The sequence below is a fragment of the Nicotiana sylvestris genome, chromosome 2 (assembly GCF_000393655.2).
Source record: "Nicotiana sylvestris chromosome 2, ASM39365v2, whole genome shotgun sequence".
Taxonomy (NCBI): domain Eukaryota; kingdom Viridiplantae; phylum Streptophyta; class Magnoliopsida; order Solanales; family Solanaceae; genus Nicotiana; species Nicotiana sylvestris.
The window spans coordinates 1,819,276-1,883,544 of NC_091058.1; the positions used below are offsets into that span (position 1 = coordinate 1,819,276).

At 39.8% G+C, this 64,269-nt stretch overlaps 3 protein-coding genes across 3 annotated transcripts; all 3 read right to left on the reverse strand.

Moving 5' to 3' along the window:
- Positions 1-19,820: 19,820 nt before the first annotated feature.
- On the reverse strand, positions 19,821-21,196 carry LOC104237583 (ribonucleoside-diphosphate reductase small chain). The gene has a single exon (XM_009791758.2). It carries the CDS (start codon positions 21,018-21,020, stop codon positions 20,031-20,033), a length of 990 nt encoding a protein of 329 aa, XP_009790060.1. The 5' UTR covers positions 21,021-21,196; the 3' UTR covers positions 19,821-20,030.
- Positions 21,197-22,199: 1,003 nt separating this feature from the next.
- On the reverse strand, positions 22,200-32,412 carry LOC104237582 (uncharacterized). Its single transcript, XM_009791757.2, has 9 exons — positions 32,149-32,412; positions 31,646-31,761; positions 30,618-30,671; positions 30,485-30,509; positions 30,188-30,310; positions 29,665-29,831; positions 29,480-29,549; positions 28,429-28,527; positions 22,200-22,556 (listed from the first exon to the last, which is right to left on the reverse strand). The coding sequence occupies exons 1-9, from the start codon at positions 32,347-32,349 to the stop codon at positions 22,497-22,499; spliced, it is 915 nt and encodes a 304-aa protein (XP_009790059.1). The 5' UTR covers positions 32,350-32,412; the 3' UTR covers positions 22,200-22,496.
- Positions 32,413-33,949: 1,537 nt separating this feature from the next.
- Positions 33,950-37,086, reverse strand: LOC104237581 (mitochondrial import receptor subunit TOM20-like). Its single transcript, XM_009791756.2, has 6 exons — positions 36,848-37,086; positions 36,603-36,681; positions 35,620-35,789; positions 35,484-35,531; positions 34,759-34,845; positions 33,950-34,286 (listed from the first exon to the last, which is right to left on the reverse strand). The coding sequence occupies exons 1-6, from the start codon at positions 36,938-36,940 to the stop codon at positions 34,152-34,154; spliced, it is 612 nt and encodes a 203-aa protein (XP_009790058.1). The 5' UTR covers positions 36,941-37,086; the 3' UTR covers positions 33,950-34,151.
- Positions 37,087-64,269: the final 27,183 nt, after the last annotated feature.

Genomic DNA, 64,269 nt, shown 5'->3' on the forward strand with positions numbered 1-64,269 from the left:
CCTTGAAAACTTTATTTAAAGTCACCTCAATTTGTGTGCGTAGTTCGGGCGCGTAGACGGAAAGCTTAAATATGATAATCTATGAAAATATGAGAAATAGAAATTTTAGAGTTAAAATTTTGATTATGGTTGACTTTGGTCAACATTCTTAGCAAACGGATCCGGAACCGTGTTCCGACAATCCCGGGATGTCCGCAGTAACATACGGGACTTGGGCGTATGCCCGAAAATGAATTCCGAGGTCCCAAGCCTTAGAAATCAATTTTTGAAAGAAATTGTTTTACTGAATTATCTAAGGAATAAAGAAAAGAATTAATGTTTGAAACCATTGTTATCGGGCCCGTATTTTGGTTCTAGAGCCCGGTACAAACTTGTTATAGTATTTGAAAGATAACTGTGAAATTTGGCGAAAAAAAGGAGTTTATTTGACGTGAGTTTGACTTCCGGTTGAAGAGTTATGAACTTTGAGAGTTATTGATGAAAATGTTGAGTTTTGAGGTTTAATTCATGATTTTACATGTTATTTTGATGATGTGATCGCACGAGTAGGTCCATATGATGTTTTTGAGTTAGTATGATATTTGGTTTGGAGCCCTGAGGGCTCGGATGAGTTTCGGGATATTTTTACACTTAGGGAAAAGTTACAAATTCAGAGAAGTTGCAGGTCACTGAAGCCAGGTCTCGCGGTCCGCGGTGGAAGCTTCGTGGCCAGAGTGGGGACTTCGCGACCGCGGTGGTATTTGTGCGGTCCGCGGTGAGCAAGGCCAAGCCTTCGCGGCCGCACTCGATTTCTTGCGGTCCGCGGTGGAGCTCCGCGGTCGCAGTCATTTTTATGCGGTCCGCGGAGAGGGTCTGAGAGGAGTATATTTAGACGGACTTTTCAGTTATTTTTCACTTTTCAAAACTCTAACACATAAGAGGCGATTATCCAAACGCTCCTTCTTCTCCCAAAACACTAGTAAGTGATTTTTAACTTATTTATTTCACTCTTTAACTACTTTTAACAAGATTTCATCCTAGAATCTAGGGTTTTCATGCTGGAATTGAGAATTTTGGGTAAAACCTAAGAATATTGAAATTTGGGGATTGAGACCTCAAATTGAGGTCGGATTCCAAAACCAATTATATATCCGGGCTTGGGGGTAAACGGGTAATCAGATTTTGGTCCGAATTTCGGGTTTGGACCAAACGGATCCGGGGTCGATTTTTGACTTTTTGGAAAAATCTTTATAAAACCTATTTTCATGCATTAGAATTGATTCATTTAGCATTTATTGATATCGTTAAGTAAATTGTGGCCAGATACAAGCAAGTTGGTGGTGGAAACAAGAGGTAAAGCGGTAGTTGAGGCTTGAATTGTGTTCGTTACATCGAGGTAAGTATTTGGTCTAACCTTAGCTTGAGGGATTAGGAGTTGTGCCCTATTTGCTATTTGTTTCTTATTGAGTATGACGTATAGGCATGGTGACGAGTATCTATCCGTTGGTGTCCAGAATAACCGTGAGTCTTATATTGTGATTTTCATGATCTCGTTGTATTATTCATGCATTGGTGAAGATTTCTAATTGTTGTGTAAAGTTGTGGAAAGAATTATGACCTATGAACATTGAGGAGCGTTGGCTCCAGTTGTATAAAGAATTGTGAAAGTATAAGTGATAATCGAAACTCTAGAGCATTGGTTCGAGTTGCGAAGTGAATTGTGAAGTAAAAGTGAGAAAGAAAAGAGATCATTATGTTGCCCCATTGCCGGGCTATTGTTGAGTTGCGGTTCCCTTGCATTGTGTTCTTAAATTATATTACCGATGCTTAGGTTGATGATTCTTTGTGCTAGGTGTTGAAACCAGTTGGGTTATAGTTGAGATAGTAGATGTTGGAACAAGTTTGGTTAAAGTTGTTTCTCCATTGCCGGGACGTATATACATGTACTGTTAAGTTCCCTTGCCGGGATGATATGGTCTATTGTTGATCCCTTGCCGGGACAGTTACGTATTATTAATGTTGACTGTATGTATTTGGAATGGGTTGCGCACTGCGACAGATATTATATTGGATTGGGTTGCACGTCGCAACAGATATTATATTGGATCGGGTTGCATGCCGCAACAGATAGTATATTGGATCGGGTTGCACGCTGCAACAGATATTATATTGGATCAGGTTGCACGCCGCAACAAATAGTATATTGGATCGGGTTGCACGCCGCAACAAATAGTATATTGGATCGGGTTACACAACGCAACAGATATTATTTTGGATCGGGTTGCACGCCGTAACAGTATGGTTCTTGTATTGTTGTAGATATTGAGTTGTCCTTTCATATTTCATTAAGTTTCTGTTGGTCCTGATATGTTTCCCCGAAGCATGTACCCTCTCTTAATGTAAACTGCTTATTCCTGTTTATTTTTCGCCATATATTATATAACTGCACAGGTTTATCTAGAGTCTGGTCCTAGCCTCGTCACTACATCGTCGGGGTTAGGCCAGGCACTTACCTGCACATGGGGTCGATTGTGATGATACTACACTCTACACTCTGTGCAGATACCGGAGCGACACTTGATCAACAGCGGTAGGGGAGCCAGCCTTCAGTCCACCGAAACACCGAGGTAGCCTTGCATTCGTCCGTAGGCCCGACATCTCCTCTATCCTTTATTATGTTCTGTTATCTCATGTATCCGAGACAAACAGTGTTATTTTCCTTCAAACTGTTGTATGTAGTACTCTTAGTAGTCCGTGGATATGGTGACACCAGTTTATGGGTAGAGGCATGTGTTGACTTTCAAAATATTTTGGTATTATATTTATTTAAGACATCCGCTTAAATCTCATGTTCCGATGTCATTTAGATGTTTATCACTTGTTAATATAAGTCGTAAAAGGATTAACACAGAAGAGTTAAAGATTTCTAAGTTCATGACTTGCCTAGATTCTACGAGTAGGCGCCATCATGACTCCCGATGTTGGAAATTTCGGGTCGTGACAAGTTGGTATCAGAGCTCTAGGTTACATAGGTCTCACAATTCACGGATAAGCTCAGTAAAGTCTGAGGGATCGGTACAGAGACGTCTGTGTTTATCCCCTAGAGGCTACAAAGTTAGGAAAAACTTCACATTTATTCTTTCATGTCGTGCGGTTCTGTTTCTCAATGCTAATTGAATTTCTACTTTGTTCTTTCACAGATGGCGAGAACACGCGCTTCCTCATCTACCACTTAGCAGCTCGAGCCCCCAGCAGTAGCTCCCACGAGGGGTAGAGGGCGAGGCTGAGGCCGTGCCAGAGGCCGAAGTAGGGGTAGAGCTCAGCCCCGAGCAGCAGCCCCAGTAGCGGAGCGTCAGGTTGACTTTGATGATGAGGTTCCAGCTCCAGCAGCTCCGGTGGGCCTAGCTCAGGTCCCAGAGGGGTTTATTGCTACCCCAATCCTTCAGGATGCTCTTGTCCTATTAATGGGCCTCATGGAGAGTGTCACCCGAGCGAGCTTGCTTCCTATAGCACCAGCCGCCTCTCAGGCTGGAAGAGGGGCGCATTACGGAGCAGGTAGCTCCTCAGATCCAGAATCCAGTGGTTCAGCCAGTTGGAGCAGTTCAGCTGGGTGTGGTAGCTCATACCGGTGATAGAGCGGCTATGTTTGCCGATGCTTTGTGGAGGCTGGATAGGTTCACCAAGATCTTCACTTCCACTTTCAACAGTGCATCTACTGAGGATTCCCAAGATTATCTAGACAGTTGCTACGAGGTTCTCAGGAACATGGGTATTGTTGAGACTAATGGGGTCGATTTTGCTACATTTCACTTGTCTGAATTTGTCAAGACTTGGTGGAGGGATTATTGCTTAGCTAGACCAGCCGGATTGTCAGCCTTGACTTGGGAATAGTTCACACAGCTATTTCTGGAGAAGTTTCTCCCCATTACTCAGTGAGAGGCTTATCGGAGATAGTTTGAGCGCCTTCAACAGGGTTCCATGATGGTTACCCAGTATGAGACCAAGTTCATTGACTTAGCTCGCCATGCTCTTGTCATACTTCCTACCGAGAGAGATAGAGGGTAAGGAGGTTTATTGAGGGTCTTATTCAGCCGATTCGCCTTCAGATGGCTAGGGAGGCTGGGAGTGAGATCACTTTTCAGGAGGTGGTCATGGGTCGGATAACAGGCCCTGTCATTCAGGTAGATACAATATTCCAATCAGCAGTCCTACAGTGTACCACCAGCTCCTATTAGTGCACCGCCGCTCCAGAGTTTTCGGGGTGATCATTCGGGTCGCCAGGGTCAGTCTCAATTTCCTCAGCCACAGCACTCAAGTGGATGTTTTAAGTGTGGTGAGTATGGTCATATCAGGAGGACTTGTCCGAGGTTGGTGGGTACTCAGTCGCAGTAGCAGGGTTCCCATGCTATGGTCCAGGCACCAGGTGTTCCACAGCCTGCCCAGCCAGCTAGAGGTGGGGGTAGATGTGCTAGAGGTGGAGGTAGAGGATTTAGAGGTGGAGCTCAGACCGCTAGAGGTGGAGGTCAGCCAGCTGCAGGACATCCCAGAGATATAGTCCAGGGTGGTGGGGCCCAGCCCCGATGTTATGCTCTTCCAGCCAGGCCCGAGGCTGAGGCTTCAGATGCGGTTATCACAGGTACTATTCTGGTTTATGATAGAGATGCTTCAGTGTTATTTGATCCAAGGTCCACCTACTCGTATGTGTCATCCTATTTTGCACCGTATTTGGTTATGCCTAGTGATTCATTGAGTGTTCCCGTTTATGTGTCTACACCGGTAGGTGATTCTATTGTAGTTGATCGAGTCCATTTTTCTTGTATTGTGGGGATTGGGGGTCTTGAGACTCGTGTAGATTTGATACTTCTGTATATGGTAGATTTCGATGTTATATTGGGAATGGACTGGCTATCCCCTTACCACGCTATCTTGGACTGTCATGCCAAGACTGTGACCTTAGCTTTACCAGGTTTGCCTCATTTAGAGTGGAGAGGGACTCTTGGTCATTCTACCCGTAGTGTTATCTCTTATGTGAAGGCTCGGCGCATGGTCGAGAAGAGGTGTTTGGCCTATTTGGCATATGTTTGTGATTCTAGTGCTGAGGTTCCCTCTATTGATTCTGTGCCCGTTGTTCGTGAGTTTCCTGAGGTATTCCCTTCAGACTTGCCGGGTATGCCACCCGACAAGGATATTGATTTTTACATTGATTTGGCTCCGGGCACTCAGCCTATTTCTATCCTGCTGTATCGTATGGCCTCGCCTGAGTTGAAAGAGTTGAAGGAACAGTTTCAAGACTTGCTTGAGAAGGGTTTCATTAGGCCCAATGTTTCGCCTTGGGGTGCGCCGGTGTTGTTTGTTAAGAAGAAGGATGGGTCGATGAGAATGTGTATTGATTACCGGCAGTTGAACAAGGTTACAATCAAGATTAAGTATCCATTGCCGAGGATTGATGATTTGTTTGATCAGCTTCAGGGTGCCAAGGTATTTTCAAAGATTGATTTGAGATCTAGCTACCATCAGTTGAGGATTAGGGCATCTGATGTCCCTAAAACAGCATTCCGCACTCGGTACGGGCATTATGAGTTCTTGATTATGTCGTTCGGGTTGACAAATGCCCCAACAACTTTTATGGAATTGATGAATCGGGTGTTCAGACCTTATTTGGATTCGTTCGTGATAGTCTTCATTGATGATATTTTGATATATTCCCGCAGTCGGGAGGAGCACGTACAACATCTCAGAGTGGATCTTCAGATTTTGAGGGATAGTCAGTTGTATGCTAAATTTTTGAAGTGTGAGTTCTGGTTGAGTTCAGTTGCATTCCTGGGTCATGTTGTGTCAGCAGAGGGTATTCAGGTTGATCCGAAGAAGATTGAGGCAGTCAAGAACTGGCTTAGACCAGCATCAGCCACAGAGATTCGGAGTTTCTTGGGATTGGCAGGCTACTATCGTCGGTTCGTGGAGGAGTTTTCATCTATCGCAACCCCGATGACCAGGTTGACCCAGAAAGGTGCCCAGTTCAGATGGTCGGACGAGTATGAGGCGAGCTTTCAGAAGCTCAAGACAGCTCTGACTACGGCACCGGTGTTGGTTTTGCCCACAGGTTCAGGGCCTTATACAGTTTATTGTGATTCTTCTCGTATTGGGCTTGGTGCAGTGTTGATGCAGGATGGCAAGGTCATTGCCTATGTTTCACGCCAGTTGAAGATTCATGAGAAGAACTATCCAGCTAATGATTTGGAGTTGCCAGCCATTGTTCACGCATTGAAGATTTGGAGACATTATCTGTATGGCGTGGCATGTGAGGTGTTCACGGATCATAAGAGTCTTCAGTATTTGTTCAAGCAAAAGGAGTCGAATTTGAGGCAGAGGAAGTGGTTGGAGTTGTTAAAGGATTATGATATCACTATCTTATATCACCCGGGAAAGGCCAATATGGTGGCCGATGCGTTGAGTAGGAAGTCAGCCAGTATGGGCAGTCTTGCTTATATTCCGGTCGGTGAGAGACCGCTTGCTTTGGACGTTCAGGCTTTGGCCAATCGGTTCGTAAGGTTGGATATTCTGAGCCTAGTCGGGTATTAGCTTGCACGGTTGCTCGTTCTTCTTTATTGGAGCGTATTCGTGATCGGCAGTATGATGATTCCCATTTGTGTGTCCTTAGAGACACGGTGCAATACAGAGGTGCCAAGCAGGTTACCTTAGATGATGATGGAGTTTTGAGATTGCAGGGTCGAGTTTGTATGCCTAATGTGGATGGACTCTGAGAGTTGATCTTAAAGGAGGCCCATAGTTCCCGGTACTCTATTCATCCGGGTGCCGCGAAGATGTATCAGGAATTGCGACAACATTATTGGTGGGGCAGATTGAAGAAGGATATTGTTGCATATGTGGCTCGGTGTTTAAATTATCAGCAGGTTAAGTATGAGCATAAGAGGCCTGGTGGTTTATTTAAGAGGATTGACCTTCCCGAGTGGAAGTGGGAGCGGATCACTATAGACTTTGTTGTTGGACTCCCCAGACTTGGAGGAAGTTCGATGCAGTATGGGTCATTGTTGATAGGTTGACCAAGTCAGCGCATTTCATTCCTGTGGCAGTCTCTTATTCATCCAAGAGGTTATGTGAGATCTATATCTGGGAGATTGTTTGTCTTCATAGTGTGCCTGTGTCTATCATTTCGGACTGAGGTACGCAGTTTACCTCGCGTTTCTGGAGAGAAGTTCAGCGAGGGTTGGGTACGCAGGTTGAGTTGAGCACAACATTTCATCCTCAGACGGACGGGCAGTCCGAGCGGACTATTCAGATTTTGGAGGATATGCTTCGAGCTTATGTCATTGACTTTGGAGGTTCGTGGGATCAGTTTTTCCCTTTAGTAGAGTTTGCCTACAACAACAGCTACCAATCGAGTATCCAGATGGCTCCTTATGAGGCTTTATATGGTAGGCGGTGTCGATCTCCGGTTGGATGGTTTGAGCCGGGAGAGGCTTGATTGTTGGGTACGGATCTGGTTCAGGAGGCTTTGGACAAGGTCAAGATTATTTAGGATAGGCTTCGTACAGCTCAGTCCAAGCAAAAGAGTTATGCAGACCGCAAGGTTTGAGATGTGGCTTTTATGGATGGAGAGCGGGTATTGCTTCGAGTGTCGCCCGTGAAGGGCGTGATGAGATTTGGGAAGAAGTGCAAGCTTAGCCCTAGATTCATTGGCCCGTTTGAGATTCTAGATCGAGTGGGAGAGGTGGCTTATAGACTTGCATTGCCGCCAAGCTTATTAGTCGTGCATCCAGTATTTTATGTGTCTATGCTCCGAAAATATCACGGCGATCCATCCCACGTGTTAGATTTCATCACTGTCCAGTTGGACAAGGACTTGTCTTATGAGGAGGAGCCGGTAGCTATTCTAGACCGGCAGGTTCATCAGTTGAGGTCAAATAGTTTTCCTTCTATTCTTGATCAATGGAGAGGTCATCCTCCTGAAGCATCGACCTGGGAGTTCGAGTCCAATATGCGGAGACGTTATCCCCATTTTCTCCCCGACTCAGGTACTTCCTTCTTCTGTCCGTTCGAGGATGAACAGTTGTTTTAGAGGTGGAGAATGTGATGACCCAAAGGTCATCATTTGTTTTAAAACGAAATTTTCGTGTTCTGAGGCCTTGAAAACCTCATTTAGAGTTACCTCGATTTGCATGCGCATTTCGGGCACGTAGCTGGAAAGCTTAAATATGATAATCTGTGAAAATATGAGAAATATAAATTTTAGATTTAAATCTTTGATTGTGGTTGACTTTTGTCAACATTCTTAGCAAACAGACCCGGAACCGTATTCCGACGATCCCGGGAGGTCCGCAGTAAAATATGGGACTTGGGAGTATGCCCGAAAATGAATTCCGAGGTCCCAAGCCTTAGAAATCAATTTTTGAAAGAAATTATTTTACTGAATTATTTAAGGAATAAATAAAAGAATTAATGTTTGAAACCATTGTTATCGGGCTCGTATTTTGGTTCCAGAGCCCGGTACAAACTTGTTATAGTATTTGAAAGATAACTGTGAAATTTGGCGAAAAAACGGAGTTTATTGACGTGAGTTGGACTTCCGATTGAAGAGTTATGAACTTTGAGAGTTCTTGATGAAAATGTTGAGTTTTGAGGTTTAATTCATGATTTTACCTATTATTTTGATGATGTGATCGCACGAGTAGGTCCATATGATGTTTTTGAGTTAGTATGACATTTGGTTTTGAGACCCGAGGGTTCGGGTGAGTTTCGGGATGTTTTGACACTTAGGGAAAAGTTGCAAATTCAGAGAAGTTGCAGGTCTCTGAAGCCAGGTCTCGCGGTCCGCGGTGGAAACTTCGCGGCCGCAGTGGGGACTTCGCGACCGCGGTGGGATTTGTGCGGTCCGCGGTGAGCAAGGCCAAGCCTTCGCGGCTGCGCTCGATTTCTTGCGGTCCGCGGTAGAGCTCCGCGGTCGCAGTCATTTTTATGCGGTCCGCGGAGAGGGTCTGAGATGAGTATATTTAGACGGACTTTTCAGTTATTTTTTACTTTTCAAAACTCTAAAACATAAGAGGCGATTTTTCAAACGCTTCTTCTTCTCCCAAAATACTAGTAAGTGATTTTTAACTTATATCTTTCACTCCTTAACTACTTTTAACAAGATTTCATCCTAGAATCTAGGGTTTTCATGGTGGTATTGGAAATTTTGGGTAAAACCTGAGAATATTGAAATTGGGGGATTGAGACCTCAAATTGAGGTCGGATTCCAAAATAAATTATATATCCGGGCTCAGGGTAAACGGGTAATCAGGTTTTGGTCCGAATTTCGGGTTTGGACTAAGCAGGCCCGGGGTCGATTTTTGAATTTTTGGGGAAATCTTTATAAAACCTATTTTTCATGCATTAGAATTGATTCATTTAGCATTTATTGATATCGTTAAGTAAATTATGGCTAGATACAAGCAAGTTGGTGGTGGAAACAAGAGGTAAAGCGGTAGTTGAGACTTGAATTGTGTTCGTTGCATTTCTAACCTTAGATTTCTAAGATTTCTAACCTTAGCTTGAGGGATTAGGAGTTGTGTCCTATTCGCTATTTGTTTCTTGTTGAGCACGACGTATAGGCATGGTGACGAGTATCTATGTGTTGGTGTCAAGCATGACCGTGAGTCTTATATTGTGACTTTCATGATCTATTTGTATTATTCATGCCTTGGTGAATATTTCTAATTGTTGTGTAAAGTTGTGGAAAGAATTGTGACCTATGAACATTGAGGAGTGTTGGCTCCAGTTGTATAATAAAGTGTGAAAGTATAAGTGATAATCAAAACTCTAGAGCATTGATTCGAGTTGCGAAGTGAATTGTGAAGTAAAAGTGAGAAAGAAAAGAGATCATTATGTTTTCCCATTGCCGGGCTATTGTTGAGTTGCGGTTCCCTTGCATTGTGTTCTTAAATTATATTACGACGCTTACGTTGATGATTCTTTGTGCTAGGTGTTGAAACCAGTTGGGTTATAGTTGAGATAGTAGATGTTGGAACAAGTTTGGTTAAAGTTGTTTCTCCCTTGCCGGGACGTATATACATGCACTGTTAAGTTCCTTTGCCGGGATGGTGTAGTCTATTGTTGATCCCTTGTCGGGACAGTTAAGTATGGTTATTGTTGACTGTATGTATTTGGAACGGGTTGCGCGCCGCGACAGATAGTATATTGGATGGGGTTGCATGCCGCAACAGATATTATATTGCATCGGGTTGCACGCCGCAACAGATAGTATATTGGATCGGGTTGTACGCCCCAACAGATAGTATATTGGATCGGGTTGCACGCCGTAACAGATATTATATTGGATCGGGTTGCACGCTGCAATAGTATGGTTCTTGTATTGTTTTAGATATTGAGTTGTCCTTTCATATTTCATTAAATTTCTGTTGGTCCTGATATGTTTCCCCGAAGCATGTACCCTCTCTTAATGTAAACTGCTTATTCCTGTTTATTTTCCGCCATATATTATATAATTGCACAGGTTTATCTGGAGTCTGGTCCTAGCCTCGTCACTACCTCGCCGGGGTTAAGCCAGGCACTTACCAGCACATGGGGTCGGTTGTGCTGATACTATACTATGCACTCTGTGCAGATACCGGAGCGGCACTTGATCAGCAGCGGTAGGGGAACCAGCCTTCAGTCCACCGAGACACCGAGGTAGCCTTGCAGGCGTCCGCAGGCCCGACGTCTCCTCTATCCTTTATTATGTTCTGTTATCTCATGTATCCGAGACAAACAGTGTTATTTTCCTTCAAATTGTTGTATGTAGTACTCTTAGTAGTCTGTGGATATGTTGACACCAGTTTTTGGGTAGAGGCATCTGTTGACTTTCGAAACATTTTAGTTTTATATTTATTTAAGACTTCCGCTTAAATCTCATATTCCGCTGTCATTTAGATGTTTATCATTTGTTAATATAAGTCGTAAAAGGATTAACACAGAAGAGTTAAAAATTTCTAAGTTTGTGGCTTGCCTAGCTTCTACGAGTAGGCGCCATCACGACTCCCGATGATAAGAAATTCCGGATCGTGACAAATAAGTTTTATAGTTCCTCATATACCCTTTTTTTTAAAACAAAAATTGTCTCTTATTTCGCAGACTATTGCATTATTTTATGCACTTTGTTATAATGACTTAGTGCATATTTTTTTTAAATCTTTGTTTATCCTTTTTTTTCTTTAGTATTTAAGTTTTTTTAGGGGTCGTTTGGTAGGATGTATTAGAAAAAATAATGCAAGCATTAGCTTTGTGCATTATTAATATCTTGTTTGGCATATTTTTTCAACTTGTGTATAATTAATACTTGTATTAGTTATACATCATACTTTGTATTATCCTATGTATAAGTAATTATTAAAGACAAAATTGTCCTTAAAATCCCTTAAAGCTAGAGAATATGGAGGACATTTTTGTAAACAACTATTTTTTTTAAAATTACGCATGGCATTATAATTTTTAAAACATCACACCAAACAGTAGATAAGAAATAATATCTGCATAACTAATGTTTGCATTACTAACACATGCAATACTAATTCATGCATTACTAACACATGCAATACTAATCCCTACATTACTAACACATGCAATACTAATCCCTGTATTACTAACACATGCAAGACTAATCCCTACATTACTAACACATACAATACTAATCCCTGCATATCTATGTTGCGTGGACTCTCCAAATAATGTGGTCCTACCATATGGGGTTGTCTTAAAACATTCTTGGATCATATCGTACCCACTCAAACCATTTTTTACCTTGTAATATGCAAGATGCTTATATAAACGATGGCATAGTCATGTGCCCTATGTGGAGGAAAAATGTGTGTTAACCTGCAGCCTTGACAGGTTAGATTTCCTTCGTGTAAACAAGCCCCGCACACTATAACATTTTGTTGACTAGCAATATTGATAGACTCATTTGATTTTGAGAATCTTGAAGAAAGAGTTGCTAATAATCTTGACTTCAAATGATTAACCCGCCTGAAGCAAAGAAAAGAGAAAAAAAGATGACTTATAGTTGCATCCCATTGGGGATGTGCCTGGAGGCTTCATTTAAGAAATCAAATAATCCAAGAGCGAGAATAAGAGACAACTTAATTACAGCAAGAAATTCAACAATTACAGCAATTGTACAGCAACAACAACAGACCTTACCCCTACCCTGGGGTAGAGAGGCTGTTTCCAAAATAGACCCCCGGCATCCTTCCCTCCAAGAACTTCCAACCTTGCTCTTGGGAAGACTCGAACTCACAACCTCTTGGTTGGAAGTGGGGGTTGCTTACCATCAGAGCAACCTCTCTTGTCTGCGTGATAGGAATTGTAATAATTACAATCAAGTGTTTCTCTATTTTATTCTACTTTCAAAACATAATAGGGTTGGCTCCATAAAATTAATTGCCTAAAGCCAAATTTTAATAAGAAGCCTTATACTTTTTTTATTAGTATGTATACGCATATATGCAAAAAAATTAATCTTGCCAAGTTTATCTTACTTATTGTTTATAGTATATATTCTTAAATGACGTAAAGTCTTCAACTTCGTATAGTAATATTATTATTTATATTAGAAAAGCATAATTTAAATAAATGAGATGTTAGAATTTGTATGGACGGATGTAGTCTATTTGGGCTTTGCCGCTTCTCTAGTTAAAGAAAAAAGAAGGTTTACCTCTAGCACAAGAAAAAGATGAAGAGGAGGAGAGGAGATCAAATGATAAAGTAGAGTAATATTGTAGTTGAACGCCTGGTATAATCAGAGGCGGATGTAGTGTATTACTTAGAGTTCAACTGAACCTATAATTTTCAACGCGAGGTAAAAATTCATTAAAATTACAAAATAGTAGATTTGAACCCATAATTTTAAAAATATAACGGGTTCAATACTAAAAATTTTAAAATTGAACTCATAAAATTTACAAGATGTCTGATGTTCTTATATTTGTTTACAAGACACAAACAGAGGATTTTTCCTTTTAATCGGATGTCTTCCGAAGGGATATGAGGCTTTTGAATTTCTTAATAAATGCATGGAAACGGTTCACATTGTAACTTTTGAACTTTTACGTATAAGTTGAATCGTACATTGCATGAAATAAATAACAAACATAAAATTGCTGATTACTAGAAGGAACTCTTAAATGCCCAATAAGTATTTTTTAAATATATTTATTAGAATATGTATTTACATTTTGTACAATTTTTTTTTGAAGTAATGTTTAGCTGAAGGGTAGAGTGGTCACCCAGTATTTGATGGTTATATTTGTAAATTAACTTTTAACTTTGGTGCTTCCCACTTTTAGTATAACTAGTTATTGGATACGTGTGATGCACGTGTATCCCATGCTTATTAGCATAAATGTTTCAATAATGATACAACCAAATTGTATGATGTTTATTGTCATAGTAAAACATATATGAAAGAATAACTTCATATTCAATTCATGAAAGTGATTGGATTTTAGGTAAAATATCTTTGTTGTAGTAATTTTTTGTACTTCAATCACATTATAGTTTGCAATTGTACACAATCAACTTTTTATTTAAACCTTTTTTCCAAGGATTAAAATTGGTGTAACCTTTTCTCATTAGGTTAAAATTAACTTTTTGGTTTACCATTATGTATTTTTTATTTAAATTGTTAATATTGTCATAAAATTTAAAGCGACAAGGTAATGTTTTCCGAACAATTTTAATTTTGCAGTTCTTCTAACATATCAATTATTTAGCTTGACGAATTCCTCATTTTTATATTGAAACAACACATAATTTACATTCGAATATGAGCAACGTTGGTTATAGTTGCAAACACTCATGTTTCTGCCTTCTCTTTAAGATACTGTAACCTCCTTTTTAAAACATCATACATATCAATAAGGAAAATGACAGTATATAGTTACTCTCAAAATAATAGCCGAAAAATATATATTTTTTGGTATATTTTTTGTATATAATATACATACAAAAATTTTACAAATTTTATATACTTTTAGGCTACCAAATATAAATAATTTCTGGCGCGGGCTAAAGATTATATGTATCTTTTATAATAGAAATTTTATTCCTCATTTCTATATTGCAGCAACACATAATTTACATTCGAATATGAGTAAAAGTAGAATTTTATAGTTACTGTGCATATGTCATAAGGTCTAAATGATAGACCATATAGTTTCTGACGCGACTTAAAGGTATGTGTATCTTTTATGTGTATTGTAATAGAAAAATCTAAAGATCTAAAAGATAGACCAAATTTCTTGAAGTCCAACATAATAATAATAATAATAATAATAATAATAATAATAATAATAATAATAATAATAATAATAAAGGGAAAGAAAAGCCTTTGTACATCTTTGTGCATATGAGAAAAGAGATTCATTTTACCAATAATAGGTACCTTAACGGCACTACAACATTTTATATCTATAGCTACAAAATTTTAGCTACGAATTTAAAAATTGTAGCCAGTACTTAACAATAGCCACAAAATTTAGAATTCTATGGCTATTTACAAAATAATAAAATTTCTTAGCTACGAAAATTTTGTTGATAAACCTAATTCCTCATATTAGCTATCTAAATAGTTACAACTTTATTGCTGCAAATAAAATTTTGTAGCTAATCATAAGTTTTTGCCACGCATCAATAGTTACCGTAACAATAGTACTATTTTAGCGACAATAAATTATTTGAAATAAAATATTGTAGCTAAATGAATAATTTTGCTTCAAGTTCTAAAAAGTTGTGGCAATAGTTAAATGATATAGCTACGGATTTATTGCTATAATTGAATTCGTAGCTAATCATTAATTTTTTTTTGCCATGAGTTAGAAATTTACTATACCTGTAATATTCTTTTAGCCACAATAAAATATTTGAAACAAAATAGTGTAGCTAAATTAAATATTTTGCTTTTAAGTTATAAAAATTTGTGGCAAGATAGGTTAAATTAGTCATGAATTTCCTGCTATAATAGAATTTCGCAGCTAATTATTAATTTTTGTCATGATTGAAACTTAATATAGCAATACTAACCTTTTAGTCACAATAATTTATTTAAATCAAAATATTACTAAATAAATATTTTGCTTCAAGTTCTGACAATCATGGTAATAGTTGGCTTAATAACTATAATTATTTTTCACGATAAACGATATAACCACAGATTTATTGCTATGATAGAATTTTATAACTAAGCATGATTTTTTGCCACAATGTACATTTGGCGTAACTATAGCAATCTTCTAGCCACCTTATATATATATTTGAAACAAACATAAGAGTTGGTCAAACGATAATAAGTTGTGAAAAATCAATTTTAACTGCAAAAGTTAGATTTTTTCAAAATAATAGAAAATATAGTAAATGTATATATTAATTAATTAAATTTCAAATAACAAAAACTAAAATGCAAAAGTTAATCTTCAATAATATATCATTTGTATGCCTACTTGTAGCCTCAAAACTTATCAATTTACTTTTTAGATTTATCAAACTCCTATTTATTTTATTGCAATTTCTTATTTTTGGACGTTAATTATATACATTTGATGTAAAATTCAAAATATATTGATATTTATAGAGAATTATATATGTCGAGTACTTTAGTATTTTTTAAATAAGTAATTAGAGTAATTTCTTATATTAAGTATTTATTTTTAAATAAGTCTTCATATATCGAAGATTTGTTTGATATATGTATATGTATATATTAAGTACTAAAGTAATTTCATGTATCTAATTGATTTATTTTTAAATCAGTGCTCATATATTGAAGAACTTTGTGATGGTTTTGGTGTATTTAGCTTGATGAATGACAAAAGGCTCCAAATAAATATAATGAACATATTTAACACCCAAAAAAAAAATTACAACATTATAATTCATATTAGTTTTGATATAATTCTACTATAGCTATTTACACGAAGAATTAAGAAATTAATTGATACTCAAGTCCATAGGAAAACTAATTATATTATAATTCTTATTAAATATAATGGAATTAATGCGTGAATGACTAATTATATAGAATTTAAACATTATAATCCTGTACCAATATGTTAAAAATATGTTATAATAATTTACTATCTTAATAAGTTTCTAATTGTCATAAATTAAATTATACAATGATCTAAGAACTGAGAATTAAATATGATAATGATACATGAAGAGGATCATGTTTCTCTTATGTCTATTATTTGATATTTTATAATATTTACATAATTTGATATTATTAAGGTTGATATAGGAGTGTATAATAAAGTTGATAAGGTTGACAAAATAAGTTATCCCAGTGTTAAAATTAACATCAAGATAACTTATACCTGGTTTGCTAACCAAACAGAGTATTAAGGTGATATTAAATTTTTATACCATCCTTATACGTTCTTATACCTCATACCAAACTACCCCTACTAGTGATAACTATGACGAGAAAACTATTTACGGATTATAACGAGATAACTTTTAATTTATGGGTAATAAAAGACTATAGTGTCAAAGAATTTTGGACAAAAGTATTCGCTATACCGATTTATTGTATCATGCCGATATATATGTTTTCAGATGATGAAGTGTTACTCAACTGTTGAGATTGGAGAACACTAACAAGAACTGAATATGGGATAATATCAGATGGATCACTTGGATTAAGCAATCGAATTTGGCCTCTACATTGTAATGATATTGATGCTCGCAAAAGTACTTTTCAATCTGTTTATACGGAAAGTTTGATCTCTCCGAAATTGGGTCATTAAATTATATCTGAAAATAATTATGGCTCTCATGTAAGATCGAGGCACCTTTTTCATGTTACAATATGTTATTCTTATATTTTTATCTACTGCTTTGAAACGCAGTGACTTTTGAAATTGCGTAATTGAGATACTTTCATTTTATAAAGTGTTGTTTGGTCATTCATGTATTAATTATGTTAGTAAATCAAGTTATCTTCTGGATGCACATCTATTCATTTTGTTAGTAACTCAAGCTTTCTACCTCGCGAGTAGGGCAGTGACAGATCCAAAATTTAAATTCTATGGGTTCATCTTTTAACGTTTTTAGTATTGAACCAATTATATTTTTAAAGTTATGGATTATATCTACTATCTTTGGAATTTTAGTGAATTTTAGCATACCACGTCAAAAACTATAGGTTCAATTGAATACCCGCCCCTGCTCCGGGGGCGGTCCCACCTTATAAGAAGAGAGTTTGCTTGAATCCGCTTCATGACTTCACACAACAAAATTAATTATTTTTATATGTGAATTTCATATGAAAAGCATAAAGCCTTTATACAGTATCTACTTTGTTGCTTTTGAATATAGTTACTCCATATAAGATGAATATTGTTGCTCTCAAACGCACACGCAAATATACGTGGTCAACAAGTAATATAGGATTGTAAGTCCAGATATCGTATCCATAGGGACTTGTGATTAACTATCAACTAAATTAAACCAAAGAATTATTCTATTCGAGCGAATCCTAACATATGAATATTTAACTAAAGATAATCTAGAGTAGTAAACTAAGAAACAAAGGAAACAAATTGGCGAATTATAGAGACGAACTCAATGTGACTGAATATTCTAGAGCTATGGGTTAGCTAAACAATCCCGTTGAGTTTTCCACTTAAATCATCTAATTAGTTTATCTGGTTTATTTGTTGACAGGGTTAATATTGCTCGTAGTCTTCTCCCGAAGTACAACTCGCTTATTCAAGCTAATCTAATGCCTATATTCCTATGGAATTAGGATTAACAAGAACGCATTAATAATTCCCGTATAGTAACCAAGCAAGGCGATTAGGTATATTCCTATCCTAACCGCAAATTCCCCCCCCCAGAGTTAAGATCTTACTCTACTCAATCTTATATGCAATCTAGAATTACCTCTCCCGAGTTCAATCCTAGATTCGTAGATAGTATTCAATTGGTGATCAAGCAATCAAATAATTAAGCGCAAGACTGAATAAATAAATCAATATGATAAAATAATAAGAACAATCCGAGTTTCAAACTACAACGTTCATGTAGCACCCAAAACTCTAGAACTAATGGACTATGAAACAAAAAGAAGAAAAGATAAGAAAAACTAGTTTGAACCCTCCTCCAAAGCGTGGTGTGTGTTCCTCCACGTCTAAAGTGTGTCCCTAGGTCTCAAATCTGTCAAAAGTCCTCAAAATAACATTTTTATATGTATTTATACCAAGTAGGGTTGGGCCCAAAGAAAACACCTTCTCCCGCGCAAAATAGGACACTGGCTCTATAAATTTTGTATAGCCGCGTCGCACCCTGCGCCGCGCTAATGGAGTTTATCAGCAGCCTCAACTTTTCGCATCAGGCAGCAGACAGTGTAATTTTCTCAAAGTGAACTTATTTCGTCCTCTTTTAACATCCGGACTTGGTACACAACCTCCGAACACGATCTAGGCTTAATGTCTTGGACTTTTACTCAGACTTCAAAGTTCCAAATCACTTGAATTCATTCCATAACGCCTACATAGATCGGAATCACTCCTACAAGGCATAAAACACATATTTAGTGCAAAACACTAGCGATTAAAGCTCAAACTCAATTAAAGTGCAGTAACTTAGAGTGTAATAAGCGACTAAAATACACAATTATAGCCTATCATCAAATATATTGGGAAAAATATTTAATTTGATGTTGTTATTAAGATGGTGAACATATGAAAGAGCTATGGAAGACTACTAAAACATTCTGAGACAATAACATTTTAATTAGATACTTGTCAAAAATGACTAATAAGAGTGGCATCTTGTTCAAAAGTGACCAAAAAGAGTAGTATTTCTTTGGCTGGTTAATTGCTATCTGGAGTTCATAGGTACTTTGTTAATGGAAACAAAGAATCTGAACCAGCTTACTCATTATGTATTCGTGTCTTTGACCACTTTGTTGGAGTTTTCAGACTGCAACAACTGAGGAAAAACACTCACCTGCTTTTATTCAAACTCATCATCAGTGGGCTGCAACCACCTGCAGTAAGCAAGAGAACTCTTTAACTTTTTTCTGTCATGCCCAACAACAACAAACCCAATAGTTTCCCACAAGTGGGATCTGGGGAAGGTAAGATGTACGCAATTTTTCCCCTACCCCTAAAAAGGCACAGAGGTTGTTTCCAATAGACCTCAACTAGAAAACGATTGAAAAAGAAAAGGTAATTCTAACAAATAGGAAATAAGATCAAACCCAAGAATGCAGTCAAACTCTAAGTAATAATAATCATTTATGAATAAAAGATATTATACTAACACTAATGTTAGCGAACTAAGTAAACAAAGAAACGATCGACTACCTACAAACCTTCTACCCTACACTTTGACCTCCACCCCCTCTTGTCTACGGTCATATCCTCAGACTTTTTAAAATTCACTGATCTACCAACCAAAGAAAAGATTGCACTTTCCGCTCTAAGACAATTAACAAACAACAAAAATCCAATTGTTTAATTAAAACATCTCATTCAAGTGAAAAGATTTTTTCCCTACCTATGAAATGAACTCAATGTAATCCAGGTACCACATTATAAGTAGTTGGTGAGTAAAACTATAACGAATCAAAGAAATGAAGAATGCAAACAAGTCAATAGTGGCCAGGTCCAATTTCAAGGAAAATCACTATATGAATTGAAGTCCATTTTTCACTATATGAATTGAAGTCCATTTTTGTTCAGATAACTATTTGATTGTTTCTCAAAAATATCTAGAAAATGCTGCAACAATAAGTTCTGTCTATTACTATATCTCAAGCTCAAACGAGGACTGCTACAAAAGAAAACTGCAGTAAATGGAAAGCCATTTCATATACCCTAAAGGGGCTTTTTTCATACGAGGACAAAGAACAAACAACATTAATTCAAATTAATACACAACACTTGTGCTGATATTAAGCTTAACACACAAACTATATATGTGGATTCTTAAAAGAACAGCACAAACCTAACTCTACCATTGCAAAAAAAAAAACGAACCAATAATAATTCTAAGGTTTAGAAGTCTTCATCCAGCTTGAACTCATGAGTATCACCATTTCCATTCAAACTGGACATAACAGAAGCCTTCTGATACTCCCCAACTCTCTTCTCAAAGAAATTAGTCTTCCCTTGTAAACTAATCAGCTCCATCCAATCAAACGGATTCTGAGCATTGTACAGCTTATCATAACCCAAAGCATCCAACAATCTATCAGCCACGAATTCAATGTATTTGCTCATCAAATCTCCATTCATTCCCACCAGCGCACAAGGCAGCGCATCACACACAAACTCCCTTTCTATCTCCACAGCATCTGCAACAATTCCCTTAACTCGTTCCTCAGTAAGCTTCGTCCTTAACAAACTATAAAGCAAACAAGCGAAATCACAGTGCAAACCTTCGTCCCTTGAAATTAACTCGTTCGAGAAAGTTAATCCAGGCATTAACCCCCGCTTTTTTAACCAGAATATAGCACAGAAGCTTCCAGAGAAAAAAATACCTTCCACACAAGCAAAGGCAACCAAACGCTCCGCAAATGTTTCGGAACCATCGATCCAACGTAGGGCCCACTTCGCCTTCTTCTCAACACAGGGGATAGTCTCAACTGCGCGGAATAATCTGCTTTTTTCGTCAGAGTCCTTGATGTACGACTCTAGAAGCAGACTGTACATCTCGGAGTGGATGTTTTCAATCGCGATTTGGAAGCCGTAGAAAGCACGCGCCTCGGCAACTTGGACTTCTTTCATGAACCTTCCGGCTAGGTTTTCTAAAACGATGCCGTCTGAGGCGGCGAAAAAGGCAAGGACGTGAGTGATGAAATGCCTTTCACCGGGGGTTAGGGTTTCCCAGTGACGGGTATCGGAAGATAAATCGACTTCTTCAGCAGTCCAGAAAGAGGCTAAGGCTTTTTTGTACATTTCCCAAATTTGTGGGTATTGAATTGGGAACATACAGAACCGATCTGGGCTTGAGGCCAGCAAAGGCTCTTCTGGAATTAGAGGCATTTTTGTTTTTTTCTTTCTGAAAATTGGATATATGGAAGATATTTTCTAGGGTTTTTGTAGAGATGAGTGGCTTGAGAAAGAATGGTGGGAATGATAAGATATATAAAGGCGGCAGCCAAAGAGGGATTAGGTTTGAATGAGAGGGTGAGAGCGCGATTTTTGAATTTTTTGAGGAGAAGCTTGCGGGAGAATTTTGATTTTTGTTAAAACTGTAAAAACAGCTTGCGGGAGAATGAATATAATCCAACTGGCTGAAGACTAATGGACCACAAATTTTTGAGTTTCAAATTTTGCCGCCACTATTTAGATATTTCAATATTCACTTTTCCTTTCTACGCAAATTATTACATGCGGGAAAAAGAAATTATTACTACAATTTACAACCGAATAAATTCTACGTTATTCCTGACGTGCTTGAATACGGGCCGTTGGTTTGTTTCTGTCATTGCTAACAGTTTGCATCTAGATTTCCAAGTACATTTTAAGATTTCACTGATAACCATTTGTGTCTGTGTGTATATCAGTAGCAGTATGCATCAGATCTTCCCATTACCATATTATGTTTGCCTGATAAAAATTAATTTTGTACTTTTAATTGTCACTTGTCAAGCATATTATTTAGCTAGTGGTTTACATATTGCCAACACTTCTCATTGGGACTTGGGAGCAGAACCTCCACAACAACCAAAAACTTCTCGTTCAAGCTTCATCAATTTGATTTACTTTATTCGTGGTCCCGAAACAATTTTGCTCATTTCTAGGCATGTACTCCCTCCGGTTCACAATAAATGTCCAATTTACTTTTTTATTTTGGTTCAAAATAAGTGTTTAGCAATCAAGAAAGAATTCAATTTGTTTTTACAAAATAACCCTTATGTACATATCTCTAAAAAGTTTTCTTACTCCTCACATTAAATGTTTAATTAGGGGTAATTTAGTCATAGTAGGTATTTTTGTATAGAATTTAATATTTTCTTAATAGGCGTGCTAAAAGCAAATTTGACACTTATTGTGAACCGGAGGGAGTAATTGATTGTAGTAACAGTAAAAATTAAATCGTAGAGCCAATAACCAAATATTACTTTGAATAAAGATGGTTACCTTAATAATTTGTCTAATAACTAGAAAATACCAAATGATTAGGAACAGTTATCATCGAAGCCAAACAGACCGAGGACGTATAAACAGCAGTTTCCTCTTCACTAGATAACAACGAGAAATAATGTAGAGGCAGAGTGTTCTGGCACGACGAGGCGAAAACACAATAGAAAATAGAAATGACCGGGGAATGAATGAGTCGTGATCTACCACATTGAGTATTTACAACCAATGTACACTAATGAAAGACTGATGGACGATGATCCAGATTGAAAGGGATTCACTATCTTTATCTGTGTGCTGTACAAGAGCTCTGGCTTTAGGTAGTGGGATTTTAAGCAGCAGTCTTACTTAAACTGCGTCAATAATGGGATCTATTCAATTTCCATCCCGAGCAGAATCGTCGTCTTCTGCTATCATCCAAGGCAGCTTAGGACCCTGAGGGGACGTAAACAAGAAAAACAAAAAAAGGACCATAAAATGAATGCAAACATCACAGTTCAGAGAATTGACAGGAGAGGAGAGAAAAACATATTGATCCATAGTTAATCGCCTTACCAGATAATAGAACAACCATGCGTTCCATTATGAATACAACAATGAATGAGAAAACAAGAAGGCAGTCAGTAATTAACTACTTGCTGATCATTATTTTGAAGCAAAATCACTTTTTAAAGGGCACTATGTTATAAAATTTCATTAATTTTACTTCTCCAACAATGCATAAACTGCTATCTGACATCTCCCTTAAGCTTGTTGCAATGATGTTTGACATGATATGTGCCCTTGCTACTTCTCAATAGTTTCATGAACCTTGCACCTTCAGAATCGAACTCTACTATCCTGGCCAGTACTTAATTAAGCAGCTTTCTCATTTACAACATGATGAATCTCTACAATTGAGGCTCGTGACGCTCTTCTACCATCTCTCTTTGTAGCCAATCCAAGATTAGTTTTTTCTTGACAGTTGGTACCAGTTTAGTGTTTAAATTACCTAATAAATTTTGCTGTAGGTTGTCACCGCCTCTACGAAACAAATTATGTACAGCACAAGGCCGGAAACATTCAACAGTTGAACATTAAAAAATTATGATGCTAGTGTGCATTTAAGGAATGTATTCCATATTTTAGAAAAAATAAATTACTTTCTTTGCCAAAACTAGCAAACCCCAACCACATATGGTGTCGACTATTTTCCAATTTTGTCGGATGATCATCCTCTTCGCTAAGAGTGGGAAGGGAATGTCATCTCTTTGGGAGCTTTGGAGTGTTTGGCTAAGCTTAAAAGCTGGTCAAACATAAGCATTTTTCGGCTTATCTACGTGTTAGTAAAATTAAAAGTGCTTATAAACAAAAAATAAGCCAAAAGCGATAAGTTGGTCTCCCTAACTTATTAAATTTCAGCTTATATGCATTTTAGATTTGACCAAAATATTTATTATTCTATCCCTAAAATACTTCTTTTAAAAAAAACTCCTCGCATAATTTCACTTTCTCCCAATTCTTCAAAACCTAAACATTCCGTACCTCTGCAATTCTCCAGACCAGATTTCCGTCAGCAATTTGAGGTAACAAAATTCACTTGTCTTCTGCATATTGTTGTACCTATGTCACGTGTATTAACTGTTAGCCTCAAGTAAGAGTTTCCTACTCTTAGTTGTATATTTTTATTGTAGGATTTTGGTTTTGTTTTCATATGTTCTCTTGTTTTTAATTGTTAATAATGGGGTCGTCCAAGATTGTTTGGTTGAAGTGAGCGCACAAAAACTTGCTACAGACTTATACAAGTTAAATCCAAATCACTATTATATACAAGAACCTTTGAAAATGCAAAACTGCTTCATCTGCGAAGCAGATGCTATTCAATAGTGCGCATAGCAAAGATTAGATGTTTATAGACACTAAGAAGATACATACTAGTCAAATAACCAGTGTAAGAGACGAACCAGAGGAGTTTATCAAACACTCTTTGAGATTAAATTTGTGCATTTTAAATCTATGTTAGTAACTCCGTACCTAATACATGCATAACATACGCATTTGTAGACCCAAAAAAGGATAAAGAAAGTACTACTAATTGTATAAGAGAATACATTCACAGTTTAAGGCAGTTAGTCTCATATATAATTTGATTGCTATATTTCCTTCCATTAATTATTGGTTAGCTGCTAGAAGTTTAAGGCAGTTGGTCTCGTCACAATATTGAATATAATTTCTACTTCAAAATTATGTGACATACAAAAATAAGAAGACGTTCTTTTGAACTTTGATTATTTTGATTTGTGCTACGTTTATAGCTAAATCTTGTAATCTCTTCATATTGTTAACATTCAATTATGGCAGAAAATATTTTTCGAAAACATAATGCTAAGTGGGACGAATATGCACACATTAAATTCATTGAATTATGTGAGCAAGAAGTTAGAATTGGAAATAGGCACACTTACTTGTCTAAAGATGGAGAGAAGAATATGGTAATTGAGTTCAATAAGAAGACGGGATTACAATATAATAAAAAACAAATGATAAATCATTGGGATCACATGAAAGCCGAGTGGACTCTATTTAAGAAGCTCATGAGAGGTGTAAGACAGGTTTGGGATGGAGGATCCCACAAGAAAAATAATTATTGCAGATGATGATTGGTGGGAGCAAAAAATTAAGGTACATTGCTTGCCCTTTTCTATAATTATTTCACAACTCTTTCAACTGTTAGTTTCATTTGTTTACTTAGAGTAATTTTATATTCTTTTTTACAGGAGAATTCTAAATACAAAAAAATTTAGGAACAAAGACCTTTTGTTGATATGGTTTCGTTACGATGCTATATTTACCGATATCATTCCCACCGGAGAGAGAGCACGTGCAGCAAATCAAGAACAAGACTCTGAAGTTGGGTTAGAATAACATGATGATGGAACAAATGATGTTTATGATAGTGACATAGAACAATGGAATGATGAAAGAAGCGAGGAAAGTCACGACTTGCAGAATATGGATTCAATTACGTTTCATGAGCCATCACTTTGAAAGCGAAAGTCAATAGAACAATGGAATGATGAAAGAACCGAGGAAAGTCACGACTTGCAGAATAGCAGAATATGGATTCAATTACGTTTCATGAGCCATCACTTTAAAAGCGAAAGTCAATAGATGGCAGTGGCAGTAACAGTCAAGTGAAAAAGCGCAAGACAAAAAATAATTCATTATCGCTTAAAGAGGAGATACACTCCCTAATTCAGTTCATGTCTAACAAAAGCACATCTAAATCTTCAGAGCACACCATTGAGAAGTGCATGGACATTTTAGAAAATATATTCTTGGAGGCAGTGATATTTTTAATTGTGATGTGAACTTGTTGACACAGAAAGAGAGGTGACATGCATTTTTCAGGTTGTCTACGGACGAAGTTAGGAAATCTTGGTTTAAGTATAACCATCGACGATCCTTCGTGCTGAACAATCCATCTAATCTAATCTGAGAAGTTGTTGATGATGTCTTACCCATATTACATTAGCATTAGACATTATTTAACTTGCTCTTTAAACTATGTGTGGAAGGTTATATTATCTTTATGTTTCGTTTCCTGTTTAGACATATTGTTGGTATAATCATTTCTTGTTTAGACATTATGTATTTTATCTTAATAGTCACTATACTATTTACTTTGAAGTTAGCATTTGTCATTTTTAATTCATAACAGTTTGTGTGTCTGTTTCATTTCAGTTTAATGGAATGCTGGAATGTTAGCAATTTGATATCTGGTCATCCAAATGACTTGTTAAATGACGAATATGAAGAAGAGGAAAGTCAAGAAAATAAGGAATGGATGGCACTACGCCAAATAGCATGTAAGAGTATATTGATATATTATGAGAAATACATTGGCAAGGAACCATGTCGTACATCTAGACGCATTGGGAATATATTTACCCAAGAGATATTACATGGAAATGAGACTCAGTGTTATGAAAATTTTCGATTGAGGAAGTCAGTATTTCTTGATTTAAGCAAAGATCTAACTGATAAATATGGTCTTAAACCCACGCGTGGGATTTCTGTATATGAGGAGTTAGGGATGTTCTTGATGATTTGTGCACATGGTGCCGGGAATCGATTGGTACAAGAGATTTTTCAACATTAAGGAAAAATAATTCATTGGCATTTTCATAGTGTTCTAAAGGCCATTGGTAAGCTCTCAAGAGACATAATTCAACCACATCCAAGTTATAATGATGGTGCGGGATATCACGAGCCATGTAACTAACGGTATCTCCCTTTCTTTAAAGTAAGTGCATTTCTTAACCAATTACATTATTGTATTTTTACATTATAACTCAAAAACTTATCCGGTGTAAACTTACATTTAGTTTATGCATGTATAAATTTTTAGGATTATATTGGAGCACTTGATGGCATACATGTGAAAGCAAGATTGCCTCAAGGTCAAGAGATACCATACATTTGGCGTAAAGGTTACCCTACTCAAAATATTCTTGATGTTGTCGACTTTAATATGTGTTTTACATTTGCCTGGACTCGGTGGGAAGGAGCAGCTCATGATAATCGTATATTTGGCGAGGCACTTCGTAGACTCGAACTAAACATTCCACATCCATCTAGGGACAAATATTATCTTGTTGATACAAGATATTAACACATTAAGGGATATATGGCTCCATACAAAGGGGATAATGTGAGATACCACCTTGCAGAATTTCGTAGAGGTGCGACCATTGGCGGATGCAGTATAGAACCATCGGGTTCAACTGAACCCAATACTTTTAACGGGGAGCATAAATTTATGTATAAAAAATCAGTAAAATTGCAATAAATAGTACATATGAACCCATAACTTTAAATGCTGAACTCATACATCTAAAATCCTAGATCCGCCTTTGGGTGCGACACGACAATTGCGAGCACCAAATGGACATAAAGAAATGTTCAATTATTTGTTCTTCTTGCAGAAACATTGTAGAGTGAAAATTTGGGGTATGGAAAGCAAGGTGGTCTACTTTGCTTGATATGTCTTTCTATTATATTGACACTCAAAGAGACATAGTATTGGCTACAATAGTAATTCACAATTACATTAGAAAGAAATGTAAGATGGACAATGCATTACAAGAAGCTGAGAATGAGAGATATGTGCCACTTGTTGATCCTGATGTTGGAAGAAGAGTCAACATTGCAAATGTAGAAAATGTAGAAAATCAAGGAGATAATAATATTTGGAGGGCAATTCGTGAACTGATTGCTCAAGATATTTATGATAGTTGAATGTTTTAATTTAATTTACCACAAACAATACACATTAAGTGCTTGTTTCTTCTCTACAAATGCTTTGTGCATTATTTAAGTTTTTTTTCTGAACTTCTGTTAATTTATACTCCCACCATTCTAATTTATATGAGACTCTTTAACTGGGCACGAAGTTTAATAAAGAAAATAAAAACATTTAATAAAAACTTCTCATCGAGGGTAGAAAGAAGTTTAAGTTAAATTGTTTCTATATTTAGAAAATGATCATTCTTATTGGATGGACAAAATAGGAATTAGTTGAACATAAATTGGAACAGAGAGAGTAATAATTATCATTTTGTAGCTTATGACTTATACTAATCATATCATAAATTATATTTATAAAAAAAATATCTAATCATTTTTGTATTTAAAATAACATGATAAATAGATTATTTTGTACTTGAATCTATCTAGAATCTAAAATTTTGAAGAAAATGACAGTCTTTAGTAGCGTAAATAGTTATAAGGTCATTTAAGTCATTTTAACCAAAAAAAGAGCTTATCAGCACTTTTTAACCAAACACTTCGGTTGCTTATTATTAATTTCAGCACTTTTATCCAAACACGGAATTGCTTATTTATTGAATCAACTTCAACACTTAAAAGTGTTTTTCAGCACCTGATATTTATCAGCTATTTTAAATCAGCTAAATCAAACGGGCTCTTTGTCTAATTCAAACATTCTTGATGTGTTACCAAACTCTCATACAACATAGAAAACCAACCGAGTGCAGTTGTCATTGATGAAGGTGCTTATGCAGCTATAGGGCAGTAAGGTTTTCTCATTATAAAGGACTACCAGGCTATCCGTTATACGACTCCAATTTGACACATTGTTCATGCATATGCACTCAGAATCAGCCACAAGTTCCGCCACTCTACTTTCCTAATATGAATAGGTGGCAAACTGCTAGCTAGGTTTCAATATTCTAAAATTTAAGAAACATATGAGATCATGTAGTACACAGGGCTAAGGCATCAGGTCCAGGAACCACTAGTTTACCTTTCCCTGCCGTATAAGACGAGGAGAACTTGCAGTCATATCTACTACAGTAGATGGATCAGCCACTCGAAGACCAGCATCAACAACAAAATCAAGTCCCTAATATCATCAAAGAAGAAAGAACGAGAAATTCAATCCATTTAAAAGATTACAACCAAAAGAGATCACAAGAGGACAGGGTACTGACCAACCAAAACCTTTTCTAATGAGCCAGAAAATGTAAGAAACCAAAATATAGACATAGAGCTCCATGCAAAGGAAAAAACATAAGCAAGAAATGGAGCAGAATTTTACGAAGTAAACATATCCAACTCGCAAGCTGCAGCAATCATAGATTCATAAAGGGGCGGCTCGAACACATGTGTGGCCTAAAGCCAAAGTTTAATGTGATGCCTAAATTTTTAAAATAAAGTTATGATATATATTTTTTCATTTGACGTCTATTTTTCTATCTTTTCGTGATGCAAAGTTGTTAATAATTTTTTTATAATCGATTTCCTCTAAAATTCCTTTTCAATTGATAATATAGCCAACCCCTTTAATCTATCTTGAGATATTGTTAATCCCGGGTAAGATTTTATCACTTATAATCTTGAAAACTTCTTTTCTTTGAGGCAACTGTTCTAGAAAAACTCTACTTTTGTATGAAAAGTACTAAATATTATTTTTTTTAAATACTTTAAACCTATTATTTCTAAATTGGGGCCCCCAAAATTTGGGGGCCTAAGGCAAACGCATTACTTGAAACAACGTTAGAGCCGGCCCTGGATGCATATAACACACAAGGGAAATATAAAATCCGTAGCTCAGAGCAGAATGGAATGAACGAGACCCTGCTTAGCATTCACAGTCAAGGGTGAGGAGTTTGTCAAAGTAAGCTGATAGATGAACAGTCGCACACAACCGTCACCATTATGATGGAGCATACACCTCTGATAGTATTGCTCCAGAAACAATACTTAGTCTGTTCCTCTCTATTTCTAAATTTAAAGAAAGAGGGCAAGTAAAGAGAAACAGCCTAAACCAGCTGAATTCATTGGCGGAATAGTACCTCTGGACCATATACATCAGCTATAATGACAGGATCCAGTATCCACTCGTTTTCCTCTGGTGACTTGACACTGAACCATTACGTGATAAATAAATCAGGATTACTATCAGTAGGTATGTCAGTCAAAAATAAAGCAGCAGCTACTGTGCAAAAATCAGTCCACGTGTTTACCTATGCTAGCATACCTTGTGGAAATAAGAGGTCCATCCATCTTTTCTAAGATTGCTTGACAGACAGGATCATCAGGTATACGAACACCAACATTTTTCCTTGAAATGTATCTGGATGCAGCAGTCCCATACCTCGTGCATTGTTTTGGTAGTTGTTTGCTAGCAGTTAAGATGAAAGTGTACTGCCACATAGGCAATTAACAGTGCACTATCAGTTTCAAGAAGTTTACAGGTCTAGCCAGACTTGGGTACCCAAAATGTCAAATGCTGATGACTCAAAACCGCCAACCCCAACGGTAAGGATTAAAAGGAAAAAGATCTTTATATGAAGATTTTAAAATCTGCATGAAGTAAGGTGACGACCGACAAGCAGTTGAACTAATAAAAGTAATACTCAGACTCACATAGTAAAACCTGATGATAATATAATCTCTAGGAAGAGAATGTAGACTTCCTACATTCTCAAATGCACATGCCGGAAAATTTATTAACAATTTACACTGCATGTCTCTACCAAAAACATGTTATGCATACTTACAGGACCGGGCAGGCAATGCTTGACTGCTCGAAAAATGTCTGTAAGACCTTGGCCATTACCACTAGGAAATCCTGTTGTATATGTATCTATGTCCCGGAAGGATCGACATATGATACTAAGGGGCTGCAAAAACCACAGAAGAACGTAAAGAAGACAACATAAATTTACAGTGCAAGTGACAAATATGGAGAAAACACAGGCAGGGCAGGAAACGATAAAATCAATTTTATCAGCTCCAGCATCCACTAGGTTGCTTTATCGTTTTGACAATAAGTTCAGCAACATCAATGCACTTGCCTTTGAAGGTTCTATCTCTTTTATTCTGGCCAAAATTAACAAAAGAAGAATTAATGGAAACTGACATCAAGGGACTCAAGAAAGACATGTAAAGCATGACTTTATAGTAACAGAGAGGTATAAGATATTTTACCTGCGAAGACGTTCAATGGCTGAATGACTGCTCAGGTCACAAACCATTGCGTACCTAGATGAAAAGACATCAAATTTTAGAATATAAGAAGACTGTGATCGAGGATTAAAGCACACTTGTTAACCAAATTTATACTAAGAGTCATGTTTAACTTGGAATCCATTAAGCCATAGGTGCGCGCACCTTTTCTTATTTTCGGAGATGATTGATCCTAAGTGATAATGGAGATACTACAACTAATTGAGCATGTAAAGTGCCCATATCGTCTAGAGGATGGTGCTTGATACAGTAATGGAATCACAAAAGTTTAGTAAAGCATGATTTACAGCCTAAATTTTGAGTGCTCGGATATCCTTGGAATAGCTTTGTGCAGTGCATCTATTTTATTCTCCATGTTATAGAGAAAAAAAGATGATTGCATTTTTTTCCCCTAGCAAACTGAAATCAACCTCCCTCTATTTAATCTCACAACAACATTGCACTATTGGATATAGATGTTCCAAAACTATCAATAAAGCCTCAATCCATTTGAGTGGCGTAGGCTTGATGCCAAGCAAGTCTATGATCTTCTAAACCCTAAAAGTCAGGCTTCAATTGTTGAGGGAAAGAATAAAAAGGTTTTTATGACTTAGTTTCCTATGAAAGTAGAACCCAAAAAAAAAAAGAGGGACAGTGTTATGCATGTCAACAGTTGTATTAGCATTTTCATTATACATAACCCAACCAGAAGTTGAACCAATTATGACATGCACAGTACAACAACAACAACAAACAAACTCAGGGCAATCCCACATGTGGGGTATGGGGAGTGTGTACACAAATCTTACCCCTACCTTATAGAGGAAGAGAGTTTGTTTCCAATAGACACTCAGCTCAAGAACAGTGACAAGGACACAATAAACCAAGATTAACAATGGCAAGGAAATAAGATAAAAGAAACAAATAGTGAGAAAAATAAGAATGAGTGTAGCCGCATGTCCGTCTGTTCAGGTTTAAACACAAACTAAAGAGTGAGAAATAGAACGTACAAAGTGTCAGTGGGAATCACTCCAACAGCTCCTCCTTTAAGAAGTTCAACAACTGGATCCAACTTCCACGAGTCTGATCCTATTGGATCAACTTGAACATACAGCAATCCATCTTCCTACCACGTTCCAAAGTATTAATACAAAATAAATAAGAGCAGTAATTCATTTATCAAACATCTCATTAAAATTTTGAGCTTCGGCTGCAAACAAAATAGGAAGCACCAAAAATGCAGCTCGAAACTGAAACCATCTTCTTACCACCGCGTTCCAAAGTATTAATAAAAATAAATAAAGCAGTAATTCATTTATCGAACGGCTCATCAAAATTCTGAAATTCTGCTTCAAAACAAAATAGGAAGCACCATAACTGCAGCTCGAAACTGAATGATTATACAGAGTTCCAGTTTGCAATTAAAAATTTTCATGCGCTTGGCCAAATTTCCGGGAAACATACTATGAACAAATACATAAAATAAAATTGATTTAGGATGAGAGATACAAACCTTAGTAAAGCGAGGAGCCGAGTATTTGAGACGTTTAGGACTTCGCTTAACAACAGCCAACGGTTGGAATCGCCGGGTTTGCGGAGGAGCAGCACCGTGGAACGACACGCGAGTGGGGATTGAACACAGAGAGCGGCGGAAAGTGAGAGGAACTGTTCCGGCAACTCCCCAGTGTCCTTGTGCTCTAGCTTCCAACAACATCTCTTCCACTCCCAAAATGATCCTTTCCAGAATGAGACAGAAAACTGAAGAAAGTGGGCTTTTATCTCGTTAGTTACTGGGAAGCAATATAACGACGTCGCTGTGAATAAATGGATAAATCATGTACTATCGACCAGGGGTTTCAATGCATATTCGAAAACCGACTAAACGGACCGAACCGTACCGCACCGAACTGATTTTTAAGTTTCCTTTTAAGAAACTGTAGGTTTTTATATAAATCTATAACCGCACCGATAATTAGGATAGGTTTTTATTTTATAAAAATAAACCGAAAAAATACCAAATCGTACCGAATAAATTTTACACGTGAAAAATATATTTATTTGGTAAGTTTAAAAATAATAATGCACTAAATTTTCTTTCGGCCTTGGAATTATGAAAACTATTACGAGCCACAAAGTAATAGTTCCTAAACTCAAAATACTAATTCTTAAAACCTATTATGTTACTTCTACTTAAACTAAGTTATTTCAAGTATCTTTATTAGCAAGGCACAAAGTATTTTATTGATTATAGGTAGCGAACTACAATGTATTGAATATGTTTCCTTTCATATAATTTAGATTTATCTTTTTGAATATTTTATCTTCTATAGACTTTATTCTTGAGTCTCATCTTGGTATATCTTTCAACTCGTGTGATTTATATTTTCTTTGTCTTTGTTTGATTTCTTTTACGTTGTTGTAGAATAGTTGATGGATCTATATTCTAACCATCTCTTTTTTAATTCATCACCCTTTAAACAGTAAAAATGTCTAGAAAGTTTTGCTAAATCCTATAAAAACGTATGTTATTGCATTCTATTTCTACTAGTAAATTTTATATGATATTTAAAAAAATATCGAAAATTAACCGAACCGTACCGATACCGAAGAGAAACCGATATGATTGAGACGGTTTCGAAAAGTTTAATTTTGGTTATAAATAATAGAATAACAGAAAAAATGATATGGTACAAATTTTATGAAATAACCGTCCGAACCGAACCATTAACACCCCTACTGTCGACTACAGGCAATTTTCTCTAATTTCCTGATGAGTTTTGACATATTATTTTGAGAAAACTTTCGAAAATTCTTTATTCATTTAGGAATAAACTATTTAGCCTACGCCCGAAACTATTTACATTTAGTAGTCAAAAAAATTATAAAATTTATATAATTTCTATATATAACATACAAAATGTACATATATATAAAAGAAAATTCAAAATATATATATATATATATATATATATATATATATATATATATAGCTTTTCGACTATTATTTTGAAAGTGGCTATACAGTATAATTTTCCCAAACAAAATCTGTTGAAGAACTAGTAACGGGCCGATATCAAGTTTTCTTAGAAGAGAATTTTTTGGATGATACATGAAGGTAATTAAATCCCTGCTGGATCTACTGAATGAAAGATAACACAGTTAATCATATCCTACCAAACCTTGTAAAGCAAACACCTTCAATTTAACACTAAAATTTGCTAAGCTAAACAGAAAATCAGTGTCAAACAACAATTAACGACCTATAATTCAGAATGGCAAATGGTAAAAGTAAACCAGCGAACCACAGAGCACAATTTTCTGAAAATCGTACTAAATAATATGAAGACAATGGAGAACCTCATTAGAATTATGAAATGAATCGAGAATAAAAAAGACACTCTTATTCAAAATCTATTACATGTAAATCCTAGCTACATGGCAAGCATGAATTGCCAAAAGCCCTGCTTGTGCAAGAAAATACTCCATGTATTTGGCCTGTAAGACTGTATCGCGGCCTTATCTTGGAGGAGGAGGAGGAGGAGGAGGCACATTAGATTTTGCAAAACCAACCCACGCAACAATTCCAACAGCAAGTATTACCCATCCAAAAATGTCATACTTCAGATCACTGCTCTTTTTCTTCTTTGAACCCTGGAATGCAAGAGCAGACAGATATTGAAAGGTTAAGCAAAATCCTGTCGACACTGAAACTAAGTTCGATGAAACGAGCCGACTTTTTTGGAATTTCAATAATTCAAACAAACATAACCATAACCACAGAAAAAGTTAACAAAGTCTATAAAGGACAAAAAGATAAACAAAACCACCAAAATTCCATGAAGAGAAATTTCCACATAAAGTTTCTAATTTTTTTAAATAAGGATAAAGTTTCTAATTTTGTAGCCATAGAAGGGACTGCCACTGAGTCTGCACTTCGAAAAACATCATGCTCCACATTACAAAATGAAAGAGAGGAGATAGACTCAAAGAAAGAGATCATGATCTATAAACGCAATTAAAAATAAATAAAAGTGAAGTAGCTTTAAGCATTAGAAATATACTTAGTATCTTAAGGGGTAAGAATTTCTTGCACCGGAGTGGAGGGCAAAACTGACAATAATACCTTTGTACTTGTTGATGCCGAAGGTCCTGGTCCCATAGCTTGTTGCATGGCACCTTGTTTGTGAATCTCCGCGTGCAACTCTGGAGCCTAAATATAATGTACAAGAACATAAATAAATAACAAAAAAGATCATTCATGCATGATAAAGTGAGTTAAAAGAGACAACTGGTTCCCGTCAAAGAATAAGCAAAAGTAATACCACAAGCGCTATAAATCACCTAGAAGGGCATCTAGAAACATATTAGCTTTATATCAATAAACAGAATCCAGCACAACTATTCATTCCACAAATAAGATGCAATGCAATCCAAGATCAATTTTTTTTTCAATTCCTTTGCCGCCTTAGAAATATGAGCCTATGAGCTATCTGAAGAATCTAGTAGTGCGTTTATGTAACAGAAAGGATCAGGTAAAACATTCTGACACCTGAACTTATTGTTTAAAAAGTATACAGATCATAATTCTCAAATGAATATATTTGTAGAACTAAACATGCACAAGGAATGGGCAAATATATAAAAATATGTACTTCGGGGAGCTTTCTACTTGTTGATTGATCGCCGCAGCGTGGTGTCAAATATTTTATTCTTTTTTCCTTGACAACGAATAATTTCACCTATGCACGTCAAACTACTTGCTCAGACACTCATGGGAATTCTTAAACGCGACACAAAAATTCAGCACACTCAACATATCAAAGCCAAGCTAAAAAACAGCAGCTTTACCTTAGAAGCAACTTCTAAAGATTTCCGATAAAGTTCATTGGTTGGATCCTACAGTTCACAGGAACAAAAGTTATGACAATAAGCCTCCCACAATAAGCACTAAAATTATCAGAATCTATATTGAAGAAATATATACCACATCAACAGCCTGCTGGAAGCACTGAGCTGATTTGTCAAAGTAAACCTTAGCTTCATCTTCATCAGGAGTTAGAAATGCCTGGGATGTATGTGCATTCCCCAAACACCAAATGGCGTCATGCTTCTGTGGATTAACCTCCAAAGCCTCCTCCAACTTTGAGATGGCATCTAGATAAGATATTGCCAATTAGAAGACAAGAACAGATAATACTATCTTCATTTCCATCGACTCGTTTAAAAAGAGGTCCCAATATTTCAATCACCCTCCAACCATTTCCTTCCATAGAGTAAGTACGCCATAATAGTTTTGTCTTTGAGCAACATAACAAAATTGTTTGATTACTCACCCATGAAAGGCCCTAATATGATATGGAAATGTCTTTTGTGAGATCCATAAATGTCCCAGTGGTATATCAGGGCATCCAAGGTGTTAAGAATGTCTTAGCCACTCTACTTGTTCTCTTAGGTTTTGTGTTGAATGTTTTAAGTTCTTTCACGTGGACTTAGTCTTAGAGCCAACCCAAGTCAAGTCTCACACTCGCAAAGTCCACACGAGAACCCCAATTTGGTTATATGTGGGGAAGTGTTGAAATATATAGTCTCACATACGGTTTAAAAGGGTTCAAGGTGCTTAAAATAGTTAAGAGATTTCTTCTCATCTACCTAAATCTTAGAGGGTAGAGTTACCGTACACCTATAGAGCTGTAAATAGGTACGTGATGGAATATTAGAGGTGTGCACAAGCTGGCCCAGAAACCATCAATAAAAGAAAAGGCAGTGTCTAAAAGGTCTTAGTCCACTTCACACTCATTGCCTTAATACTTTAGACTGATTCTTTAACAAGAATTAATTAAATAAACATCCCAATAACTTCGAGAGCATTCTAACAAACGGCAGAGACTGTCCAATGAACCAATTCCAGGAAAACTTTTTAGCAGGGATTACAATACTAGTACTAAACTCAATACCAGAAAGCAATACCAGAAATCATCTTCTTTGATTCCGCGACAGGCTGGAACTGTGACAATTCCAACAATGCACCTCCCCATCTCGTCAAGTTCTGCAAACGTAATTGGAAACAATAGAAACCAATCCTTAGGCATTAGGGATCTAACCTCAATTTAATATAAGCTGGAGCTATATGAAACTAATACGATAAGCATAAGAACGTACATATTGCCCGAAAGTAATAAATAATACATAAAGAGAGAAGAAAGTGAACATACATCAGCATCGAGAGGATCTTTAGCATAGGTAGCTTCGGCAGTCTTGCGAGCGTGCTCGAAGAAGAGGAGGCGATCGAAATCGTTTTGCTCCATTATCGAATTTGTCAATTTGTCTTCGTGCGATAACTTTACCAGTTAGGGTTCTAAGCTTCAACCTGAAACCTCGTCCACTTAGCTTGTGTTTTCCTTTTGTACACCCAGCGGACTTGCCGGTGAAGTTAGCGAATGCTATCCGAACTGGACTTTGCAAATGGTCTGTGGGCCTATTCCACACTGTATGAATGTGGGCCTGCTCCAGATTAGATAGGCTGGTTGCTGAGCTTTGGGATCTTTACACAAATAGCTGGGTAGAAATGATATCAGGTAGCCACTCTAAAGAGCTGCTTGCTATTTAGGAATTAGCCAGTACGTCTTGAATTTCAGTTTTTCAGTCTAATTTTTTTGGACAAAATGTCCTGAATTGTCCTGAAGTTGAAATTTTTAATTTAAAATTTCAGGACAAAAATAAGTACTGGCTAATCTCTAAGTAGCATCCCTGAGAATGGCTATTTGTGCACTTGCCCAATAGCTAGTCGGATGCATTGTTAATTTTTTATAGCCAATATACATAGATTATTCACTAATTACATATACATATCATATATATTATACATCCTTCTGCCCCTTTTAGTTTAAGCGATTGAGTGGCCAGCTATTGATGTTAATTCTTCTTCAAAATATTTATGTTGTTGGATAAATTGCAAACAATGACCTAGTTATTTAATTAATTTACTGATAAAGTCCTTTATGTCATCGCGTATTATATTTTATCTTCGTCTTTGTAAGAGAAAAAATTTGTCTAATAGAAAAAAGTTAACTGTGAAAACCAACTACATGTAACTCTTAATAATAATTGAGGATTATTAACCTGAAAAAACACATGTAAATAAAATAGATTGTGTAAATGCTTTGCATTGTTATGATTGACGTGAGGACATTTGAGGGATGTGATAACATGAAAATACGGGGTTGTGGAAAGAGAATGAAGGTCTAGAGAGGTAACATTGCTTGTGGATGCCTTTTCGAAGGAATATCATGAACGGTTGGGAATAGTTTATCAGCTTAATCAATACATACTACGACAATGGATCAATGGAACCAGAGTCATCTGTTGGAATCAATTGCGCAAGAGTGTGTCAATGATAATAGAGGCGGACTCAAGATTCGACGATCATGGGACATTATTATTATCGTTCTACTACGGAAGTTATCCACCTTATCAGGAGGTTGGTGTTTGTGCAACAATAGAGGGATAGGAAGAGGAATTTGCATATGGTGTTTATTGACCTAGAGAAGGCGTATGACAAGGTCCCTAGGGACGTCCTTTTGGAGGTATCTGGAGGTGAAAGGTGTGTCGATGGCTTACATTAGGACGATAAAGGATATGTATGATGGAGCTATGACTCGGGTTAGAACTGCGGGAGGTGACTCGGAACCTTTCCCAGTGGTTATGGGGTTACACCAAGGATCTGCGCTCAGCCGGTTCTTATTTGCCCTGGCGATGGACGCACTAACATACCATATCCAAGAAAAGGTATCATGGTGTATGTTGTTCGCTGATGATATAGTATTGATTGATGAGTCGCGAGGCGACGCTAATGGGAGACTGGAGGCAGGCCCTGGAGTCTAAAGATTTTAAGTTGAGTAAGACTAAGACGGAATATGTGGAATGTAAGTTCAGGGACGTGACGGGGGAGGAGAATGTGGACGTTAGGCTTGACTCACAGGTCATCATCAAGAGAGAAAGTTTTAAGTACTTAGAGTCAATTATCCAGGGAGATCGACGGAGATGTTACGCACCATATTGGGGTGGGTAGATGAAATGGAGGTTAGTGTCTGGAGTTTTGTATGACAAGAATGTGCCACCGAAACTCAAAGGTAAGTTCTATAGAGCGGTAGTCAGACCGGCCATGTTGTTTGGGGCTGAGTGTTGGCCAGTCAAGAATTCACATGTCCAGAAGTATTGGCTCTCCAAAAACTGGGACTGACGACGGGTTACTATTTCGATAAGTTAGAAATAACACCCTTTAAGGCCAAGGGCCTTCGCCAAAAATAGAAGAGTTTGACTTCGATCGAACGACGACGGGTTGCTATTTTGATAAGTTCGAAATAACACCTTAAGGCCAAGGGCCTTTTCCAACAAGAAAAGTTCGACCTCGATCGAACGACGATGGGTTACTATTTCGATAAGTTCGAAATAACACCCTTTAAGGCCAAGGGCATTCGCCAAAAAGAGAAGAGTTCGACCTCGATCGAACGACGACGGGTTGTTATTTTGATAAGTTTGAAATAACATCGTAAGGCCAAGGGCCTTCGCCAACAATAAGAGTTCGACCTCGATCGAACGACAACGGGTTACTATTTCAATAAGTTCAAAATAACACCTTTTAAGGTCAAGGGCCTTCGCCAAAAAGAGAAGAGTTCGACCTCAATCGAACGACGATGGGTTGTTGTTTATCGACCTCAATCGAACGACGATGGGTTGCTATTTCAATAAGTCCGAAATAACACCCTAAGACTGAGGGCCTTCGCCAATAAGAAGAGTTCAACCTCGATCGAACGACAATGGGTTGCTATTTCGATAAGTTCGAAATAACACCCTAAGGACAAGGGCCTTCACTAATAAAAAGAGTTCAACCTCGATCGAATGACGATGAGTTGCTATTTCAATAAGTTCGAAATAACACCCTAAGTCCAAGGTACTTTGCCAACAAGAAAAATTTGACCTATATCAAACGACGATGGGTTGCTATTTCGATAAGTTCGAAATAACACCCTAAGGACGAGAGCCTTCGCCAACAAGAAGAGTTCGACCTCCATCGAATGACGATGGGTTGTTATTTCGATAAGTTCAAAATAACACCCGAAAGCCAAGGGCCTTCGCCAAAAAGAGAAGAGTTCAACCTTGATCGAATGACGACGGGTTGTTATTTCGATAAGTTCAAAATAACACCCTAAGGGCAAGGGCCTTCACCAACAAGAAGAGTTCAACCTCGATCGAACGACGACAAGTTGTTATTTCGATAAGTTCGAAATAACACCCTAAGGCCAAGGGCCTGCGCCAACAAGAAGAGTTCAATTTCGATCGAACGACGATGGGGTGCTATTTCGATAAGTTCAAAATAACACCCTAAGGCCGAGGGCCTTCGCCAACAAGAAGAGTTTGACCTCGATCGAACGACGATAGGTTGTTATTTCGATAAGATCGAAATAACACCCTAAGGCCAAGGGCATTCGCCAACAAGAAGAGTTCGACCTCGATCGAACGACGACGGGTTGTTATTTCGATAAGTTCGAAATAACACCCTAAGGCCAAGGGCCTTTGCCAACAATAAGAGTTCGACCTCGATCGAATGACGACGGGTTATTGTTTCGACGTCGAAACAACACCCTAAGGCCAAAGGCCTACGCTAGAAAGAAGAGTTCGACCTCGATCGAAGACAAGGGGTTATTGTTTCGACGTCGAAATAACACCCTAAGGCCGAGGGCCTTCGCCAACAAGAAGAGTCCGACCTCGATCGAACGACGACGGGTTGTTATTTCGATAAGTTCGAAATAACACCCTAAGGCCAAGGGACTTCGCCAAAAGAGAAGAGTTCGACCTCGATTGAATGACGACGTGTTTCTATTTTGATAGGTTCGAAACAACACCCTAAGGCCGAGGGCCTTCGCCAACAAGAAGAGTTCGACCTCGATCGAACAACGACGGGTTGTTATTTCGATAAGTTCGAAATAACACCCTAAGGCCAAGAGCCTTCACCAAAAAGAGAAGTGTTCGACCTCGATCGAACGACGATGGGTTGTTATTTCAATAAGTTCGAAATAACACCCTAAGACCAAGGGCCTTCGCCAAAAAGAGAAGAGTTTCGACCTTGATCGAATGACGACGGGTTGTTATTTTGATAAGTTCGAAATAACACCCTAAGTCCAAGAGACTTGCCAACAAGAAGAGTACAACCTCGATAGAACGATGACGAGTTGTTATTTTGATAAGTTCGAAATAACACCCTAAGGCCAAGGGCTTTCGCCAACAAGAAGAGTTCGACCTCGATCAAACGACGAGGTTACTATTTGGACGTCGAAACAACACCCTAAGGCCAAGGGCCTTCGCTAGAAAGAAGAGTTCGACCTCGATCGAACGACGACGGGTTATTGTTTTGACATCGAAATAACACCCTTTAAGGCCAAGGGCATTCGCCAATAAAAAAAGTTCAACCTCGATCGAATGATTACGGGTCACTATTTCGATTAGTTTAAAATAACACCTTTTGAGGCCAGGGGCCATCGCCAAAGAGGAAATCCAAAATATTTCTAAGGTCAAAAGTCGTCAGGAGGTATAAAGGGAAAGAAAAATCGGAACTCGCTATACATGCATCTATCTCGCACCAAAGCCATAAATAGTGAAAATAAAGGTGAAGTACAAGGCAAATAACGAAGAAAAACTCTTCTTTATACAAAGTCATTGCGTGGACAATCACCGCTTACATACAGCCCAAGCCAGCAATAAAAGAAAAAATAATGAAAAGGAAAGGGGAAAGAAACAACGACAACAGAGGACGAACAACTATAAAAACCAACAACTGAAAGTAAGAACAAGCAAAGACAACATTCTTCATTTGGCGTCATCACCGCCATCACCATCACTATCTCCAAAAATTCCTCCTTTATCATCATCTGCACCCCCATTAGCTTCAGGCGTTGTCGCATCATACCCGCAATTGACGCGAGCCTCCCGTGCTTTCACTCACACTTCTTCATATGTAGCCTCAGTCACAGTACCCGCCTCCCACAAACTCTTATATATATCCCGCTGGGCTTCGGCGTAAACCCAAAGCTTGTGCATATGGCAGGGAATGGCAGTAGAGGAAGATTTAATCTGAGCCAACAGTCGCCCATTTTCTGCCTCCATTACTGCGACCCGATCTCCCAAAATCGATGCCTCTTGATCAATCTCGTTGATGCGCTCATCGAGCCTTGCCTCTATGAGGGTAGTCGTCGCTCTTTCCGACTCCTGTTTGAATTGGAGGACACGGATGGTGTTCTCCAGGGCCGCCGCCCTTGCCGAAGCCGCGGACCAAGCATTCTCGATGCTCTCCAACCCAACGACATTGTTCTCTAGCACAGTCAATTTCCCCATCCATTCCACGCTTAGCGCCTCGACCTTGATCAAGTTCTGATCCATATCCGACTGCATTGACCTCAATTTCTCCTGCAGATGCTCGCATTCTGCGACGACTCCCTTGCCTAACTCAAGCTCCTCGTCCTTCATTCGAAGTTGCTCCTTAAGCACACTCCTACTGCGGATAACTTGCATCAACTCCTGGTCCCTTTTCTTCAACTCCTCACCAAGAGCCTGAATACCGGGGTTTGCCTTCAGCTGCTCATACATCTCGCGGCACTTGTTGCGGTAGCGACGATATTTCTCCAACATCTTCAAGAAAATCTTGGCCCTGCGAATGCTTTCCAATTCCACCATATACGTTTGAAAATGTAAAGACGGGTTAGAATTTTATCATCAAGAAAGACGAGGGAAAAGAAAAAGTAAGCATAACATACCCTTAAGACCATAGCGGCCACCTCATCCATCAAATCAACATCAAGAACGGACCGAAGGACCACATTCTCGGTTGCGGAGCATAATATGTTGAACTATGGCACCAGATCCTCCGTGTCCCCCAAAATATTGGTATCCGAAGGGATCTCAAGAATACGAGCCGAGCCTCTCGCACGAACCACCGAGTGAGTAAGGCCCTCCTCAAATATCCTGACATCATTAGGGTCGAGGTCCAATTTGGATTCGTAATCGTCGACCACCACGCCTTTCCCTTTTTCGGCAGCCGAAGAGGAAGCACGACCAACTGCAGAGGATAAAGGTACATCCGAAACTATAGCGGCGACCCCAGAAGTCTGATCTTCTACCACGACAGATTGCTGACCACCGAAAATGGTGGGAATCTCTGATTGAGCCGAGGCAACGACTGGTTCCGTCCCTACGGGGGGAGCCACGACAACCCCCTCTCCAGATCCTATCGTATGAGAGTCGTCTAAATAAATCATTATTGGGGACGCAGTCTCAAACTCCACTCGCCGTCTCTTCGACGGTCCCCTTCTCTTCCTCAGTAGACAAAGATTCACCCATCGGGCGAGCAATGCGGGTCGGGACTTTGGCCTGAGAAGTGGCCCTCGCAAGAGTAACCAAGGCCGCAGACTCAACTGAAGTAGCCCTCGACGAAGTTCAAATAATGGGTACCGTGACAGGGTGAATAGATGAGGCCGGCTGATGAAAAACTACTGGAGGAGCCCTTGCTCTCCGCACTCTTCCTGACATTGACAAACAACACATAAGAGCTAAGTAAAAAGAGAGGAAGAATAGCAGACATAAACGTCATCTCACCTGTAATAGGCCTGCGTCCGAACCTTTCATAAAAGGTCGACCATGTGTGAACCCCCACTGTATGGGAAAGGATGACATCACTCATTCGCGAATACCTTCGACAGGCGGAGGGGGCAATTTCTCAGCTGCAAAGACATGATAAAGTTTTGTACCATAACAAAAAACGGTCGGGCATTTCCCCGACTAAAAATACAAAAACTTATGCGCAAAGTTCCACATCTCAGGGAATCTGTTTGGGTCCGCCAAAATGTGCTCAGTCCATATATAAAAATAATTCTTGTATGAATGACGGTTAGTCCTGTCGTCCATCCTTACCACCAGACTCTTCAACCTCCGAGAACGCATGTGAATCATCGTACCGCGAATAAGTTGAGGGGCGAAGATGTTGAGCATATGGCCCAAAGTGACCTCATGACTGACGAGTTCCGCGAACTTAAGCAGCATAAGGAATAACTTGTACAAATACGGCGAAAGTTGGGCAGGGCATACCTCATAAAAAGGGCAAAAATTCACCACCAACAAAGGAAGAGGAAGTGTATACCCAATAAGAAAGGGGTGGGCGTAGAACCCGCAGTACCCAGGGCGGTCGAAATGAACTATGTCGTTCCCCATCGCCAGTCACATATCAACGTAATTGGGGATTCCCCACCTTTCTTTCAACTCTACAATGTCCCTTTCTCTCATAATGGAGTGGACAGGTTCCGGTTCCACCCCGTCGCGAGTATTGAAGTCGGTTAACTCTCTCTAGGGCGAGGCAGGATCTCAACCACCGACGGGACCTCCTCATTTTCCACTACATCTACCCCTTCAGTGGCCTGGGCAGCACTTTTCGGTGTTAGAACTGTGGTAGGAAGATCGGAGCGAGAGGAATCACCAACCATTTTGCCCAGATGAGGCGACAGAAAGATAACAGAAAGAAACGACGGAGATTTTCAATTAATTAAAGGTAAACGAAAACTTGGAGGGTCAGAAAAAAGGTATATCTGCAGAATTCTCTCGAGTAAAAGGTAAAGAAATGTGTCAATCAAATGATAATCTCCCTCTATTTATAAGAGACATAAATCCCCTGAGCACGCAACCCAAGAGTCGCCAATCGAATCTGATAGGGCACGAAACGTTTCAGTTCCCCAGGAACATATGTCATAATGGCGGTAACCACAAAATAGCGCTTTGATACCAAATGACGTTTCGATTCCGAAACCATCGCAACGGTCTATGGGTATTGAAACAATGCCACCCCCGCCAAAAACCCAAAGAATGTAACTAAGGAATGAAAAGTTAGAAGTCAGATTTTGCTCGAATTTGTAGCAATCATGATCCGTCTGCCGAGCCCGACAAAGGACGACCCCGACAGACGAAGGGACTAACTATATTGGTCAAAATTTGACCATCACGATCGAACTAACCAATGTCCCTCCTAGGTGACTGGGCAGTGAAAGATAGCATAGCCCACTCTGCATCCCTTTCCCGATATCCGACGAGTCGGAAGAAGCAGCGCCTATGTGACGACCCGGCCGATTGTCTTATGAATTTACGCCCCGGTCCCCTATTAACTACTTTCCCCAAGTTTATTTATGCTAATGTGATTTGCCAGGATGTTCGGTTTTGAGTTTCGAAAAGTTTTGGGACACTTAGTCCCTAAATGGGAGCTTAAGTGTTGGAAAGTTGACCGTAGTCAGAATAGTGTGAAGACGGCCTCAGAATGTAAATCTGATGGTTCCTTTAGCTCCTTTGGGTGATTTTAGGTTTAGGAACGTGTTCGAATTATGTTTTGGAGGTCCGTAGCTAAATTAGGTTTGAAATGCTGAAAGTTGAATTTTGGAAGTTTTCAATTCGATAGTGAGATTTTGATCCGAGGTTCGGAAAGGAATTTCAAGAGTCGTAGTAGATTCGATATGTCATTTTGGATGTGTGTGCAAAATTTCAGGCCATCCGGAGATGGTTTGGTTGGATTTTTTATCAAAAGCGGAATTTGGGAGATTTTTAAAACTTAGCCTTGAATCTGATATGTTTTGATTGATTTGATGTTGTTTAAAGTGTTTTGAAGATTGGTACAAGTTTGAATAAGGTTTTAGGATATGTTGATGCCTTTGGTTGAGGTCCTGGGGGCCTCGGGGTGATTTCGGATGGTTAATAAGAAGTTTGAGGAAATGTTGTAGCTGCCTTTCTTTGCTGCTTCTGGTATTTTCGCATCTGCGGTTTGGGGACCGCAGATGCGGTGCCGCAGAAGCGGCTAATAGGCCACAAAGCGTATTTTGGTCTCTTCAGCAGAAACCGCATATGCGGTAATTTTTTTTTGCAGAAGCGGTACCGCATCTGCGGATTGGGAGTCGCAAATGTGGAAAATTTCCATTTAAGTGAAAAGTCGCAGATGCGACGTTAGTTCCGCAGAAGCGGGACCGCAGATGCAGAAATCGCTGGGCAGATATAGTTGCCTTTGCGAATTGAGGGATTCTTTCACTATTTTCATCCGGGTTTGAAGCTTTTGAGAGATATTCTTGAGGAAAACAAAGGGAAATATCTTGGAGGTAACATCCCTGACTTCATAACTCATTTTTATGTGATTAAGGTGTAAGCACGTGATTTTTGCTTCACGGACAATCGCTCCAAAAGAAAATAAAAACAGTGGCAAAAGGCTTCGCTGTACAAATTTTCGATCTTTCCGTGACGTGTGTTGTTAGTCGTTTGTGAGTCTGTCCATTTTGCATCTAGTCATTATCAAACAAAAATACGAAAAATATATGTGGCGTTAAAAGAAAATTCAAAAAATATATAAATATATGTGCATCGTCCGTCTTAGGTTGTGATTCAACTTACTTGGTATGATAATTATGTTGAAATGCCATAATGTTATTTGTTTTAATTTCATTTTTTTTTTATTTTATTAGTTATTTTTATTTTTCTTTAAAGTTGGAAAACAAAAGAAAGTTGAAATCAATTTGGGCCCAGAAAAAATAAGACAAAACAGGCCCAAACCAACGATCTGACCCGGTCCAGACCAGGCCTGCCCAGGAACCTCCTGAAACGACGTCGTTTCAGGCAAATCAATCTGAGCCGTCCGTCCTAGCCGATCCAACGGCTCAGGACCTCTTTCAGCAACCCGTTTTTAAACCCGACCCAATAACCGGTTTGACCCAATCCCCCACTTAAACCAAACGACCCCGTTTAACTACAAAACGACCCCGTCCCATTTCTCAACATCAGATCTAAGCCGTTGAGATCATCTGATCTAACGGCTCAGATCCGATCAACCTCACCATATATAAACCTTCCCTTACACCCCACGCCCCCTATCCGAACCCCACCCCTCACTCGTCTCCTTCCCTGAACCCTGAAACCCCCAAACCCTAGCAGCCGCCCTAGTCTCCTTCGCCATTAAAGCCGGCGGCACGAACGCCGGTGACCACCCCCTGAACACCCTAAGACCCCCTCACTCCCCTGAACATGAATCCACTAACCACGAACCTCGAATCATCTCCTATCGTCTCGAATCTGGATTTGAAGATTCGAGACAAAACTCGATCTACACCAAACCTCACCATCTTTGTACCAGACACTCCCCTGACCTTCCTCGTGACCAAACCAAACTCGGTTTGGTCCGAATCTACCCACAACTCCCAAAAATCCAGATCTGGATATCCAGACTTTAGAGCACATGCACTTGGGGAATCCGGCCGGTTTGGACATAGGTTTGAGGTCTAATAGACCTTAATCAAGGTGTTCTCATGTGAGAACACCCTGATTAAAGTTTGTTCGGCCTCAAAAGTTCGAAGTCGAGTTTTGATTTGGGTCCGTTTGATTTCAAACTTTTTCAGTAAGTGTCCTTTTCTCTTTGTTTGGTTTTGATTAAGTGGTCAGCATGTTTCGTTGTGTTTGTTTGTTATTTCTGTTATTTTCATCCGGATTTCTTTCTTCCCTGTAAAGGCCTTTTTATTTGGTCGATTGTATTCTGTGTATGACTCTGAATGTACTCTGTGAGTAAACATGATCGTCGATTAGTTTAATCGTCAGATAAGTTGACTCATATAGGCCCCCAGTAATTGAACAAAAATTGTCCGATGCCCTTTAGGTCCCTAAATGTATTGTTTATGTGAGCGATCGATTATTACCTGCTATAATTAGTATAGTCGACTCGATAAATGTCGTCGATTAGTTTTCTATAACTAATGAATCGAAGGAGCTAGTATTCTCACATAACTAATTGAACTCGGACACTGGCTGGATGACCTAGTAATGTTTGAAATGGTCTGTTGGCATTATAAAAATGACTAAAAAGGTTCAGTCTAGGCAGTCCTGAGTTCGAGCTTTCATCAGTGCAAAAATGCCCTAATGCTGCAATAGGCAGGGGCAGTAATAATCAAGGTTGACAGGGGTATTCTGGGGTGTTAAAAGAACAGAAATAATTAGTTTAAATGAGCTGACAAGTAGGGTACTAATTTGGGATTAAACTAATACCAATGGGGAACAAGACACAAGGGTATGGGGCTTAAAATGAATAAACAAATGAGCCCATAATTCTGGATTAAACAAAAAATCAGGCGTGGGGAATAAAGGGGGGCTGACACCAAAAAATGCTGAGGCATGGGGCTTAAAGGGGTATGGGCAGGCTGCAAGTTGCAGCAAAAAGGGCAGCCTAGCTGCACTGAGTCATTTGGCTTATAAATAGGCCATTTGATAACTTAAGGGCTGGACTTTTAGTCTTCAGAAGTCTAGAAAAAAAAGAGAAAACGAAAGGTTGGAATTTTAGTCTTGAGGCTGGAACTCTTAGTCTAAAGAGAGGTCTAGTGAGCTTAAAGAAAACTGAAAAGTATAAGGCAGTTTCCAATAAATATTGTAACCAAACACTGCCTGAAAGTTGTACAAGAGTGCATATTGGTCAAGCTGTCTTGGCCAAGTTTTATTGTTTGCATTGACTGAGCTGTTTGGGGTTGTTGAACTGGTGGTTTTGCTGCATTGAACACTCAGTTATTGCTGTTGTTTCATTATTCTTTCTTGGGATTGCTGGCTTGGTTTCGACTGTCTGTTAGTCCTTGTATTCTGGGAGATATTGTTGGTTATCTGTGGCTGTGGAAAACACTTGGTCTAGTTGGTTGTTGCTGTGTTGTTGCTGTGTGTCTGCTGCTGTTGTATTTACTGCATACTGCCCAGCTGATCATTTCCTTCTTCTTTTGTCTCTCTATACCAGGTACATGACTAATACTCTGTCAAATGTAATTGGAAAGTTGAGCATGAATACAAAAGAAAAGACCTGAAGAGTGACTTTTATACATAAATTGTTACATTAGACATCATGTACTGTATAATGATTTTCATTTTTGTTTGGACAATAGAAGCAGCCTACATACTAAGTATATCAATGTAGGTTAACGAATGCTAGCCTTGTATGTATACTGCTAGGTGAGAATATGCCCAGTGTAATAAGTTGTATTTCAGACTTAGTCTGATGGTATAGTATATTCTCTAATGTAGGCCAAATAGGAAAGCTATCCATTTTAGTTAAAGTTCTTTCTCCTTCTGCCATATTGTCCCATAAACTGATAAACTCATTTCACAAAATAAAGAATCAGTTCAGGGCCTCAACCTCATGAAGGTCGAGCCCAAATCGAAGCAAACTAAGTAGGCCCGCGTAGAACAGGCAAAGGCCCAGGTCTGGCCTATCACGCATGGGCTGGATTTGGGCCTAGAATTGTTTGTTCGGCTGACTGCATATACAGCCCCATTTCTGAATTTTTTAGCTTTTCTGAATGTCATTACAAATAGCTTGCAAGCATTTAATTAATTAGGACTATATACTGTTTTCAATTGATAAGGACAAACGCGATAAGAAACGTAGTTGCTATAGGATAACCTTTTAAAATAAGAACGAGATGAGCCTCGATGAAAATAAACACAACGTGCAAATGCGGGGCCCTTGTTAAATGTATATTGTTGGAGCATTTAGTTTCCAGGATGGGTTGCTTAGCAAATCTCACAACCCTCCCTAAATAACAACACGTTAGTCTCTTTAGGATACGCTTTAATAAACCTTACCTTCTTAAACTCGGGTGCACATTTATGTGACCCAAATCCAAATCTCAACGGAGTCAAAGTTTGTCGACGACCACGGGTACATTGATTGTAACGTGGTTCGAGATACATTTTTATAACGTTGCAATTCTTGATAAAAATAACAGTAAATGATAAGAGCGGTTGAAAGATAAAACTTACACATAAGTTCATATTGTATTTAAAATCAGATAAATAAGCCAAATATAACAGTTGAGCGACCGTGCTAGAACCACGGAACTCGGGAATGCCTAACACCTTCTCCCGGGTTAACAGAATTCCTTATCCGGATTTCTGGTGCGCAGACTGTAATATAGAGTCATTCTTTTCCTCGATTCGGGATTAAAATTGGTGACTTGGGACACCCTAAATCTTCCAAGTGGCGACTCTGAAATAAATAAACCAATCCCGTTTCGATTGTCCTTTAATTGGAAAAAACTCCCTTGCGCCCCTCGGGCGCGGAAAAAGGAGGTGTGACAGCTCTGGCGACTCTGCTGGGGATTGGAGACCCAGAACCGATGGTTCAGGGTTAAGAAGTCGAGCTTAGAATAATTGTTATTATTTGGCTTTATTTATTATCTGATTATTACATGTTTTGAGGCTAATGTGCTAAATGCTGCTGTTACCGCTTTGATATTATTTGAACTGTATATAAACTGTGCCGAAACCTTTCTCTTCTCACCTCCGGGGATGTGCTCACTGGTTGAGACTCCTTATTCTGTTAGTGTCATACCCTAAATAAAAGAGGTTCGGAAAGTTTCTAAGCCGGCTGGCCTTTTGGTTCCCGGAAAGGAGCTCCTTCCTCAACTCGAGTTGTCCGCTCGGGTACACTGTCTAGAACACCGACCCAGGTTTTGAACATAGAATAACGTGACTTCATGCCGGATCCCTAGTAGGAACGCTTATTTGCATCACGTTGCATATGACTTAGGGGACTCAACACAGGGGTTGGGTCCGTCTAGGACTAGCAACCTGATATGAAAAGACCATTCTGGTGCATCCCACTGTTTTCCGTGCATTTATTTGTCTCATGCCCGCATGCTGACCGGTGTTTGAATATTGGGAATATTGTGAAAAAAAAAAAAAAGGAAATAACGGTTAGGAATTGAGTGTTTATTGTTGAAAAAAAAAGGGAAATAGCGGTTAGGAATTTTGTCTTTCAAAAAAAAAAAAAAAAAATCAATAGAAATATAGATTTTGAAAAAATATTGTCAAAACTCTGCCAAAATTTTGAAAAGTCGTTGTTCTGTCTTTCATAATAAAAATATATCAATAGAAATATAGAGTTGTCTTGTCATAAAAAATCAAAAAAATCTTATTTTAAAATTGTTTTTTATATAATAAAAAAGAAAGTCTTGTGTGGTCTTTACTTTTATTATTTGTTACAAATATATGTATATGTATATATATACATGAAAAATTCAAAAGTTTTGCTTTATTTCAAAATGTATATATCTTTATTTATGGCAAAAGTATTTATCTTGTTAAAGGTCTAGAAAAGTCCTTTCAGGCTCCCAGTTTTTCGAAAAAAAAAAAAAAAAAAAAATCCAAAATATTTTCCGTTATTGACGTCTTTAGAAAGTTTTATATATATATATGAAAATTCAAAATTCACAAAAAATCGCATATATTTTTGTTTTTAGCAGGATAAGTGTCGTTTGTTAAAATCTTATTAATAAATGTGCAGAATGAGCACGATTCCGAATGAACCCTTTTCAATCATGAATAAAATTCCCCTCCAATTGCGGCTCTGGTGGAATGATTTGGGCAAAGAGGGGCATGACGAAATCAAGAAGTATCTGAAAGGCCTCACGAGTTTGTTGGATATCAGGCCACGAGGAGATATCATAAGGGCACTAGTCCCCCACTGGGATCCTGCGCACAATGTCTTCCGCTTCTCAGATTTCGAACTTACCCCAACTTTAGAAGAAATAGCAGGGTATATCGGCAGCACTGAGGCTCCTTTGAGGCACAAATATCTGATTGCTCCAAGAGCTGTAGCAGTACACCGGTTCCTGGACTCCTTAAAAATAGTCAGAACAGTTCATAACCCTGACTTGGCAAAAGGTTTTTGCAGCATGAGTTTCATATATCAAAGATATGGTCACATAGGAGGATTCGACAAGCCAGAAAACCAGTTGTGCAGCAAAGGTAATCGCCAGAAGTGGGAAGAACATAGACGAATTGCTTTCATGATAACTTTCTTAGGACTACTAGTATTCCCAAGAAAAGATGGGAATATTGACATAAAGATAGCAGGGGTCGTCAGTACGTTGCTCACACAGAGTGATAGTACGTTGGCGCCCATGATAGTATCTGATATATTCCGGGCACTCACTTCTTGCAAAGCCGGAGGAAGCTTTTTCGAGGGTTGCAATTTGTTGTTGCAAATGTGGATGATCGAACACCTATGTCACCGAGCCCAGTTTCTGAGCCATGGATCCGCTGGAAAGACCTGCATAGAGGAGTTCTATACCAGAGTTGATGAAACCTACCTACCAGAAGGAGTTGTAGCATGGACCTCATATTTCCATACCCTCAACGCCAGTCAAATACAGTGGGCGCTAGGATGGTTATCGATCGGCGAAGTCATATACATGCCAGCAGCCAGGCCCCATTTTCTCTTAATGGGACTTAAAAGTATTCAACCATACGCGCCGCATCGGGTTTTAAGGCAACTTGGGAGGTATCAGATAGTGCCGAAAGACGAGGATCTGAGCATCCAGGTAATCGAGATCAGTCCCGACGGCCAGTTTCCTGAAGCAAGGGTTCGTCAAATTTGGAGCCAATGTCAATACTTAGAAGCGAATACTTGTGTATTGAATCGGGCAAAAGGGGAAGTTTCGCCCGGGTATCAGGCCTGGTACAAAGGGGAGACATCATCTGGAAGACCGACCAAAAGACCTCACCTGCAAGAATTTGCCAAATCTTCACAAGAACAGTGGGGCTGGTTGGCCAAAGAGCAGGAATATCTCGTCAAAGCAGGCAAACTGAAGCAACAAGTTCAGGATATGAAGTTTGAATGCCAATTACAGTCTGCTGCCCACAAGGGAGAAAAGAACAAGTTAATCAGAGAAGGCGAGATCCTCAAAACTCAGATCCGGAGAATGAAAAAAGAGGCTAATAGCCAGCTAGGAAGCCGGGCAGATAAAAGATTGATAGCAGGGTTAAAAGATCAGGTTGCGGAATGCCAGGAAGATTTGGAAAAAGTCAGGGCCAACACAGCAAAATTGCGAACCAAGTGGGCAAAGGGTGCGATGGCTCGGAGGCAGCACCTGCAACAAGTCATAAGGGAGTATGAACTGAGCATCGGGACATTAAGGGAAACGAATGCCTCTCTTCGAGAAAGGATCCTCAAGCAAACACGAAATGCCCAAGACGACAGAAGGCATTATTACGATGCAATGACCAGAATGGAAAGGCAAATGGAGTTGTTCCAGGATCAGCTTGCCAACAATGCGCAAACACTGGGATTGAAGAACCAACAGATAAGGCATTTGTTCGCAGAAAGGGACAACATCCGGGGAAGGATTGATGAAATAGGGCATTACATCTACATGAAATGCTTGGCATATGAGCGAACACCTCGGAAGACCCTCCTTGTTTCCATCATGGGTTGCGTCCGCCGGATTATGAACGAATTGAAGAGCTTGCAAAGAGACCTTACACCCAGAGCCGCAAAAAGGCCGGATGATGCCTCACGGCCCCTTAAATTGGAGAATTAGTTTTGGTCAAGTCCTGTTTATTTGGCTTGGGTTGTTTTTCCATATGTTGTTTTCTTTTTCGTTAAACCGAGTTTGAAACCGTCGAGTTTGTACTATTGCTATTCCTTGCTTGATGTAATTTGTAATAGCAAAATTTTGAGAATGAATTCAATGATTTCACAAAAATTGTGTGTTTTTACTTTAAGGCAGAACTACGCCTGGTCTGATTCACGCGGGGACGTGATACGTAGGCAATCCCCATAAGATTCGACCGCTTTTAATAAATAAAGAAAAGAAAATGTAAATAAAATAAAACGCGGGGTTTCGCAGAATACTCTAAAAAGAGACGAATGAACAAACCGGGATGACGCATGTGGTTTGAAGCAAAGCATGTAGAAACGGTTAACTGCCTAGGTGCATTGCATCCTCTATGTGTTATGATCAAATCTGTTAAGCTCTAACACTAACAAAGTTTGTTGTTGTCTGATACCAGACAGTTAGTTGTTAAAGAATTCTGGCAACACATTCATACCAAACCAGATCCAAAGGACCGGTAGCAACAAGCATGACCACTTCTGAGAATAGTAATGAGGAAGAAAGGCCGATGAGCCAGTTGCTAAAAGAGGCAATGGAAAAGATTGAAAGGATGGGACTAGAGATGCATGCAATGCAGCTAGCCCTGGCCAAAACGCAAAAGAGCCCTGAGACACTGGGACACGTGCCGGAGTACCCTCACTCTGGCCCTTCCACAAGCCGCCCAAATCCCCTCTATCATCAAGAAAGAAGCCCTCATGATTCCCAAGCTCCACCACCCCATCAACCTCTCCCAACACCCAATATTCCCATTTTTGTGGGACCTGCATCAGCCCCTTTGCAGCGAACGACCAGTGAGCCATTGTTTCAGGCTCACGATACACAATACTATCCCCCTGAGCCTACATTCCATGCACCCGAACCACAGGCTTACAATCCCCATTTGGAAGTTCCGGCAGAGGTTGAGAAGCCGGTTAAGGCCCCTGAACAGGATGAAGTGTTAAGAAAGTTCAAAAGCCTGGAGCAATCCTTCAGAAACTTGCACGGGCTGGGCAATCAAGTCAGCGTGGCATACAAAGATCTGTGCCCTTTCCCAGATGTCCAACTCCCGGCTGGGTTCAAGATGCCCAAGTTTGATTTATATGAAGGGCACGGTGATCCCATGGCACATTTGCGGGGATTCTGTAGCAAAATGAGAGGGGCAGGAGGCAAGGATGAGCTTTTGATAGCTTACTTCGGCCAAAGTCTGAGCGGATCTGCACTGGAATGGTATACCAGGCAGGATTTCAGCAGGTGGTACACGTGGGATGATCTGGCACAGGCTTTTGCAGGTCATTTCCAGTACAATCTAGAGATAGTCCCTGACCGTCTCACGTTATTGAGAACTGGGAAGAAACCCGGGGAAAGTTTTCGCGAGTTCGGATTCCGCTGGAGAGAACAAGCAGCTAGAGTCGATCCTCCCATGAGAGAGGGAGAAATGGTAGACTACTTTTTGCAGACATTGGATCCAACCTACTTTGGTCACTTGGTGACAACGGTTGGAAAATCTTTCAACGAGGTGGTCAAAATAGGGGTCATGATAGAAGAAGGTTTGAGGTCGGACAAGATCTTAAACTATTCGGCACTTAAGGCCACGACCCAGGCTATTCAAAGCGGCACGGGAGGTGCGCTAAGAAGAAAGAAAGAAGAGGTTGCCACGATCGAGGCAGGCAGTTGGTCCAGGGCTGGCAGGCCGCACTACAACCAACCCAGGCCTCACAGGTCAAACTACCCATACAACCCACCACAAAATTTCTATCCACCTCGAGAACCACATTGTTCCGTACACCAAGCCCAGGTATACACTCAGCCCCCGGTTCGCCCACAATGGCGCGCACCGGCTCCCCAGAACATATATGCACCACCACAAAACACTTACCCTCCACCAAGGGCATATAGAAATCCTTCAGGGGCAGGTTTCCGGGGAAATCCAGATGCCAGAAATGACAGGTTGCGGAAGCAAAGAACCTTCACCGAACTGGGAGAAACCTACACCGCTGTGTTCCACAAGCTGCGGCAATTGGGTTTGGTTAGTCCCGTCCATACCCGGGAACCAAATCCCCCGCCTCAGAATTTGGACCGTTCAATCAGTTGTGAATACTGTTCAGGGATGCTCGGGCACGATACCGAGAAGTGTTGGAAGTTAAGGCATGCCATACAGGATCTTATTGACACCAATAAGATCGAGGTCCAGACACCGGAGGCTCCTAACATCAACCAAAACCCGCTGCCAGCGCACCACGAAGCTCACATGATTGAGTTGGTGTGTGAGGGAGGTGAATTAAGAAAACCCTCACAAACAGTGATGATGATCCAAGCTGCCCCAAAAGAAGTCTTAACCAGTGGAGGAACAAATGTACAGTCGCAGGGAGAAGGCGTCAAGCCGGTAGTAATATGGGGGAAGAACCCGTCCGCCATAGCAAGCAAACCCGAGCCAAGCAAGTTGGTAATACCAGGGATCCTGCCCACACCGGCAGTCATGTTGAAAGGGGTATGTAGAGAACGGGTGACCATAAAGCCGGTGGTCCAACTGCCAATGCTTGACAGCAGGGCTGTGCCCTGGAAATATGAAAAAGCAGTGGTGACATACCAAGGAAAACAGGTGGAAGAAGTCAGTTGTGAAGCGCAAGGGCTGACTCGATCAGGTCGATGCTTTGCTCCGGTGGAGTTAAGAAAAACAAACCCAGTGGCAACCAAGAAGCCAGTGTCAGAAGAAGAGGCTGAAGACTTCCTGAGGAAGATGAAAGTACAAGACTATTCTGTGGTTGAGCAGCTGAGAAAAACACCTGCCCAGATCTCACTATTGTCATTACTCCTCCATTCCGAGGAACATCGTCGGGCCCTGTTAAAGATATTGAACGAGGCCCATGTACCCAGTGAGATTTCTGTAAACCACCTGGAAACCATTGCTAGCAAGATTTTCGAGGTGAACAGAGTGACATTCTCAGATGATGACCTGCCGGTGGAAGGTACGGAGCATAACAAAGCTCTATACCTAGCTGTCAAATGTGAAGACTCGGTGGTAACCCGAGTATTGGTGGATAACGGCTCAAGCGCCAATATTTGTCCATTATCCACCCTGGACCAGTTAAAGATTGACCGTGGAAGAATCCGGGAGAATAGCATCTGTGTCCGAGGGTTTGACGGAAACGGAACAGCCACTGTGGGGGATGTTGTACTTGAACTAACCATTGGCCCGGTCCTGTTTACCATGGAATTCCAGGTATTGGACGCCACGGTATCTTACAACTTGCTGTTAGGACGACCCTGGATTCACGCAGCTAAAGCGGTGCCTTCCACCCTACATCAGACAGTGAAGTTCGAGTGGGAAAGACAAGAGGTCGTGTTGCACGGTGAGGATACAACATGCACCATGGGCGGAACCATTGTGCCTTTCATAGAGACCACTGATGACAAGGGTCCTTGGGTCTACCAGATTCTCGATACAGGGTCGGCCAACAAAATCTCTGAAGGAGAAATCATCCCGCACCCTAGGGTAGCTGCCGCAACAGTCATGATGGTATCGGAGATGCTGGGTAATGGGTTTGTGCCGGGAAAAGGCCTGGGAGTTGAACTTCAAGGGATAGTCCAACCTGTCTCCCTTCCTAAGAATCTGGAAACTTTCGGGTTGGGGTTCAAACCAACCGCAGCAGACAGGAAGCAAGCGCGAAAAATGAAGAAGAGGGTCTGGTTTCTGCCTAAACCAGTGCCACGCCTCTCAAGGTCTTTTGTTAAAGCTAGTGCCAAGGGGTCAGCGATCCCAAAGATTCGAGGACCTTTGATCGGTATAAATGAAGACCTCAATCAGAGTTTTGAGAGGCTATTTGCGGATGTCAGTATGGTGGAAGCTGGAGAAGGTTCCAGCAGAGCAGAGATACAATTTGTGGGGCCTGAGGCCAAGATCAACAATTGGACGGTTACTCCTCTTCCTGTCCGAGGGGAGTCTTGGTAGTAGGCTTTGATTAATGTTTTGTTTGTTTGTTTGTTTGATCGGATTATTCAAGGGTGTAATCCCAATTTTACTTTCGTTTTGTAAAAGTGTGAACCACTTTTTATCCTGCAAATTTAATAAAGTTCTTTTCTTTTGTCCCGTTTTAATTTCTTGTTTTGTTCTTTTTCTTTCTGAACAGTTCTCTTTTTACTGGTCCTAATGACATGGCATGCACAGCGGATCTTCGACCTAGTCTAATAAATCAATCTGAATCTGACTCAATGATACAAGAGGTCTTTTGTGATGATGAATCCGAATGTGACGAAGGGGAAGCCTTCGAAGAAATAAACCGAGAACTGTGCCAATTTGAAGAGAAACCCAAGCCTAACCTAAACGACACTGAGGCTGTGAACCTAGGAGACGCTGATATCATCCAAGAGACCAAAATTAGCATCCACATTGAGCCAAATGTCAAAGCAGAATTGATCGAAACTCTCAGGGAATTCAAAGATGTTTTTGCATGGTCATATGATGATATGCCTGGATTGAGCACCGATTTAGTGGTTCACAAATTGCCCACTGACCCGGCATACCCTCCGGTCAAGCAAAAACTAAGGAAATTTAAAACAGAAATGAGTGTAAAGATCAAAGAAGAGGTGATTAAGCAATTACAATCTAAGGTCATTCGGGTCACTCGGTATCCCGAGTGGCTGGCCAATGTGGTACCAGTCCCAAAGAAGGATGGAAAAATCAGGGTGTGCGTCGACTACCGCAACCTCAACAAAGCAAGTCCCAAGGACAATTTCCCGTTACCCAACATTCATATCCTGATCGATAATTGCGCTGGGCGCGAGATCGGATCTTTTGTGGATTGCTATGCGGGTTATCATCAGATCCTAATGGACGAAGAGGATGCTGAGAAGACAGCGTTTATTACGCCATGGGGAACCTACTGCTATCGGGTAATGCCGTTCGGTTTAAAGAACGCTGGGGCAACGTACATGCGAGCAATGACTGCTGTGTTTCATGACATGATACACAAAGAAATAGAAGTGTACGTCGATGATGTGATCATCAAATCTTGGCGTCAGGAGGACCATGTAGCAGACCTAAGGAGATTTTTCCAAAGACTCCGAAGGTATGATATCAAGCTTAACCCGGCCAAATGCGCATTCGGGGTTCCATCAGGAAAGTTGCTAGGATTCATCGTCAGTCGACGGGGGATTGAGTTAGACCCATCCAAAATTGAATCCATCCGAGACTTGCCACCGCCAAGGAACAAAACAGAGGTAATGAGTTTGCTGGGTAGACTCAATTACATCAGCAGGTTCATCGCTCAACTCACAGCAACTTGTGAACCCATATTTCGGCTACTGAGAAAGGATGCTGCAGTAGGTTGGACGACAGAGTGTCAGGAGGCTTTCGACCAAATCAAAGGGTATCTATCTAATCCACCCGTATTGGTCCCGCCTAAGCCCGGGAAGCCCCTAATCCTTTACCTGACGGTCTTGGAAAATTCATTTGGTTGTGTACTGGGGCAACATGATGACACAGGGAGGAAGGAGCAGGCCATCTACTATCTTAGCAAGAAATTCACAGTGCATGAGGTCAAGTACACTCAACTCGAGAAAACATGTTGCGCCCTAACTTGGGTAGCTCAGAAGTTGAAACACTACCTGTCTTCATATACTACTTATCTCATATCCCGCTTGGACCCATTGAAGTATATCTTTCAGAAACCTATGCCCACGGGGAGGTTGGCAAAATGGCAAATTCTGCTCACAGAGTTTGATATCATCTATGTGACGAGGACGGCCATGAAAGCCCAGGCGCTGGCAGACCATTTGGCAGAGAATCCCGTTGATGAAAAATACGAGCCTTTAAGAACGTATTTTCCTGACGAAGAGGTGATGCATACAAATGAGTTGGAATTACCCGAGGAACCGGGTTGGAAGCTTTTCTTTGATGGAGCGGCAAACGCAAAAGGGGTTGGAATAGGGGCAGTACTCATTTCTGAAACAGGACGGCATTATCCTGTTACGGCCCAACTGCGCTTCTACTGCACTAACAATATGGCCGAATATGAGGCTTGCATTCTGGGTCTGCGCTTGGCTGCTGACATGGATGTCCAAGACGTCTTGGTCTTGGGAGACTCGGACCTCTTGGTACATCAAATTCAGGGTGAATGGGAAACACGAGATCTAAAGCTCATACCATACCGACAATGCTTGCATGATCTGAGCAAGCAATTTCGATCGGTGAAGTTCAAACACATCCCGAGAGTTCACAATGAGGTTGCAGATGCCTTAGCCACCTTAGCATCAATGCTGCACCACCCTGACAAAATGTATGTTGATCCTCTGCATATCCAAGTCCGTGATCAGCACGCCTACTGCAATACCATAGAAGAAGAAGCAGATGGAGAACCCTGGTTTCATGATATCAAGGAATACCTCAGAATGGGGATATATCCAGAACATGCCTCGGGAGACCAAAAAAGAGCCCTTCGGCGTTTGTCGAATGGTTTCTTCCTCAGTGGAGGAGTATTGTACAAAAGAACCCCGGATTTGGGATTGTTGAGATGCGTAGATGCCAGTCAAGCAATGACGGTCATGGAAGAGGTACATGCGGGAGTTTGCGGACCACACATGAGCGGATATGTATTGGCAAGAAAGATCCTTCGAACAGGGTGTTATTGGCTCACCATGGAACGCGACTGTATCACTTTTGTGAGGAAATGCCATCAGTGCCAGATACACGGAGATTTGATTCATTCTCCGCCAACAGAGTTACATACGATGTCAGCACCTTGGCCGTTTGTGGCCTGGGGCATGGATGTCATTGGGCCCATCGAGCCAGCAGCGTCCAACGGTCACAGGTTCATTCTAGTGACCATTGATTACTTCACCAAATGGGTTGAGGCTAAAACCTTCAAGTCGGTAACCAAGAAGGCAGTGGTGGACTTTGTTCACTCCCATATCATCTGCAGATTTGGGATCCCAAAAGTGATCATCACGGATAACGGTGCGAATCTTAATAGCAGCATGATGAAAGAGGTATGCCAACAATTCAAGATTACACACCGCAATTCCACCCCATATCGTCCTAAGGCAAATGGAGCAGTCGAAGCAGCCAATAAGAATATCAAGAAGATACTGCGAAAAATGGTGGAAGGGTCCAGACAGTGGCACGAGAAATTACCCTTTGCTTTATTGGGGTACCGCACTACCGTCCGGACCTCCATAGGCACAACTCCTTACTTGTTGGTATACGGAACTGAGGCCGTGATACCAGCGGAGGTCGAAATTCCGTCCCTCCGAATTGTCACTGAAGCTGGGATTGATGATGATGAATGGGTAAAAGCTCGATTGGAACAGTTGAGCCTGATAGATGAGAAAAGATTGGCAGCAGTGTGCCACGGTCAACTGTATCAGAAGAGAATGGCAAGATCGTATAATAAAAAGGTGCGCCCCAGGAAGTTTGAAGTAGGGCAGCAGGTATTGAAGAAGATCCTCCCACATCAGGTCGAGGCAAAAGGCAAATTCGCCCCAAATTGGCAAGGGCCTTATATCGTGACCAGAGTTTTGGCCAATGGTGCTTTGTGTTTGACAGATGTCGAAGGTAGATGCGTCGACATGGCTATCAATTCAGATGCAGTCAAGAGATATTATGCGTAATTTCTTTAAATTATGGCAATTTTGGTTTATTTGTTTGTATTTGGCATTTGTGGAATAATGAGATGACGGAGGCAATTCTTTCTTCTATCCAAACACTTTTAACCCTTGCTTCCCCCTTTGAGCCTTAAGTAATTCTTTCGTACCCCTCTTTTGGAATCACTAATGGGAAAGATACGAAAAAGGGAAAAGAAGCGAAAGGAAAAGAAAGAGAAAAGAAAAAGAAGAAGAAAAAGAAGATGAAATCATAAAGAAATACAAAACCGTGGGAACTACGTTTGACCTGATTCCTCAAAGAGGATACGTAGGCGCCTCACGGCTCGGTCATAGTATGCATCATAATAAATATAGGATGCATAATGTACATAGTATGCATAATAGACACAGCGTGCGTAATGCACGTAGCACAACATAAAAGTAAAAAATAAATAAATTCCCCAAGCAAGAAAACTGGGGCAGAAGTTATGTTTTAAGTTCCAACAAAGGTTTGATTCCAAAAGTTGTAGCACATCACCCTCCAAGTTGTTTTCAGCCTTCCTTCAATCCCACACCAAAACCAACGTCAACATCCAAAAGACCTCCCGATCAATGTTCGAGAGATGCCAAACCCGGCAAATAAGGCCGAGAATAATACACTGATCCCCAGCAAAGAAGAGGATCGCAAGACTGGGAATGAGTTGATAGGCAAAAGAATCCCCGGAAGAGAGGGTCGTATCTACAACACACCGGATTCTCGAAAGAAATAAAATGAGAGAGTCTTATCGGTGAAAACCTTCACAGGCACCGAGAGGCGATGTAAGACGAGGGATATGAAATGAGAGAGTCTTATTGGTGAAAACCTTCACAGGCACCATAAGGCGCCGGGAGATGAGAGAAAAAGAGAGTCTCATTAGTGAAAACCCCTCGAAGGGCACTATGAGGCGACAAGATAGAGCAGCAAAAGCTACCACATTCGCAACAAGATGAACATCCATTTATCATCCCCAGCAAGTCAGACCATCGGACAAATCGATTGATACAAATAGACTGGGTCGGGAATCTATGGTGCACGCCATGATCACGGGGACCAGTCATGTCCTCCAGATAAGTTCTTTTGATTAGCTCCTCCCACAAAATATTGGTTCACAAAGTTTTTCTCTTTTTCCATATCTTTATTTCTTTTCCTAAAAAGTGTCTTGAAAGGATTTTTCAAAGCTTACTACCAGAAACCAAAGGAGAATTCATCCAAATGCAGGATGATACAAACAGTCGTAAAGGCCGGTCCCAGGCAATGCAGGGATTGTGCCCGGAAATTTCGGAAGAAGTAAGCTCCAAAAGGGAGTGGTTTCGGGAGTTAGGAGCAGACTCCCACATCATGTGTTTAAGGAGAAAGAAGAAAAGGGGATAAATTGAAAACCGATCCCCAGCGGGAATACATTTAAGTTCTAGGTCGCCCACCAGTATAATGCGGGAATACATTTTAAGTTCTAGGTCGCCCACCAGTATAATGCGGGAATACATTTAAGTTCTAGGTCGCCCACCAGTATAATGCGGGAATACATTTTAAGTTCTAGGTCGCCCACCAGTATAATGCGGGAATACATTTAAGTTCTAGGTCGCCCACCAGTATAATGCGGGAATACATTTTAAGTTCTAGGTCGCCCACCAGTATAATGCGGGAATACATTTAAGTTCTAGGTCGCCCACCAGTATAATGCGGGAATACATTTTAAGTTCTAGGTCGCCCACCAGTATAATGCGGGAATACATTTAAGTTCTAGGTCGCCCACCAGTATAATGCGGGAATACATTTAAGTTCTAGGTCGCCCACCAGTATAATGCGGGAATACATTTAAGTTCTAGGTCGCCCACCAGTATAATGCGGGAATACATTTAAGTTCTAGGTCGCCCACCAGTATAATGCGGGAATACTTTTAAGTTCTAGGTCGCCCACCAGTATAATGCGGGAATACATTTAAGTTCTAGGTCGCCCACCAGTATAATGCGGGAATACATTTAAGTTCTAGGTCGCCCACCAGTATAATGCGGGAATACATTTAAGTTCTAGGTCGCCCACCAGTATAATGCGGGAATACATTTAAGTTCTAGGTCGCCCACCAGTATAATGCGGGAATACATTTAAGTTCTAGGTCGCCCACCAGTATAATGCGGGAATACATTTAAGTTCTAGGTCGCCCACCAGTATAATGCGGGAATACATTTAAGTTCTAGGTCGCCCACCAGTATAATGCGGGAATACATTTAAGTTCTAGGTCGCCCACCAGTATAATGCGGGAATACTTTTAAGTTCTAGGTCGCCCACCAGTATAATGCGGGAATACATTTAAGTTCTAGGTCGCCCACCAGTATAATGCGGGAATACTTTTAAGTTCTAGGTCGCCCACCAGTATAATGCGGGAATACATTTAAGTTCTAGGTCGCCCACCAGTATAATGCGGGAATACATTTAAGTTCTAGGTCGCCCACCAGTATAATGCGGGAATACATTTAAGTTCTAGGTCGCCCACCAGTATAATGCGGGAATACATTTAAGTTCTAGGTCGCCCACCAGTATAATGCGGGAATACATTTAAGTTCTAGGTCGCCCACCAGTATAATGCGGGAATACATTTAAGTTCTAGGTCGCCCACCAGTATAATGCGGGAATACATTTAAGTTCTAGGTCGCCCACCAGTATAATGCGGGAATACTTTTAAGTTCTAGGTCGCCCACCAGTATAATGCGGGAATACATTTAAGTTCTAGGTCGCCCACCAGTATAATGCGGGAATACATTTAAGTTCTAGGTCGCCCACCAGTATAATGCGGGAATACATTTAAGTTCTAGGTCGCCCACCAGTATAATGCGGGAATACATTTAAGTTCTAGGTCGCCCACCAGTATAATGCGGGAATACATTTAAGTTCTAGGTCGCCCACCAGTATAATGCGGGAATACATTTAAGTTCTAGGTCGCCCACCAGTATAATGCGGGAATACATTTAAGTTCTAGGTCGCCCACCAGTATAATGCGGGAATACATTTAAGTTCTAGGTCGCCCACCAGTATAATGCGGGAATACATTTAAGTTCTAGGTCGCCCACCAGTATAATGCGGGAATACATTTTAAGTTCTAGGTCGCCCACCAGTATAATGCGGGAATACATTTTAAGTTCTAGGTCGCCCACCAGTATAATGCGGGAATACATTTAAGTTCTAGATTTTGGAATCAGTCACCCCACCTGAAGACAGAAGGTTACAACAGAGATCCCCAAACGGGAAATAATAAAATCCCCAGCACCAAGAAGCAGACAACTGCAAAAGCAAGCGCACATTCAAAGGGAAGAAGGAACGCGTCTCAAAAGAGGCAGTTTGAGAACGCTATGGCATGCCCAACATAACAATTCTGATGAAAAGCCATACCACTGAGGAAACCATTGAAAGATTTAAAGAAGAAAGTCGTATCCCCAGCGGGTCAAGCAAAGTGATGAAAACTGGCATTCAAACGTCAGCAAAGGACCAACATCATCTCCCAAAGGCACAAGATAAAGGCATCGGAGGAAAGCGATAGCCGACAAGAAAGCAA

Bases quoted from the DNA above. Each gene is read 5' to 3' on its own strand.
- LOC104237582 (XM_009791757.2), bottom strand. From the start codon at position 32,349: ATGTTGTTGGAAGCTAGAGCACAAGGACACTGGGGAGTTGCCGGAACA. The intron at 29,832-30,187 runs GTAAGTATGCAT...CCTATGTGGCAG, and splicing joins AGCATTGCCTGCCCGGTCCT to TACACTTTCATCTTAACTGC. The intron at 28,528-29,479 runs GTACTATTCCGC...TGATGATATTAG, and splicing joins CTGATGTATATGGTCCAGAG to GGACTTGATTTTGTTGTTGA.
- LOC104237581 (XM_009791756.2), bottom strand. From the start codon at position 36,940: ATGGAGCAAAACGATTTCGATCGCCTCCTCTTCTTCGAGCACGCTCGC. The intron at 35,790-36,602 runs GTATTGCTTTCT...TATCTTATCTAG, and splicing joins ATCAAAGAAGATGATTTCTG to ATGCCATCTCAAAGTTGGAG. The intron at 35,532-35,619 runs GTATATATTTCT...TGTGAACTGTAG, and splicing joins TCCAGCAGGCTGTTGATGTG to GATCCAACCAATGAACTTTA.
- LOC104237583 (XM_009791758.2), bottom strand. From the start codon at position 21,020: ATGCCTCTAATTCCAGAAGAGCCTTTGCTGGCCTCAAGCCCAGATCGG.